Source organism: Poeciliopsis prolifica, unplaced genomic scaffold, assembly GCF_027474105.1.
Source record: "Poeciliopsis prolifica strain line A6 unplaced genomic scaffold, Auburn_PproV2 SCAFFOLD017, whole genome shotgun sequence".
Taxonomy (NCBI): domain Eukaryota; kingdom Metazoa; phylum Chordata; class Actinopteri; order Cyprinodontiformes; family Poeciliidae; genus Poeciliopsis; species Poeciliopsis prolifica.
The window spans coordinates 5546396-5618484 of NW_026562392.1; the positions used below are offsets into that span (position 1 = coordinate 5546396).

A 72089-nucleotide genomic window follows, 5' to 3' on the forward strand; every position below is an offset into this window, starting at 1 on the left:
GCGATCCACTTGTGCATTATCAGCACTCTCACGCTGCTCTCGCTCAAACCGAGAGGCAAGCTCGCAAGTTTATTCACGAGGTTTTGTTTTTATTTTTAAATGAACTCAAAAACGTGTTGCACGTTTGAACAGATCAGCCACCAGCAAGGACCTCGGTGTCAAGTATAAATTTCACACAAAGCACAGTCTTTCTTTTCTTTTTCTTTTTTTTCCCCCAACCTTTCTTTTTTTCAGAGACGGAATATCAAAAAAACGACATAAAAAAAATTTGAAATGTGTTTTAAATTACCGGTGGACGTCGACATGATTGTTCCCTGCACACACACACACGCATTCGCAGACAGCACTTCCTTTTTCGTTTCCCCCTCCCTCCTTTTGCGTAATCTGCAGAACAATCACACCAAAGCCACACATCACAGTGACAGAGATGCACCTCCTCTCTACCTCTCCGTATCGATCTCCCATCCAATCTAAATGACCCTGTTAACCATTCCCTTAGCCCACCCCGCCTCTCTTCTTTACAACTCCTCACTGCTTTGAGCCCTACTTAGCACTAAACCCCCCCACGCTGTCGCCTCCCAGCCCCTCCACCCAACCACCGCCCCACCCTTCTTGCTTTAAAATGGCCCGGTGTGAAATAACTCACATCACCACAAGAGGGATGAGGTCATTAGAACATGTGACGCCCTCTTGAAACAGCAAGCATGATTGAAAAATCAATTTTGATGCCTGTTTTTTTTTTTTTTTCCACGCCTTCTCTCCGCTCCTCTCTCTTTCCGTCGTTGCCTCAGCAAACCTTTACATTTACATCACGGGAACTCCGACTTGAGACGCATTAAACTGTTAGAGCGGCAGTCCCTGCACACTTCAAACATCCACTACTTCACTTATTTATTATTTTTGAGTGTGTAAGAAAGGAAATTGGAAGTGGGCTCTGCAGTGCGCACAAGAGTGCCTGGCGAAAGTGTGCATCACGCACCTTGAACTTTTTCTGCGTTTTTTTTGTCTCGCTTCCAGTGCAAACTGCGCCGCGTTTCATCGCGATTGAATACAGGGCCAACTCACAGTGCCAGAGTCATGGTCAAATGGAAGGTAATGGGTCTTAGGCATGAATGGGATGGGAAAAAAATATTTCCACTGAAGCCACATTGACGGTCACAGGTCTAACGTTGTCATCTGTACCATTCATGTTACTTTGTCATGATACACAGACTTAAAAATATGGAGAAAAAGAAAAAAATCTAGGGGATTTTGGAACTTCTGTATGCAGAGAATATACAGATACACCTCTGTAGAGTTAAAACAGAGTTTCCATAAGGCTTTCCGCCCAGGGCGGCATGGTATCGGGGATGGTAGGCCGGCCAGCAAATGAGGCTGCAGTTGATACCTGAATTTCAAACTTATTTGAAAAATAAGTGATTATTATTTTTTTTACATATTTAAACAAACGTCTAAGCTGTTCTACACTGACTATAGAGTCCTTAAAACAAAGTTTGAGATTAGTGTTTTATTTGTGAAAACTGCCTTTCGGTTGTTTTTTTTGTTTGTTTTGTTTTATTTATTTTTTTTTGCTTGTTTAGCATTTTCAGGTCTCCATTAAAAGCACAGTGAAACCAATGTTTCAAACCTTTTTTCATGTCAGGTCTTGTAACGTGACAAAGCCTGATATGAAGAGATGGATGCAAACAGTTTTGCAAGGAAGCGTACCTGATGATACATTACCAGACGCCCTATTCCTCTTGGTAATGTTTCAATCTGGTTCATCACATCAGGCTTGACGTGGCTGCGGTCTTCTGTGGGAGCGCCGGTGGCTCTGAGTGATTTTGTGAGTTTTTGTGATCTTTTTCTCGACAGATCACTCCGGGTTTGCTCCTCTGCTAACCTCACGTCTCCCATCCATTAAACCGGAGCCGTTTTTGAAGCATGTTCTTATTAAACGGCACCTGTGTTCATTTTTTGGTTGGAACGTTTTTCACGTTGCGAAAATATTTTTTTAATAAAAGAGGAAAAAGAAACCCTCCACCCCACACACACACGCACACACACACACACACACACACCCAAGGACAGGGTCTCCCCATGGCGAGAAAGACGGGAGCAGAGGAAGAAAAATGTCAGAGAGAAAAAGAAGTGGTGTGTGTGTGTGTTTTCCTTCTTTCTCCTCTCTACCAGCCGTCAACCTTGTTGAGTTCAGTGTAACTTTCATTAGAGAAGGAGATTTAGTGCACTTGAAAAGACAGATGAAAGAGTTAGAGGCTAATTATCAGGAAATTGAAAAAAGATAGATGTACTGCAGCGACTACAATTAGTGAAGCACAGAATATCAAAGACTTATCAAGAGCAAGTGAAAAAGGCTGCCTTGAAGAGCAAGCACAATTAAGGCATCTGCAGCCCATGTGAAGCGAGAGAGTGGAGGAGGAACGAAAATATGGCGGCGTGAATAGAGCAGCTTCGGAAAAAAAATGAAAAAATAAAGAAAATCCGGCAAGCGACATTAACTCCCATCGTGTGACACGATGGTGGCGTAGTGCTGCTTATCTCTGCTGCTTCGTGGGTCACAAATGGGTCACTTCGGGGCTCGCCGTGCGCACGCGTCAGGGTGCAACGTTGAGCTCCAGACACGCGAAGCTTTCAAGTATGAAATACTGAAAAATGATTTGAAACGTTTGAAAGCGTCGGTGCGTCTGCACAGAAATTGTAGTCCGATTGTTAAATAGTTTCAGAAATGGGGAAAGAAAAAAACACTTCCAGAAAACCGCAAAACAGCCGAAACGCCGAGTTCCTTTAAAGGAAGACTAAACCTTTCGACCCACTATCACCGAAACATTGACCGACATATCTGATATGTACTGATGATTTTGATGCTGGCATCCAGCAATATGTAATATTTGTTACTGGTTTTACAATTGATGTCTGTATGACATTTTTATGATGATTTTTTAAATGTTCTTATGATGTAAAGCACTTTAAACCGTCTTGTTGCTGAAATGTCCTGCACAAATAAACTTGACTGATTGAAAATGGTATCAAGATGAGCTGACATACACTGGAACTCAACAAGCTCTTTTTATTGTTTTCACAAACTATCGGGTAATTTTGTGATCAGATGTTCCGGTCCAGCTCGCTTGCATCAGCTCTTTTTGTGTGAGCCTGACCTGTTGGCCTGTTTGGATGTTTTCGCAAATAAAATAAATGTTTCCATGAATCTCGATCCGTTTTAAATAGTGTATTTTTTGTGGTAGATTTATTAAGTTGACCTTTGATCAATGAAGGATTTCAATTTGAAGCAACGACAAAAAAAAAAAAAAAAGAAAAAAATGGCAGGTTTTGTACCGTTAGCGGCTAACCATTAGCCATTTTCTTGCAGCGATAGCAGACTGCTTGTATCTCATCTGTCACCCTGACAACATTAATCTTTGTCTAGAACGCGCAAATTTTTCCTCAAAAGTGATTTTCTCCCTGGGTTCTTTCGTGTTTTTGTAACTTAGCATTGCTAGCGAGCGGTCTGCATTGGCCATTTCTGTCAACACAGCCAGGAAGCTTCCTTCTTTCCTTCCTTCCTTCCTTCCTTCGTTCAGAACAAGAGCTACAAACATCAACACAGAACGTGAAGCATTAAAGCACTCTTCCTCATATTATAAACTTTTGTTGGTATACAATCTATAAAAAGAACACTAGAAAGTCAGTGATTTATTTTTGACAGGTAAAAATATGTATTTGTATAAAATATTTGGGATTTTAATGTATGTACTATAAGTAAATCTGAATCCATCTATAAGATTTTATACACACATTACTTATATCCGCATATATATATATATATATATATAATATATATATATATATAATATATATATATATATAATATATATATACATATAAATATATATATATATATATATTTTTTTTTTTTTTTTGTGCAGACTGCAATATAGCAAGCAGCATTTTATTGACACATTGGACAATTAACTATTGGAAGTTAAGTGTAATATCACCTGCAACTCACAGTTGACAGAACAGAAACCTGGATTTTATTCCAACATCGCCCACAAATTGTTATCCGTCTAATAAATCCCCCCTGCTCTCCTCGACGTTTTTGACGGCATTCAGAGTTTTGTCTAATAATTTCCCTCTGAGAAACACAGACGTTCCCCACTCTGTTTTTTTTTTTTTTTTTTTTTTTTCATTTTTGGCTGATTGAAGTGGAGCAGCTCTGTTTTCTTAATGACCGGCGTTTTGGGGCATCTCACCACGCATTCCTTCAATGATTGTGACTCCTCAATATGTGAGAGATGCTTCGGGGTCTGCGCTCTTTCCAGACAGGCTTTTACACAAACTGCACGGCGGAGGCCTCGCCAAATCTACCATCTGTTGGATCTCTCTCTTTCTTCTTCCTCTCTCCCCTTTCCATATATTTTCTTTTGTCTGTCTGTTGCTTTATTTTTTTCTCTCCCCCCCTTCCCCTCTCCTTCTCTCTCCTTTATTACAAAACTCAGACTGTTTAGAAAACAGAAGCTTTATGCTGTTTTAGAACAGAGAGCTCAGTTAAGGCAAGTCGTCAATTTGTTTTCTGCTTTTCTCCAGTCGTTGCTGAGCGTTTGTTAGCACAGATCTTCAGGGATGCCACAGTCTTTAGTCAGAGGACCGGGTTTTTGGGGGGGGCGGGGGGGATTTTCATTAGTAGAATGATATAAAACATGACAAAACAGCATCTCTGTGAAGCCGGGTGTTAGACTGGTCTATTCTCCGCGGGACTGATATGTAGGGCAAGAGAGGAGCAGCAGAGAGAGAAGAAGAAGAAGAAGAAAGAAAAACATAGTGGCTGGATCTCAAGCTGGGAGCTAGGGGGCGCTCTAGCACGTGTCACGGTGTGGACATGCCCCGGCTCAAGTGCCTACACGTGAGGTCTCTATAAGCCCTGAAATCTATTAGAAGAGCCAGAAGAAGAAGAAGAAACCCAGCATGTAGAGCGAATCTTTTTAAAATATTCCCATGCAAATCGGGCAAAAAGGAGGAGGAAGGGAAAAAAAAACAAACCCGCAAACCGCAGAGCTACTATCAAAAAGCCACAGTGTGTGTTTTTATGCGAACCAGCAGCGAGAGAGAGAACTCACATTCACACCCGCGCATACTGGGAGATGAGATGAGATACTGGGAGGTGGTGGTGTCTCTTTGACTGTTGCGCCTGAGGCTCTAGCACATGGGAATGAGGAGGGGTGGGGGTAAAACAAATGCTAATGTCTCGCAGCCAACAAGCACACATGTCGAACATGGCGGGAGCGGGGCGGAGATTGGCATCTGTCTGTTAGCACTGTACTCCACAGTACAGTGGAGTGGGGTTTTTTATAGGCTTATTGTTCCATTTGCCTTACAAGTTCTCATACTGAGGTGCCAGGAAATTAATTACTCTCTTTGGGAAATTTCTCTCTCTTTCTCTCTCCTTCTATGGGGCTGAATACGCTTTTGTATTGTATCAATTGAGGAAGCAGAAGAACAAGAAGAAGAAGAAGGAAAAATACATGAAGCGCCTGAAAAACACTAGAATATTGGCAGATATTCGTTAGCCGAAGAAACTGGGTGCACTTTTTTAGTGTCGAGTGATCAGACAAATTTCTCATCTCCCAGCTGCCATTGTTTTCCAGCCTGAAAGAGTCAGAACAAATAGGGGAGAAAAAAAAAAGGCAAAACAAAACAATGATCAGTATATCATTGAGTGACAGCACAATCCTTTCCTGGCTTGGAAAATAAGGATTTGGATTTTTTTTTCTTTTTCTTTCCCCTGCAAAAAAATAAAATAAAAAAAAAATCAAAATGCCTTCGCAGGCGTGCATTCATGCACGCATTAACATCCAGCATGCATGACAAACCGGAGCCTCTATCTGCTGCCTGCTGATTCGTTCCCAGCCACCTGATCTCCATCTGAATTGACAGCTGTAATGCTGACTCTTTTCATCCGCGCTAACGGCTACAAAAACAGCCAATAACGGCGGACATGGAGCACGTCGCTGATGCCTTTAGTCCTCTTGAGTGTGTGTGTGTGTGTGTGTGTGTGGTGTGTGTGTGTGTGTGTGTGTGTGTGTCATTCACTCACTGCAGACAGGGTTACAAGTCACCCTGTATTTTTAACTCATCTGAAGCAGAACTGTAATCTTGCCTATTGAACCTTCAAATTGTTGGATGTTACCCGGCACAAAATTGGAGGAGAAAAAAACACAGACACACACACACGACACGCTGCTTATTGTCACCTCTCCTGCCTCTGTCAAACCTGTGTTTGCTTCTCTCCCACCCTTTTCATTCTACCCACCACTTTCTGCTGATTATTTTTCTTCTTCTTCTTCCCCGTCTTTTCCTGAATGTCTGTTTGACTCAAGGCGTGATGGGAAGAAGTTTTGCACAACACAGATGGGGGGCAGGGGGGTAATAATAACGCAGTTTACTCACACAGACAAAGTAATAGAAATCACACCCACAAGAAACGCAATATCTCTGCGTGAAGCTGTGCTTTAATTGTCTCTTAACAAAAAAAAAAACAGTAAAAACTCTCCGGTTTCTGGTGCGTTTTTATTTCTGTTTGCTTTTACTGTCCAAAGATCCCACCCACTATCTTTTTTTAAATTTTTTATCTCCAGGCGTGGTGTTATTGTGGAGGTTGCCGGTCGGAGTCGGTGTGCGCCGGTCTTCGGGTCAGAGATTAGCCTCCACGTTCCTTCACCAGCTCAGTTCATGAACGCGGGAAGTGGCAGGGCGTAAATGGAGGGGATTAGCGTGGGAGAGAGTCTCCAAACAGATCCCACACCCGCCTTTGGTTTCGCTTCCTTACAGCACATCCCTCCCTCGTGCACTGAATGGTATGGCCCTCTATGCGTGTGTGAGTTTTGCGGCTCTGCCCTGTCAGGCTTTTGGTAGAGTCTGGCCCAGGAGGAATGCTAACTCACAGAGCTAGTGCCTGTCACAGTGTCTCCACCTGCAGTCAAACACGCACACACACACACACACACACACACACACACACACACACACACACACACACACACACACACACACACACACACACACACACACACACACACAGTGCTTGTCACTGCTCCTCCACACCAAGCTGGTAATTAAACTCCTACTGATTTATTGAGTGACACCAACAAATCCCAACCCGGCTCTTTTATGACAACCATACCTCCTCGGGCAACAGTCACCATCTCTTCCCCCACCCCTTGTTTTTATGTATTTTTTTAACGTCATGTTCAAATGAGGCCCGAGGGCAGGGAAATACGTCAAGGATCTTTCTTGGAAGCACATAAGTTGCAAAAGCAAGCGCCTCGGCTGTGCATGCTGAAGAGAAAAGGATCAACTTCACTGTGCAACAAGTAAACTTTTTATCACAGTGTGCCCAAAAACCTTTGACGTGTGTCGCTGAGATTTTATGTTTGACCAACAAGAGTCATTTTGTGAAGGATTTATGATTTTGGTCATTCTTTTTTCTTTTCTTCTGAAGACTGAAAATTGCCCTTGTATCCACTCAAAGACCACTAAACGCAGGGAGGCTTTAAAAAGCCGCCGGAATGAGGAAATTGACAAGATTAAAGCATATTGATGTGTTTGAAGGGCCTATCAAAAGCCTAGACGTTTGTTGAGACTTCCAGTTTGACAGCACTTGAGCTATTTATCAAACAAAACTGCACAACAAAAATAGATGTAATTGCAGCATGAAGTAGTTTTACAAACAATACAATACAACCACACTGGATGCATGTCCGACTTTATATCGATGTGTCACCTGAAGTGAATCGAAGTTTTGAGTTATAACAGGACGGAATGAGAAAAAGTTCAAAAGGGATGCAAGCCTCTGCAAGGTGCTGTGCTAACTGTGAGCATTCCTCACTCTTGCCCCTCAGCTTCAAGTCACAAGATTGAGATGTGGACGTCCACGTTATCAATGAAGTCTATTATGAGGCCCAGCGTGCTCAGCCACCCCTCCCCAAACACGTCCTGCAGCAACTATAATTAGCCGTTCCCTGTGACACGAAAGCCTTCGGGGGGCGTCGGGCTGACCGTTCGCGATGACACTGTGGAATGCATCACCTTTGTAATTACAATCAGAGAACTTTGTAATCCATTGTCGCAGCTGAAAATCTGAATCTGCAGGATTCTCCCAAGTCAGTTCCCTTCCCCACGGCACGGGGTTCTCGTTGCCAAACCACAGGCAAGACTCTTGATTGTTACTAAGTCCGATAGTTTAACCTCCATCAGTCACAGAGAATTAGCAGGAGTGAAGGGAAGTGAGGGACTGCTGGTGTATCTGGTAGCAGCTCTAAGACGATACTTAGGTGGGATGAGAGCCCACCCAGGCCCCCGGCTCCTTGGCAGCTGCCAATCACGGGGCGCCCTGAAGTCCAATCAATATCAGTAGGCATCACGTCAACCCGATCCTCCTCAGAAGAAAGCACGTCGCCATTTATTTTGTGAGAAGAAGGAGAGATTTCCGTGGCTGGGGGAGGGATGATGAGAAGTAAATGTCAAAATGAATCCCGTCCCTCACCGACCCGTTCTTTGTTTTCTTTCATGCCGGTTATCTCTGAAGTGTATAGAATGTTGTGGAGAAAGTTGTGCAGAGAGAGAGTTAGCTGGCGCTCGTCAGGCGGGGCGGGGCTGCGAGCGCTCCACCTGTGGTGGTATAGGTGTGTCACAGGGTGGTGGAAAAGAGGGTGGGCGGCAGTAGAAGGTGGGGTGCGGGGTTGAGAGCAGGATTTGCGCTGACAGCTCGGCACATGGATGGGGGCTGCCGGTTCCCTGATGACAGCATACTAAATGCCTACCTGAGGTGCTACAGATGGAGGAGTCAAATGCAGAGGATCCTTTACAAGGCATTTTGGAAGGCGCCGTTAATATTTCATCAAAACTGCATTTACACACGCAAACAAACAAAAAAGGAAGTCTGTCGCCTTAATCCACCCTGCAGTCTCTCACTCACTCGTGCTGTTCTGCACTTCTGATCCGCTCTTCCTTCGCTCCTCCTTTGTCTTTGTTGCTTCACCCAGCAGCCTTAGTTTGCCCTGCATTAGCATTTGCACGCTTTACTTTTTGTTTCACAGGAGCAAATAGGTTAAACCATGTTTAGTGATGACATACCTGACGAGTGGTTACGAGCGTTTATTCATTGTAGCCGGTTTCTAATTCCGCAGGAAATCCCCCAATGAATACATGTGCGTTTTAGCTCATGTTTGGCCTATTACAGTGTGCCCTGTTTTAATGTGATATGCACAAATTGAATTCTAAGGCCAAAATGTGCAGCTTTGTTCTTTTGTGCGATGCAGAGCACCACAAAGACGGAGTCAATATGAATTGGTATAATCCAAACATTTGCCCATCAATGTTCGATCAGATATCGTAGGGAAATGCAGCTGCCTTACTTATCTCTGAATGTGCAATCTGAAAAATGTACATCACTGTTTTCATTGTGGAAAATATAACAGCAGATAGAAGCAGTACTTCAAGCATTTACTTCTTTTTGCAAAGTAGCTTTAAAGTTGTTTAAGTCCGTCTTTAGCAGCCTTCTGTTTAGAGGATAAGTAACAGTAAAGACTTTAAGAGCCGTGTTTCGTCATTTGAGCAGTTCAACTCATCGACTTTTCAAAGCACCTCAAGGTATTCAGGATCTTTAAACATGTCGTCACCAGAACTGAGTTCATTACTTGTGTACAAAATCAAATAGAATGAATTTGTATATTAAAAAAGTACAGATCAAAAGAGATATTAATCTTCTAACAGTATTTGTATCCAACTTCAAGCTGAAACCGCCTGCAGACACATTGGGCTCAGTCCCAGTTCTAGGCTTCAACAGACCATAATAATCCTCTTCCTTTTCTTGATTTTAAACATTTTTTAAAGTCTAACTTCAACTGTATAATGCTACAGACTCCAGCCTGCCGTCTTTAAAAAGCGATGAAGTCCAGATGGTGGAGCTGTTTTGTATGTACAAAACTTGCATACAGTCACTTCAGTTCCTTGAAGACCCCAATTAAGTTCCAGTAATATGAAGCAGTTCTTTTTAGCATGACTTTTTGTATCTCTACTATTGCTGTGAAGGAATTTTGATCACCTCTTTTCACTGCTTCCATGAAACCAGATTCAGGAAAAGCTGCAGTCAGATGAGATGGCCTCACATTTAGCTTGCAATGCTTGAAGACTTCATGGTCAAATTAGTGACAGGCAGGTGCCCGGGCTTCGTGTTTCCAAAGAGTTCACGTTCCGAAAATATAATTTCACGTTGCAGCTTGCCAAAGAAAGCATCGGCGTTGCAACATTTGACCACAATTCCACAAAGGGCTATTTTGCTGTTTATAACAGGTCCGGACTGCTTTTCATAAGCTCTTGTTCAAAATCCTAAAAACCTGTACTGGATTAATCTGTACTACACAGAGATTTTCTGTGTTTATTTGGCATTACGACCTACTTAGAATTTTGTCGGAACTCAGAAAGGAGGGCCCGCCCAGGGCACCATTAAAGCAAGAAAAAGAAAATGAACAAAGATACAAACCTGATGTATATTTATTGTGGGAAATGTGTCAACTGACTGTGGTGATCACAGGTGTGTTGTTTCACATCCTTTAGAGCAAACTGTTGATCATTTCTTCTTTTGGATCAGAATTAAAAAGGCCAGAGGGCCAAGAAACATGACAATGTTGGTGATATAGAAATAAAAAAGGCTCATAGACTCCAGACCTCACAGCCCTGAAGAACAAATGGAGTTTGGAAAGTTGATTGATGGGAGAATGAAAGGATGGAAATCACCTCTGATTCAGGTACAAAATATACAACAACCAAAAAAGTAGATTTTGCAAAAATGATTGTCATTATTTTTTAAATTTTGTCATTAAAAGCACAAATAAAATTAAATTATAAAAATAAATGACTTTATCAAAACTATGTGTAAAATACAAGCACAGCAATTTCTGAAAATTCCAATCTTAGTTTCCCTCTGAAAGTAAAACATACATTCTTGTAATAAGCAAAGAGAAAATATCGCTTGGCTGAAACGTTCGGCTCGAGCTTGAGAATCTGACTTAAGTTGCTAAAACGAAACACCTCAGACTCGACACATTTATTCCCTATAAGCTTGAAACGTTCGCTCGACTTGAACTCCTGGTTTGAGACTGGAGTCTTCACAGTTTTTATTTCATGTAATGGCGTGAGAAGAAAGCCGATATATCAGCCGCAAACTGCAACTGCTGCACAAGTTTTTGACTTTGAATTTCATGTTAGGTGTAACTTCAAATAAATGTCTCTCCAACTGCAAGATGTATTAAATGGCTTTGGATAAATTAGGAAACAGTAAGTAATAGTAAAAAACATTTGCTGTCACTGTCTCAGTGCTGAACGTCCATTTTGTCAAATTCAGGATGCCACTCTTAACCAAGACCAAATTCCATTTGAAATTTCTTCCCCTTTTTGAAGCCACGTTGGCTTTATTTTGTTTGGTGGTCTTCACTGAGCATGTTTGTTTAACATAACCCGACTGCAAACGGAGGCGAGAAGTCAGTGGCGTCTCAACTGCGGCGCATAATGGATTTCTTAAACAAATTCAACTCAGGTCATAGATCCTGGATCGATCGCCTTTGGGTAATCGAAAGCTACCGAAAGTATTTATCGAGGCCGTCTGTGACTGCAGACACGAAGGGTGCGCGGGTGTGGAGCTGTCGCTTTGGCGTGTTAGCAAAAGGCCCGGACTGTTTGGGCTGAGAGGTCTTCCAAAGTCCGCAAACCTGGATCGTATGTTCAGCGTCTGTAAATATTAATATTGCAGTGTTATGAACAACAAACCATTCCAGACCGCATATTTCAAACACTTAGGGGCTGGCCCGCCCGTTCAGAAAAGAGAACCAGATTGATAACGTGATGGAAAAACTTGAAAGCTTTTCACGCAGCCAGGAAAGTAAAGACACATAAAGTATAATGCCAACACACACACAAACACACACACACACGCCCTGCATACCCTCTCAGAGTACCACATGGCACAGTGGTAGATCAACATGTGACGGTGAGAGATAGCAGCAGCTTGCCGTCTTCGCCGGGAGCAGCCATTAAATAAACATGTCAAGTTGTGCGCGTTTTAATGATGATCAGCCGAGCCCTGTGAAGCGTCAGCCAAAAAGGATCGACACAGTGCAAACTCCCCAGACCTCGTCTCTCTGATTCTCTCCCTCCACTCCTGCCTCTCATCCACACTTCCCTTCACGCTGACAAGAGATGGAAAGAAAGACAGAACAAGAGGCAGGAGCCCCCCAAAACCCCCAAAACCCTCCTTTTGATTCTGGGTTTTTGTTGAGGGGGGGAGACGTTGTTTGTGTGATGATTTTTCATTCGAAAAGAAAACAAGAAAACATCAGTCAAAGCGAGCGCTTTTGTGAGGGATTCTATCCCCAGAAGTGTGCGCCTTAGTTAGCTAGGAGTTTGACATGAGAGTGAGTAATGGCCCGGCTGGTAAACGCTCTGTTTGTGTGTTTACTAGCATCGCGCGCCCTCAGGTGGGGCGTCGCCCCCCCCCCCCGTCTCGCGCGCTCCTTTTCTTTACTTCCGTCTCGGCTTTGAAGAGCTGCTTCTCGGCGTCGGATTAAAGTTTGTTTGTTTTCCGTTTAGCTAGCGAGCGAGGCCTGCCGTTTCTCCCCTCCTTCCTCCGCTCCAAGTCGTCGTCTTCTGGAAAACACTAAGCGCGCCGCGCACGGCAAAAGAAAAAAAACCAAACAAATTCGCAAGCAAACACCCCCCCCCCCAACACCCCACTTCCCACTTTTGCACGCGCGCGTCAGAAGGAGCGTGGAGTGCTGAGGCTGCATATGTAAATGCTGAGAGATTGTCAAGTGTCTGGGTGTGCATACATCAGGGTAATCAAGCCAGCGCTGATGGGGAAGCGCTCGCTCCAGGAGCAGATCCGCAGTACTGGCAAGTCACGCAGCCATCACTGAACCGCTGCCAGTAATGTGTTTGAGAGGTTACTGGAGGAGGGGGGTGGATGGCGTGTGTGTGTGTGTGTGTGTGTGTGTGTGTGTGTGTGTGTGTGTGTGTGTGTGTGTGTGTGTGTGTGTGTGTGTGTGTGTGTGTGTGTGCGAGCGAGCGCGTGTGTTTTTGTGTTTACCCACACACCCGTCTGCAAGTCCCCCTGCCGTCTATTTTGTATCGCGGGAGCGTGCGTTCCTGTGCGTGCGCGTGTTAATGCGGAACCTCGGCGACAGAGGAGCTGATCGAGAGTGTGAAGGTGAAGCCAATCTGCCCGCAGTGGCGTTGGAGTTGCGGGTGGAGTGCTGCTGAGTTTTAATCTGATTTTTAAAAAATGAAAAGTAAATAAATAAATACATTTTTTTTAAAGCTCCCTGTGGATAAAAAAAGATGGCCTCACTTCACCTTTTCTTTGCAGGGCGACTAAGTCCAAACCACAACAACCATTCTGCTGCTTTTCAAATAAATCATATCAAAAAGGTTATGTATTTTTTATTTTATTATTTTTTTATAGATCAAGTAGTACCTGACTATCAAACTGACTCCATCCTATTCAATGTTTGTGCTTTCTCAAGTTCACCCAAATACAAATGTTTATGGTGGGAGCACTTTCAACTTTGTCGTTAAGAAAAAGAAGTGCCACAAGGTCCACTGATGGTTGAGCAACAAGGTCATACCTGTGCCTTCAGGGAAACATTCGCACCAACCCTGGTTAATCCACTTCAGTCAAACTAGCTTTTTTTTCATCATCAAAGTTCGGCTTGTTTAAGAAAGGTGTGAATGTGCAATCGAACCATAAAAGCAAACTCTACAAATCTAGGTTTTGGTTCAGTTGAAGTGAACTCCGGCGCTGTGCAAATGCATGTATTAATGCCGAACGGAGCAGAGACGACTCTAAAAGCAGGGAGTTGACTATAACCCAGGGCATTCTGGGTAAGTACAACCAAACCAAACATGGTAGTGGGAGAAATGGCCTTTTTAGGTCAAAATAGAAATCCTACAGCCACTAAAATCTTACACCGTTGCATTTTGTTTACATGTCGTGAAGGAGGAAGGTTTTTTTTTTGTTTTGCTCAATGTCTTCTCTAGATGTTTTGAAGTCGTTTCCGTCAGCGGTTCTTGGTGCAGCGTCGCCACAGGCAAGAAGCGGACCCGGTCCGTTCGATAAGAGTGCAGTGGGAAAACGAACCGCTGAAAACAAACATTTGCTGAAAACGTAGCAAATGTTGCAAATTTGGTCCCTGGTGGAACCGATTCTACCGGACAATCGCAGCTTCAGACCTGAAGTTCATAATATCGTTCATCAGATGAATTTCGCAGCAGTGGATTAGTACTTTGTGACACGGCAGAATAACCTCTGCTGCCCTCAGTACCCCAAAATCCAAAGCTAAACCGGCAGACTGCTGCACAGCTTTCTGCCACAAACTGTCGCTAATGTTGAGCATGGTTGTACATTGCGTGCTGGAAGAACTCCGTCTCGTTTGGCTGAATCCAATTTAGTATCAAATGAAATGATTCTACATAAGTTTTAAAAGAAGGTTCTTTGATTGACTGACAATAGCATTCTGATTTCCCTTGGTGGAAGAGTTAGCAGCTGTTTTGTAGCGTCTTTCATCGTGCAGCAGAGTCTCTTATGCGCATGGTTCATGTGGTGAAAGGGAACACAACGAGCTGTTCTTTACCAAATCTAAAATAGATCTTCTCACTTGCCCAAATAAATTTGCCAGATGAGGCAAAACAATACAGACAGAGAGTAAAATTCTCACAAGATTGCTTAAAGACAGTCTGGTGGTGCAACGACGGAGCAAGTCACCAGAAGTTGCTGCGTTTTTCTGGATTAAAGGTACAAATTTCCTAAAAAAAATACAAAATAAAATCAAAAGTAGCAGGTGACCTTTGGATGTACAAAAGAATGTGACGTGCATCCAAATGTAAGCCAACATTGTTTCTGATTCATCAGATTTATGTTTGACCCATAACCACGGCAAAACAAAATTTGAATAATTTTTCAGTGTCAAAAATAATCAAATTAACAGAAACAAAACAACCAATCATAAGTGCCACAATCTCAAATTATAACATGCACTCATTAAAAACATGCACAGACATGAACATGACTGTCAGGCATCTTTTAACCATTTGTTGTCTCATCCCAAAGAAAAGATTCGGTGAAGATTAGGACCTTTAGTTCAAAATAGTGGCCTGTGAAAAAGTCTCTTTCCAAACTGTGTATGATGGGTCAGATTCTTTGAGTCAAAACCTCCAGTGCACTCCTGCTCCAACGAGACTAAACCGAGCGCTTAAGAAATGCAGCTGTTTATGTGTGTGTGTTTAACATACAGATATCCTTAGCAGCTCCTCGTTTGTGTGCTGCGACTGCTGCAGGCAGCTTGCACTTTCAAATACGCCGGTTTTTATAAGTTTGAAACGTTTTTTTTGTGTCTTAACATGCGTTTTCCATGTAAACTCTTCATTTTGCAGGAGAGGAACCAAAGCTGTCAAAACATGTTGAGAAGAAAAAGGGTAGTGATTCTTCCTTTAAATGTTGTGAAGACAAGTGTAAGGTTTTAGCTTCAGGCTACATGTCATACTCTCGACTGTAGTTAGGAGTGTTCTCCCACAAACCAATACGATCCTACAACGCACTGTGAGCTGCATGCATTTCTTTGCTTATCTGTATTAACTCGTGACAGCACATTCTCCCAGGTTTTCTGCTGTAATTTAAGCCAGAGATCCTTTCTGTGTTATACTGCTTTGACCTTTTATTTTTTTTAGCCACATAATACTATTCCACTCAGCAGGATCCCTTTATTCACACCAGTCTGTCATGCCCTGTTCTCCTATTGTATGGCGCCAGTCGGGTTCCTTAGCCTGGCAGGAGCGTTGGCACGTCTGATCAGCTAAACAGATTCCCCAGTAGGCCTCGCTCTTCCCCGCGGAGCAACCCCGAAGTTGGGGAGGACTGCTAACCTTGCGCTGCGGCGTCTCGCCGCCGCGTCCTCTATGAACGACACGGCTTTATCCGTCTCTCACGGGATCTCTCGGCTGTGCCTTCTCTCTTCTCCCTCTGCACCCGTGTGATGTTCTCGCTGCCCCCTTTTTCTCACCTCCCCTTCCCTCCTTCTTTGTGCACACATGTGCGATAGACAGAATATCAGGATTACAGTATGAGCTGACACAGTGACACGGTGTTAATCGTCGGAGTCGTGTTTGTTTCCGCCCAGAAACTGTCACCCTCTAATAACGAGCCCCCCAAAACCCCAACACAATTGGCGCTGGAATGGCAGGAGTGGCACAATAGGCACAAAAACCCGGCAATCTTGTCAACATACACAAATGGAAGGAAGCCACACTCATCCCCTTTTCTCTTGTTGTCATCGAGTGCACATGCGTAACCCTTCACGTCTTCTTCCTGAGTCTTGTCAGCAGAGGTCTACAATTAATTTCTGTAATTGCTCCTTCTATACACACAGAAACACACATCCAGCACAACTCCACCCCTCCTTTTCAGCATCCTTCGAGTTTGGCACCACAGTCTTGTTGTTTTACCGTAACTAACACCGTTCATGCACATACATAAATCACGTGTAACGTGGAGGGGGGGAAAAAAGCACAGGTTGCACATGCTCTGTTCAAGCGCCCACGGTTGCTTCACTTCTTCAAAGGAAACACGGTAATAAACACTCTCAAATTTGACACAGACCGTTCCAATCAGACGTTTACTGACTGCTGACTCGTCATTGGTGGGCTCATGCAGACGACGGACAGCTTCGGTTATATTTAAAAGACAGGAATGAGGTCGCACAACTTTGAAGCTGTTGATGGTTGTGTCAGGTTGTGTGGCCTGACACAAAGAACACGTGAAAAGTTCTCCCGTTCGCTAGACTTAAGTGCGTTTGATCCTGAGCAGATCAATCTACGTCGTAAATCCAGGACAGAAGTTAAGCAACTCCTCAAACAACAGAGGAGACGGCGCCGCTTCGCAAAAATCCCCAGGAATCCCCCAAATCATCATCTTCTAATCCAAACAAATGTTTTACCTTTTAATAAAATGAGCATTGTTCTCCAGACTCCCCGAGTCTCCATTTGTTTGAGGTTAAGTCAGCAACAGGCAAACCTCCCTTCCCCCCCGAACCCCCCCCCCCCCACCCCCCCAAAAAAAAACAACAAAAAAAACGCAGCTCTGCTATGTTTCAGAACTTGTCAGATAGAAAAAAAGAAAGAATCCACGATTCGGTCTTCGGCATGCTAAAATAAACTCATCAAATTGTGATGAGTTGGGAATAGGAGCGTTGTTGTCCTGACTGGGCGCGATTGGGCGAGAAGCCGGGAACGACTCGGTCTACCCTCGACCCGTGGAATTACAGGACAGACATGCTCTTTCTTCTCGTCTCTAAGCTTCGAAATAATGATATTCTAGACCTAAATTAAAAAGATTTTCCCAGAAACGGGACTACTCAGTTAAGCACAGCTCTACTTCAAAGTGAATTTTTTAATTATCAGTTCTTTTAAAGGTCACTGTAGTTTCGATTGAGGTTTTCATACCTTCTGAAAGAGGACACTATTGCACATCGTCTTTCAGAAACAGGAAGATGTGCGTGTTTACTTTTTTTTTTTCAGAAGTCTTTTCACAAAAACCTTTCACTTTCGGTCAGTGGTAAGTCTGAATGGTACATTAAAAAAAAACCTTCATAACTGAAGGCGAGCATCATTACAACAGTGAAAGGGTCTAATGTCTGTGTGTGTGTGTGTGTGTGTGTGTGTGTGTGTGTGTGTGTGTGTGTGTGTGTGTGTGTGTGTGTGTGTGTGTGTGTGTGTGTGTGTGTGTGTGTGTGTGTGTGTTCCTGTGTTTGTATTTGTGCTTTGATAGCAGCACACCAGCGCTGCTGCCGTAGGGAAAGTATGTGCAGAGCGGCAGCTGCAAAAAAAAAAAAAAAAAAAAAAAAACAGACCCTCCCAAACCCGAGCTGACGTGAAGTGACAGCTTTGCATATCTCTCACTGGCAGTGACGGCTGACAGATGGATAGCACTCATACACCTCAGGAAAAAAAGACACGGAGAGCAGGGAGGAGGGGAACGCGAGGAGGCCAGAGAAGGAACGAGAGAGAGAGAGAAAGAAAGACACAGAGAGAAAGAAAGCCCCCAGGATGATTCGCCTGCATTGCTCTCTGTTCAGAGGGCCGGCGTTTGATTGAGTGCTACAGAGAATAATAAACCCTCCACTACCCGGTGCAGTGCCAGTCTTTCTCTCCTTCCTTATCTCTCGCTTCTCCTCCGCCCACCCTCACTCTCTCTCTCTTACCCTTCTCCTCACTTAATTCCCTTTTCATTGTGGCCCCTCTTTTGCTCCCGCTCCTTTATTCTAAGGCTCCCATTCCCCGGGCCCCGTCTTCAGCACCTCACAGACTATCTTTATGTTTTCTCTCTCTGCTCTCTCCTTTTCAGCTGTCTGCTATCAGCCTCTATCTGCCATCCCGGTGTATTTGTCTGTCTCTATCTGAGGTGTGAGAGACAAGGGTAAGAGGTCCCTGTCAAACAAACCAACAGCACTCACTCACAGCTATTCCCCTGTGGATCTGACTGTGTATCTGGATCTTTACGGCGCTCTCTGTTGCCACAACTGCTGATACGCCGGCGCGCATTCGTGTGAGCGCGCGAACGCGCGCGGCAGCTTTCGCCGCAGCAGGGGGAACATGTGATCGGCAAACAAGCTGAAGGAAAAAACATCAAACGCAAGTAAACAATCGCTGTGCTCCGATGTGGCTCTGTGAGGACGACTGAACTCTTATGCAACAAAATTACCTCATCTGAAGAAGGTGGCGGCACAATCACATAACCCCCCTATTAGAGACAAACAAGGTGAATTTTTGTCTTCCTTTGGATATTAAAAAGCGAAGCCGCTTCCAAATATTGAAGCGGTCTTAATCTTGAGTGGAATGTGAGAGATTGGTGGATTTATCCTACATGAGAAAGTAAGAATAAGCCTGGCACACGTTTTTGGACCAAACATACGGGACGACGCAACAGCCTTGATGAACAGCCCACAGTACCAGGGGATAACCACAAAAATGTGAAACCAAAATGTAAAAGACAATGTAGGGAGTGTAAAGAGACAACACTGTAGGCATTTTCACACCTGATAGTTTGGTAGACTTGGTTCGATTGAGGACCAAACTTTTCTTTTTTAACACTTTTCTTTTGTCCAATGAGTTATTTCTTCCAATAGCACAAGACTTGTGTTTTTCTTTTGGTTGGATTTAAACAGAATGCCCTGCACTAAATACTACTTCCTGCTTCTAGAGCTTCGGTCTGCTTGATGTTTGAACCGGGCCAGAGTTCACTTCAACCAAACCGAGACTTTTAGGCAGGCCAGATTTCACTTTTTTTGGTCCCCATCAGAGTTCGATTGTGCTTCCTCACCTCCTCAACCTTGTCTGATTTTCTAGGCAAATAGTGCAGGAGTTTGTTTGAAGCAGACTAAACAGGGCTGGTGTGAATGCATCCTCAGTTACACAAGCATAGCAGGAACCTCCTCAGCTATGCTTAGTGAAAGGGTTACCGACAACATGTGAATGATTTATAAGCCCTGGAAAAATATTCCAACATTCAAATTACAAATGTGGAAATAATGCAAATTTTTGGCAATACCACAGAACATCCAGCCATTCGTCATATGAGAGAATAAGCACTGGACATTGTTTTGAACAAGGCATCGATCTACGCGACTTTCTAAAAACAGTTAAAAATATTAAGGTATCTCACAAAAATGTAAATCTCCATTTAGGGGAATAACATAATCCTGAAGCGTAAGATCTTGCAATACTAAAGCTCTGGCATGCGTCTCTTCAAACTGATGACTGTGTCGCAAACACATCTGGTTGCAGTCACACAGATGACCTTGTCTGGTGAAGGAAGTGTTAATGCCTCATTCAAACCTCCCCTGGCTATTTGCATCGTCACGTGCAAATCAAAATTTTGAAAATTCTTTCTTTGTACATGCAGTGGCTAATTTGAGTCTGCCGTCCACCTGCACTTGACGGACTGTTTACGAGATTTTTTTCTGATCTGACACTGAAGCCCGGCTAGCTCAGTTGGTAGAGCATGAGACTTTTAATCTCAGGGTCGTGGGTTCAAGTCCCATGTTGGGCGCTTTTAATGTGATGTCCTTAATGGGTTAAGGTGGCCCACTACATCTTGAAATGTGTCCTCTGCCATCAGTTGTTTAAACACTTGCTGTTATGTTTACATTCAATTGATAAAGGTCTACATATGCACACAGCTGTTCTGTCAAAAACATTAGAAGTGTTTTGTTGTACGACTATAGTATAAGCTAGGAAATCAACTTTGTTTGCATTGTCACGTGCAAATAAAAGTCTTTTCATCAGGCCTGGCTAGCTCAGTTGGTAGAGCATGAGACTCTTAATCTCAGCGTCGTGGGTTCGAGCCCCACGTTGGGCGTTTCACAGATCATTTACTTTACATTCTTGATGGTGACTGTTTATCAGTGCTTGATGAATTGTATAAATCCATCAACTTTCTTGAAACACATTGTTATGGTCAAATGCTATTGATATAGGTCAACATGTACTCATAGCCCTTTGGCCAAACGTGTCTCAGTGTTTTGTTGTTGTACTTCAATACATTGAAAAAGCCCTCAAGATGAGGCCCAGTGCCTTTGTACCTTCTAATGGTACATCAACACAGGACAGGATGGCCGAGCGGTTGAAGGCGCCAGACCCAAGGCTTTATACCTTACTTCCTGAAGAGATTTCTGTTCTCCTGATGTAGGTGTGAGTTCAAATCCCACTCCTGACATGCACTTGATCTCTAGAGCAAATTTCCTGATGTGAATAGTCTTTCTTTGTACATGCAGTGGCTAATTTGCCTTCCACCTGCACTAGACTGTCCTCGAGACTCCTTTCTGATCAGCCAATATTTTATAGACTGCTGAAGCCCAGCTAGCTCAGTTGGTAGAGCATGAGACTTTTAATCTCAGGGTCGTGGGTTCAAGTCCCACGTTGGGCGCTTCTAATGTGATGTCCTTAATGGGTTGAGGTGGCCTACTACATCTTGAAATGTGTCTTCTGCCATCGGTGGTTGTGATTCAAGCAGTCTTGTTTTAACACTTGCCGTTATTTTTACATTCAATTGATAAAGGTCTACATATGCACACAGCTGTTCTGTCAAAAACATTAGAAGTGTTTTGTTGTACGACTATAGTATAAGCTAGGAAATCAACTTTGTTTGCATTGTGACATGCAAATAAAAGTCTGTTCATCAAGCCTGGCTAGCTCAGTTGGTAGAGCATGAGACTCTTAATCTCAGGGTCGTGGGTTCGAGCCCCACGTTGGGCGTTTCACAAATCACTGCATTGTGGATGGTGACTGTTTACCAGTGCTTGACAAAATGTATGAATCTATCAACATTGTTGAAACACATTGTTATAATCGAATGCTATTGATAGAGGTCAATATGTACTCATAGCCCTTTGGCCAAACGTGTCTCAGTGTTTTGTTGTTGTACTTCAATACATTGAAAAAGCCCTCAAGATGAGGCCCAGTGCCTTTGTACCTTCTAATGGTACATCAACACAGGACAGGATGGCCGAGCGGTTGAAGGCGCCAGACCCAAGGCTTTATACCTCACCTCCTGGAGAGGTTTCTGGTCTCCTGATGGAGGCGTGGGCTTGAATCCCACTCCTGACAATAATTATGCATTTGATCTCCAGAGCAAATTTCCTGATGTGAATATTCTTTCTTTGTACATGCAGTGGCTAATTTGATTCTGCCTTCCACCTGCACTTGATGAACTGTTTATGTGATTCTTTTCTGGTCTGACACCACGAATCCCACAAGGCGTTACTTTGGTCATCTGTACCAGATCTCTGCTGGGAAATCTCATGTGATCACGCCATGTGTGCCCAACTACCACAAATCAACCTCAGCTGCCACAGCACAATCAACTCTTCGATCACTTTCTCAATACTCCCATGCCTTGCATGAGTGAATGCCGTCAGCTCCAATTAGGTATTAACCCCTGCAGTCAAACATATATTGAAACGCAACTATGTTGTTTGAGATCTGGTTTTAGTTTTAGTCTTGCAAGGAACTTTATGTTAGCTTTACCAGGTAAGGAACAGATTCAAGGACAGCTGCATAGAAATCCAGAAGATAGGTTTGACATGACTCAACACATCTTACATGTGTGGAAGTTGTAGAAGTTGGAAGGGAAGATGCATGTGGGCATGAAGAGTATGAAGGAATCGAAGGGTTTGGCATTGTCATTTCCTTAATGTTGATGTTCACAGCAGAGCAGAGACGCGAAATGATCATCCCTGTTTTATGGTGCCCATACACACCTTAAATGTCACCGTTTATTCTCTCCCTGTCTGCCTTATACATACACACAGGCACACACAAACACATTGGTTCAGTTCCGCTCTATTTTCCATTTCCTCCATGAGGGTTAATCTGTGGATGTGTTCCAGTGCCCTCCTCTTTGTCTCTTCCCCCATTCTCCTCCTCCTCTTCTTCTTCTTCTCTCTCATCCCTTCATCCCCTGGGCCTGTAGATGGCCTGTTTCCCTGCATCTCAACATTGAAGGGGGAAGCTAAGAGGCGAACTCTCGGCTCGGCCGGATGGCTGGAGTGGAACTGAAAGATGTTTACTAAATAGCCCCCATGTCCCCGTGCCTGGCATTTAGTAGTCAGGACTCCGTTCGGCTGTTACGGCAAAAATACGAGGGAGAAACGACTAATAACGCACTTTGGTGTCATGCACAGTGCCTTCTGTCGGTTTCGACCGTTTTAATAAGTCATTTCAATTAAAGTGTTCGGCCTTGCAACACGCTTTTGTCAGGGGAAACACTACAGCATCATTTTGCACTAACTGTAACACCTTGCTTCACATTCAATTAGACATAAATTCACACAGGATGCCGCTCTGGAAAAAAAAAGCAAAAAAAAAAAAAAACAGCACCTCCTAGTTGCTGAGACGGAACGCAGTTGCTCTCACTTTTTTTTCTTCTTCTTGTTTTTATATTTCATAAGAAAAGCTTTTGCGTGGTAGCAGCTCGTTAAATTATACAATTACTTGGCTGGAGGACTCGCAGACCCTGGCAAGGTGTTCAAACACCTTAAACCTTTTCATATTTATGTCCTGTTCACCTTCAGGATCAAAATCAAGATAAACTTTATTGTCCTTAAGGGCCAATTGTTTTGCAGCCACCAAAGAACAAGTGCAAACACAATATACAGAAGTAACTACAACATTCATGTCACAGCCAGAATACAAACATAGGCTGCTATAAGTCCTTTTTGAATTAATGAGCACTAACGGGGACAAATGGACATTTGTATTGCTTTGCATCACACTTTACCTCCATGTATCTGTGGGCAGCAACCTGTAATTAGAGGAAAGAGGGTGACATGGGTCAGAAGGTTAGCTTTAGCCCTCCTTGTCTATCGAGTTCTGTAGAGTCTGCAAGACTTACCCCTGCAGTTTTGCTCCACGTCTTTAAAATACCGTTTAGTATGTGCCTATTTTTCACAATGAGGGACTCAAACCAGCAGGTAAACGAAAATGTTAAAACGGACTCGATAAAACAGGACTAACATTTTCATTAAAAGGGTGTCAAGATGAAAACTTTGCTACTTGAAGAAAAATACAACCATTGGTGAGCCTCAGCAGACTGCATCCGTATTAGCCTGAAAGGTCAAAAGTGGAGCACTCTTCATTCATTGTCTGGAAATAGAAAGAGTTTGGCACTGCAAGCCTCCCAGGATGTGTTCATGGAGATCCACTGATGGGCTGGAGGAGGACAATATTTCAGAGCAAAGACCAAACAAGTACAAGGTTCTCTGGTAAGATTGAACCAGAATGTAACTTATTGTCTTTCATTTTGAACATCTTAGGATCTCAAATTTGTGGGTTCAGTTCCAGTTTCCTATACCCATATACTGATACATGTTGAAGTGCCTTTAGGCAACGCCCCTAACCCCTGACGTGTGTCGGTGTACGGAACATGTTCAGACAAATTACCATTGTGTGTGCAACAGAATGATTTATTTAAAACTTATCTCCATGTGTAAGAGCAAAGTCCAGATCCAAATCCCACTGAGATTCTATAGCAAGACGTGAAAAGGGCTCTCAAAAGGGTTGAGCTACGTCACAAAAGCCTAGCTGCTGTAACTACAGCCAAATGTACAAATGTCTTGACTCAAAACGCTTGCCACTCTTTTCAAATTTCCACTGAACATTTTTTTATTCACGCATACATGCAGGCTTTTGTGACTCTCCAGCGAACCTATCTGTCAGAAGAAGTTGCAAGCTCAAAGACACGACACACCTGCATCCTGGCTGCAAGACGGACCGGGCGGGCTCGTCATAAATCAAGATGATAAATCCTGATCATAAGTCAGTCAGGCTGTCATTAGAAGCAGCAGGCGGAGAGACATGCCCTCGGACTACAGGGACGCTGGTGACACTCGTCACCTTCACGTGTCACCCTGCTGAGACACACACACAAAGATTTCTCTCTCCACTCGCCATCTCGTCCTTCACGTAACTTGCACCAAGGACATACCCCGACCCCTCAGCCAATAAGTGACAAAGAGGAAAAACAAACAAAAAACATATATTAAGCAACACCTTACATGTGTCTCACTTTAAAAGTGAGTCCGAGCAACAAAAAAGAAAAAGAAAACAGGATCTGTTGTCACGAGTTTTCAAGTGAATTTCCTTGCTGTGAGAAGTGGCTGCAGCTATTAGCCTGGGCCGACCCTCATTAAGAGATTATAAGCGATTCCTCCCAATGAGCTATTTACCTAATTAAAACTCAAACCCTTGTCTCGTGTTGCCCAAATGAATGTCTGGTAAACCCACCGCGTTCACTGAGGAAACGACAAACCCTGGCCGCCGCGCTCGCCAGGGTGAGTCGGAGACGGAGGGCTACAACACACTCGGAGAGGCGAGTGTTTGACAGACCTGGTCCTTGTGTCGCTTGTCACGCACATTTGATATTTTGATAGCTCCCCGTCTTTTCCCATTAGCCCCTGGGGTCCCAAAACCATTTTAGATGTTTATCGCCAAAGCGCTGGGGGTTAATTTCGTGTCTCGTCAGGAGCGCCGGCAAAGAGCTGTATCGCGCTGTCAGCCGCGGCGGCCGAGAACCGCAATCGGCCGGGCTTATCACGCCGAGTTGTGTTACACTGACTGACACATGACAATGACCCTGGCGACTCTCCCAGGGCTGATAGCATCTGGGCTTTCTTTTTCGAAACTCTCTCATTCTTTCCCACCTCCATCCCACCCCACCATCTCCTCCCTCGCCCTCCATCTTTCTCTGTGTCTGCAGGCGGTGGAGAAATTGGGACTTTTGTCTCTTGGGATGTGGGCAGAGGAAGAGGGCGTCTTTGAAAGAGTGCACTGCTCGCCGCCGCGCACGCAGAGCACACGCAGAGATAAAAGCTCGGTGGGTGCGCCCCCGAAATATGAAGTAATTCGGGTTGTGTGTCCATGTGTGATTAATATGCATCCCTATCTGTGGCGATCCAGTGTTATCGGTGGCATAAAAAAAAAAAAAAGATATATATAGATATATATATTGGTTTCACTGTTTGGTGTTGAACTGCATGATGCCAGAAGGCATGCTGCTCAATAATCGCTTAAAAACATGCAACACTGTTTCACAGACTTCAAACCAGCGTCTATCCGCATGCTGAGTGCATGCAGGTGGCACATATAAGGACATGCACATATATATGTAGATATATATATGCAAGCACATAAGTTTAAAAGAATTGTCAGTCAATTCCAGGATTTTGCTTTGTTCTCCTCCTTTGATATTAGCTCCTTTTTCAGCAGTGACTGGCAGTGAGGTGGAGTGTCTGTTGTTATTCCCACATACAGTATCGTTCTCATGAAGCAACAAAATTCAGACCAAAACTATTCAGGCTCCTGGCAGATTGAGATTCGAAGTGATCTTTTGCTTTTACAAACACGTTTCCTCTGAATGGAAGTGTGAGGTTTTGGCAGAATGCTGTCCAGAACTTTTAACTTGTTGTAATGCTAAAAAAAAAAAAGTATTTTCCATCAACAACTGACAAGAGTGTAACCTTATTTTTGTTTATTTTTTCATAAATATATATATAAATGCCACTTTGCGTTGTGTCAAAATCTTGAAAGATTCCAGAGTCATTTCCTTCTTGCTCAAAAGGAGCGTGAATATGTTTGGGAAAATGTTAAATGTCCTCCATTTATGTAGCGCTTTATCAAGTTTGGGGACTTCAAAGCTTTTCACGTGACAATTAGTCATTCGCCCATGCATACACACATTCACACACTAATGGCGGCAAGCTACATTGTAGCCACAGCTGCCGAGGAACAGGCCGTCACTACCAATCAGTCGGCTTGTCTTTTTGATTGGGTTTTTATTTGATCCACTCCAGGGTGTCTGAGCCCAACCAGACGATTATGCGTTATTGCGTTGCGTTGTGCTACGTGACCTACTTAGTTTGGCACAATTTCTGAGAAGAAGACAAAGACCGGTCACTGCTCAATATGAGGTGGAAGCTAAATGTCATGAGCACATAGGCTTTTGATGACAAGCTAAAAATCACATCGCCATCTAGTGGCCTGGCAGGACAACTCTAGCTGACTTAAGGTGTCTTGGCAGTATCGTCTAAAAGTGGAGCTCCCCCCCTCACCCCCAATCAACATCTGAAAAAAACTGCGATTTTGTGTAAAATTATCCTAAGATGCTAAGTGAAGATGGAAGTGGTACCCCACACAGCGTTTAGTGACCATGGAGACTCTATATGAAGACCAGTTGAGACACAGCGTTGACTCGAGCGTTCCTCAGGCCTGGCCCTCTGCTGCTTGGTGGTGAACTCATGTGGCAGCAGCTGTTATAGTTTTGTCATTAAATATGAAATGGCAACTACACACTTCTTGACCCTTTCCACTGAGTGTCCAACTGGTTTCACCACAAATCTCATGAAGTCTTGTGGAGTCAGTGCAACTCAGAGCTGCTTTAGATTACAGCAGAGGAACAAAAGCTCCTGAATATCAACTCTGTCAGTGAATTTATTCAGAATTGATCAACATGTACATATCAATATCTAAAACAGATCCATGTAGCAGAAGCTTAGTTGAGTCATCCTGTTCTATACCAACACTAAATGTTTAGCAGTCAGCAGTGATGCCTCTGCGGATGTTTGTTCAAGTGAAGAAAGCAAAAAGTGTGTGTCTGTGTTCATTGGCACGCGCGCGCGTGTGTGTGTGTGTGTGTGTGATTCTTTGGGCGCCAGCCATGTCAATCAGCCCCCCTGCAGCGCCACTGCCCTTCACACTTCTGTTTATCTACTGCTGGTGAGGACTGGCAAGACTGATAAGAGTACATCACTCCCCGTCTCCCGCGCTCTCTCCCCGTCCCCCCCGTCTGTCTCCGTTGCGCGCATTAAGCACAAAATGCGCAGACCGTTAGCCGCCGCTTTCAGCCCGGTTCACCCGGAATGCGTTCCAGCCCGCTTACGGAGAGCACTGCGCCGACTGAAGCCTGACCCCGTCGCCGGTGGGCCCTTGATGTTCCCGGTTGCCCTTTGAATCCCAAAGCGTGTTCTGCAAAATCAAAACTTAAATCTGTGTTCATTGAGGATTTTTTTTATTTTTTATTTTTTCATCTTGCCTCCAGTGGAGGGCTTGTGTGGATTTTTCAGAGAAAATTGTTGAAATCGTTCATCTTAGGGTCAGGGAGAGCCAGGTTTGTCCTTTTTTCCCACCAATTTGCTTAATTAATCTGTATGGGAGCTTGAATTGTTTCATAAAGCTCCGTGTATCATAATGAAGGATCATAAAAAACGTTTTCACCATGAAAACTCGTCAGTGGCAACGTCAATCAGGTTGTGCAAAGGCTTATCTTTCCAACTGTCACCGAAAATATTCCTTCATTCCGACTGATGCTGCGCTCTCAATTCCGATGCCATTTTCTTTATTTTTTTTCTTTGCGTGGTCATTCGTACTACCAATGACACCCGACTGCAGCCAGGCTTCTGTGTGAACGACCTCAAAGCGACTCGGATGCAAAGAAGACGAATGTTGACGAAGTCGGGAAGCAGCTTGTGGACCAATGTTAAAACGGGAGAAGACAGTATTGTCACAAGATCGTAACAACACGGAAAGAAGCTAAATGAAAAGAAGCACTGAATTCAATCTCTGTTGAAGTTTGGATGAGCAGTCGGAGACGAGTGATCTGAGTGTGATGCGACGTGCGTTGACGACGGTGACGTAAAAGTCTGATAAAACGCGACACAAGACTGGAGACTATAAAAACAATCCGATACGCGTCTGAATCATTTCCTGATACGGAAGTGGCACGGATCAGAATTTTTTTGTGTGTTTTTGGGTGAAAAACTGTTCAAACTGTCATGGAAAAAGTCAGATTTAGGTCGCATTTGGGTGACAAAATACAACAATAAAAAGATCAGGGTCACATGAACGTCGCCCAACTGCACATTTACCTAGAGACTGTCCACTTTAACTGCAGCCCTGGTTAGGTCTGTCAGCCATGATGTCACCTGGAACGAGGACGCCAAGACGAGCTTATTGGCATGGATGCGAGTCCGTGGATGTGCCGGGTGTTTCAGGAGTTTGCACGGAGGCGTGCATGTGTGTGTGTGTGTGTGTGTGTGTGTGTGTGTGTGTGTGGTGTGTGTGTGTGTGTGTGTGTGTGTGTTTGTGTGTGTCCTCACTCAGTCAGCCAGCTGAGTCTGCAGTCAGTTTACGTTTGACTGCGGGGCAAAAGCTCGAGCAAGAAATGAATTCTGACTCGCCGAGCGCCTCACATAAATTCCCTTTCTCATATCCCGACACAAAAAGACAACATATCTGCATTGCATTAGCCCTGGGACTCCTTTCTCATTCTGATGATGATTTAGGGATGCTGAGGTCTCTTCATGAACGACAGAAGCTGAGCTGGAGAGAAGAAGAAACAGGGAGGAAGAGGAGGAGAGACGATCAGACCAAATGGCTTTGGTTAGGCCTTTTGAAGGAAGAGATTGAAATTATGCTCAAGTTATATTTAGGTTGAGCAAGAAATACAGGGAAACAAAATCTATTGAATGACATTGTCCCAAGAAAATGATCTGTAGAATATTTTTTTCAACCTGTATCTATCATAGAAGTACCGATTAACCCTTGAACATTTTATCACTTCAGTGTATTTTATGGGGAATTTCTTTGTGCTTCACAAATTAGGAATTAAAAGACATTAAACTTGATGTAAACCTCCATTCACATTTCCCTTATCCTGCATTGGCAACATAATGCTGCCGCCACCGTGCTTCACATGATGCGTCCACTGCGATGCGTGATGAACGTTTGTCTGCTGTTCAGTTTGGGGTTTTTTTTACCAATGTACTCCCAACAACATGTGCAGCTGGACGTTTTGCTATGTTTGAAAGTGTAGTAATCGCTTTTGATTTGGTCATTTTAAATACATTTCTTTATATCTCTTTTTGATCTTGAAAATCATTTTTTTCCCCTCAATTTTATGTTAAAATGATCCGATCCATTAAAGATTTTCACTTTGACAGGGTATTTTAGATCCTTTTAATAAAAGTAAATTTTAAATTGAGTTGAACTTTCCATTTAAACCTGTGGATGAAGGTCCGTAGTGGACGGGTGTCAACAAATTAGCTGCAGACATTGTGACAAAGGCATCAGATTGCCTCGATGTGTGCTTCTTGTATCTCTTCCTGTCAAACAAAGAAATAAAAAAGTGTACAGACTAAATTATGTGGAGGTAAAATTAGTTCTAAACTTGAAGCAGTGACTGAATACAATAGCACACACCATGTTTCAGATTTCCAGAGGTAAAAAGAAACGGTAAACAATGGATCGTATTGGTTACAGTTCACAAAAGACACTTTCTGGTTCAGTTTGTGACACACCAACGTCCGTCGCCGAAATGTGACAAAATGCACAAAAGCTCAACGGTCACGAATGCTTTTTAAGAAACTGTGAACTGAGAGTTGTGGATTGTATCTTTCTGCCTTATTTATTTTCTCACTTAGGCATTTTATCGCTGCAATTATGTTCTAAAATTATGTGTCTCTTGCGCACACACTGCTGCAATTCCACCTTGCAGACGAAAATGCTGAACAGTGTTTTTGTTTTGATGAATTGCAAGACACGGCCAGAAACATTTTTCATTTCAAAGCGTCTCAGAACATCGAAAGGCTCTGGGCCGTTTCTTATCCTCCCCTCCGGATACTCGTCAGGCAAATTTCGCCTTCGTTCTTAACATATTTACGTTTTGTTTTGGAAAGCAAATGTGAAGTCGTGGTGACACGTTTGGGTTTTTTTTAATGCCACACGTTTTGTCTAAGATGACTGACAAAAAAGCGAAAGGAAAAGTCAGACAACAGAGATTTTTACATGCTTCTCACCCTGAACAGACCAAAACGAACTGAAAAAGTCCACAGGCGGAGACGTCCATATTAAACACATTTACGCTGGCTGATGGGGCGCAGGTGGAGAAAATAAAGACAATCATGGAGGAATAGTGGGGGGACAGAGACAACACTTGGGTATGGAGACTACCTAAACGAGACAGGAACTAATAATATTTACTTTAAAATGAAGCAGGAAAAACAAGTCATTGTTTGATGCCACAGATTATTCGGCTTCGATTGTGAGAAATTTGAAGCAAGACAGCAGAAGAGGTCGATGGAACAGGTTTGTGTTTTTAAATTTCTCGATAAATGTAATTTTATTTACTGTACTTTAATAACTTAATGGTTGGGAAACTACCAACAAAAAAACAAAACAAATTTTAAAAATCTGGGGCAACTACTTTTTTATGATTTGAACTGCTTTTTTTTTTTTATGAAATGATCAATGGCAGGTAATTAGTTCATGTCTGTCTGGTTTCAAAATTTGATGCATGCAGATGTGACTGAAAAGCAAAAGCCGAAGGAATCTGCAGGAAGGCAGACGTCGGGGGGTAAATACTTTTCACAGCACCGTATCTGAAGATCTATAGCTAGATCTAGATTTGATAGATCGAAATTTTCTTCACGCAAATATAACTTTGCATGACAAAACAACTGCAAATTGGGTGTATGAACGGACCAATTTGAATTGATTTTTTTTTTTTTTTGCCCTTTAACTCGATTTTTGACCCACAAGACAAAAAGTTTGGACAGCCCTGGTTTAAATCCAAGATGAGGAACACTTTACCACATTGTGAATGTTCTGTTCTGTTGAATAAGATTTGCGTCGAATAAGAAGTCATGCTATAAAATTCTACTCTGAATTGTTCCTGTAATTGGAAATAAATTGGAGCCGTTTGCCGTTAAAAATGTGCAGAGGCGATTTTGGTAGAGTCCGAATCTACCAACATCGCATACTTAACCATTCACCTCATTTAGTTTCCACAGTGAAAACAAACTGTGATGTAAGAAAAAGTATATATCACAAAAACGCCACTTACACACAAGAATCAAATATGTGGCTCCTATTTTGTATCTAATTTGGTCATAAAAGCATTTTAACCTTCTAAAAACATCCTAGCCTTAGAATGGACTTGATTCTCAGCACCCTCGTTATTCACATTTAAAACTTTGACCTTTCCATACTTGTAAGACAGTGAACCCGGTGCTCCAAACTGTACTTTGCTGCATGTTGTCTCGTTATTATCCCCATGCCTCGGCCAGAATGGAGGAGTTGTCACTGGGAAAGATTTTAACCTTCATTTGGCGCTCCAAGGATAGAGGTCCGTTAGACTTGGTGTTGTCTGCGTGTAGGTGGTGTGTGTGTGTGTGTGTGTGTGTGTGTGTGTGTGTGTGTGTGTGTGTGTGTGTGTGTGTGTGGGTGTGTGTGTATGTGTGTGTGTGTGGTGTTGTTTCATGGTGTTGGAACGTTGAGGGTAAGATGCAGGTGTGAACCTCTCATTATCGAGTGGCATGTGTCCTGTCACTCATTCATTGTTGCTGGCCATGTTCACATCTGCGCTCGTTCACATTACTCATCCTCTGTTTGCCCCACCTGACCTCCCTCTCTGACACATGTTCACACACACACACACACACATGCACACACACACACACACACACACACGCGCCCACGCGAGTGTGCAGCTGAGAGTACAAGCAGCCTCGGCCTCGATCGCTACAATATTTATGTGTCTTTTGTTCCTGTGCATTCGACTTAGAAAAAGGGAAACGGTTTAACATAATACAGCTTTTGCATAATTTACTGCTCTTTCCTGCTCATGCTCACCAATTCCCTCTTATTCCATCCTGACAGCCGTAGCTGTCTGCAATATGACGCGTATCAGTATAATCAGCAGCTCAATTCCAAAAATAAATAAGATATTTAAGGTTTTCTGTGCATTTTGATGATTGTGGTCAGTCAATGAAAGTTCGAGATTCAGAATCATAAAAATATTTTGACACTTCATATTTCAACCTCCTGAAAAGTATGTCAGTGCAGCACATTGACATATCGATCGCATCGATACTAAGCCGTTATCAGTATTGGATCGATACTGATAAGATTGTTACTTTCCAACATGAAATTGTATACTTGTATTGTAGTTTCTCAGATAAGATTGTGGTTTGATTTGCCAGCAAAACATTTTTTGCACTATATTTTAGAAAAATTTACACAAATCACGTTCAAAGTTTTTTGTACATGCCTATAATTTTTTCCAATTCTGTCATGGGTTTGAAGAAAATAGTTCAAAGGAAAAAAAAAAAAGACCTTTATGTCAGAAGTTTGATGATTTATCAAGCCTCAATAAAAAGTATCGCATCAGTTTTCAAATTGGTATCTGCAATAAAAGCCTTATTTACTTGGGTTGTTACCAAAATACACAGCATCTCACATATGTACTTTGCCTGAAAACCCTTTCCGGACTTTAGTTATCCCTGATACTATGCTTTACTGATACATATGCTACTTTTTGACATAATTTTGTCCTTCCACTCAACTTTCTATTAATATGCACGGCAGGCAGGTGTTTTTGCCAATGGCCTTTTGTGGCTTATCCATTAAGAGGATTGTGCCCATAACCATGAAGTCAGCAGTTTATTCAATATGTTTGTAGGCCATTGCCTGTCATTTAGTAGGAAAAACACTTTCTCGTAGTTTTGTATCATCAAATTTCCAGACAAACCGAATTTGAGTGCTGACAACGGGGAAACGACGCAGAACAACATCAGAACAATTTTTTTCCTTCAATCATAAAAATTCCAAGGAGCCAAAAGTCGCAGAAATCAACAGGCACTGCGTTTTTATTCGAGTTGCATAAGGTGGGAATCCTCCTCTCTGTGTATTTAAGTCGTGGATTTAGGCGAAGGGAAAGTGGGTGTTAGTGCGCGAAGCGGTGGTGGCGGCGGGGGGCTTTTCGCACGGGGGCTTCTGCTGTGTGCATCATTTCATGGGTGACAGAAATTGGAGCGTCCCCAGAGGATAACTCCTTCTGCTCCGGGAAGCCAGCGGATGGAAAGACTTTGGGGACTCGGAGAGTTAAAGAAATGGAGTGAGAGAAGAGGGTCCTGCCATCACGCGGGATGGATCAAACCACAGCTGGGTGGCTTCATTCGTCCCTCGCCTCCCACTCCTTCACATCCGACCCTCCGTCTCGTTCAGGCGCCTCCCTCCACGTCTCGCTGCTTTCTGTCAGAAAACGTGTGGGACACGGAGGACTGCAACGTTTTCCCAGAGTCCTGCCTGCTGGTCGGGTCTCATCAACGCTGCATGACTTAAACGCTTAGAAACGCTGAGAAAATACGTCTCACGTCTAAATCTCTGAAGTATGGAATGAACCAACAAATATGAACACTTCCTGCTCTTCTAAAATGTTATAATTAGAGAGGACTTCCGACCTCCTATATGGCAGCTCAGATTCAGAAAACTATAGTCATTACATAACCAAGCTGCTGGGATATGAATATAGAAATCTGATCTATGTGTTGATGAGCAGTATTCTATAAAATGATCTTTTCCAAAGGTTGGCTGAAACTGTTTTTCTGTCGCGTTGATCGCGGCATGCTAACGACCAAACCGTGCTCGTTTACTAACGCGTTAATATTTGGCATTATTAGGACAGTAAAGATGGGCGGATTATCTGTACAAATAGCAAATGAAGACGTCTACTTGGGCAGCTCCATCTATTTGCTTTGAGCAAATACAATATCAGTCAGCTCAAAATGAGAACAGCACAAACTTTTTCCACGATTTTCTCTGAAAATACTGAAAAATCTTACAAATCTTACAAAAATCTTTCTTCCTTCCGTTTCTTTTTACTTTCCGCATTTTGAAAATCAAGTCGTTCTTCGACACGCAAACTCATAATTTCAACAGTTTCTGTTCGAATCGATACTTCTGCCTCGAATGTAGGAATACGGGGAACATGTTTCCTCTCATGCGTTGGGAGCCCGGCGAAGTTGGCGTTACGGGTCAGAGCCGATGAAGAGCCAGGAAAAGGCAGCGGCGTCGACAGACTCGTCGACTGACAGGTGGATTCAAATGAATCCGATGGGAAAATTATTACAACCATCTGCTCAGAAAAGTGACTCTTCCAAATGATTTTTCATGAGTGAAAAAGTTGGAAAACCAAGAAAAAAATGAATAAAAATACAGCCGAACCGAACCAGATTATGTTGCATCATCCACAACATATTGTAATATTTCTATTGAGTCATTCAACAGGGTTTCTGCAGGTTTCATCAATTCAAATTTAAAACCAGTATCATGTCAGAGACGTTGTTGACCAACGAGCTTAACGAATGTTGCAACGCAGTGATCCAATGGCAAAGACAAACGTCTAGCATTAATATGGAGTAAAAGCACGATGGACGCAAAAACGTGAGCCTGCCGGCTTGTTTTTCTCCTCCCTCCGTTTTCGCTGCAGGAACCAAAACCAGTGTCTCTTGCTAATATGCCTTTGCTAGCTACTTAGTGCTACATTAGCAGCTAGTTGCCACCATCTTCAACCACCTCCAGTCACACAAACACAACTCAAGATGTTTACCTGACAGAAAAAATCCAACAAGAAAACAAAAAGATGACGAATATGAGATTAAATAGCCTGGCCACCAGAACATGTAAGACCTCTGATTAACTTGCATTTTTTTTTAAAAAAAGACATTTTTAGATCTACATCACAAATCTGAGTCTTTTTAAGGACACCCTGCTTTTTTTATGTACAACTCTTTTTGGTTTCAGCCTTTTTGAAGCTGCATCCACTGGGTATCAGTCCAGACTGTAAGTACAGGAGTCCTAACTCAAGGCCAGAAAACTCCACATGACCACCAGCCTATGGCTATATTTCAATCAGCGCCGTTACCCCCACCTCCTACGCTTCCTGCTCCATGTTCTCCTATTTTTTTCCATGCAGAGAAGGAGGAGGGCGGGGAGAGAGAGATCAGACCACACATACAGATCCAGGCCTCCACCCCCAGCCTCCAGTTCCCCCGCCATCTGTGCACGTCCCTCTGCCTGCAACTCCACAACAACAAGGCCCTGAACCTCTGCTGAGGAGTCAATCCATCACCGGGGAGAGGAAGTAACAGCAGAGAACGGATGGGTGAAGGTGAAGGGTGGCGAAGAGAGGGAGAGAGGGGGTAAAATAAAAAGAGAAAGGAAAAAGGGGAGAGGTGAGGAAAAGCTGAAAGCGAGACGCCATGAAACTTAATCATAGGAAGGGTCGTGTCGGGCAGAGGAGGGGAACAGATTAAATTAGCATAGCATTAGATATGGAAAATGATCTCTGTCAAAATCATCCGCTGCACAATTATAATATGTTAATTACTTATTTCATTAAGGAAGTTTATTATGGCCGCGCAGATGAAATCATGCAGGCCAAAGACACCTGGAGGAAAAGCACTGATGCCTGAATCTCTCTCTCTCTCTTTTTCTTCTTCTTCCCTCGTTCCCGTCACTTCTCCGTCTCCTCCGCCTCTCCTGCCCCCTCTGCACCTCCGCCTCCGTTCCTTCACGTCTCTCTTTGTTCATAACTCACCGCGTCGCATTCCCAAACTCCGTGTTCAACATTCACAGAGATCACTGCGGCGACCATCAACAGAAGAGGTTTGATGTTTACCTCTCATCTGTCCATGCAGTAAAAATAAAATAAAATAAAGAAAGAAAAAGAAAGTGCATATAAATAATCTGCATGCAAGAAGAGCCAAATGCGCACACCGTAATTGATTCTGCAGAAACAATTACGGAGACTCTTCGCGGCGCGTCGTTTTCCTCAAAATCGCGTTCGTCTTTGTGCTCTGAAAGGTTTTTGCTACGATTGTTAAGTAATTTAGTTGTTCTCCTCCAAGATGAAGCTGGGGCCAATTTTCACACGAATCGAAATAAACAGAACGTTCGCTCGCATCCTCTTTGAATTGCGCTCCGGTCGGCATTCACAGCATGTCGACGCTGTTTTCGTTAAGAACTCGCGAGCTTTCGTCTCCCTCGTTATTTTTGAACGTATTCTGCTGATAGGACAACCACAACCCGCTGGAAGGAGAACGTGTCCCTTCAGGCTTTGCAGCGCCGTAGGACTCACTGGAAATTGCTCTCCCAGTGAGACGAATGTGTGGGTTTCCCTTCCAGACCTGTTGCCTCCGCTCACATGAACGGACTAAAATAGATGAGAGGAAGAACTCCTACCTCTTACCTCATGAGCTCCTGCAATGTTACTGTGCTGTACAAGGAGAGAAAGTTCTTTGTCGCCATCATAAAGTAGTGACTACCATTGTTTGCATCATGGTTTTGCCTCTTTTAGTGGTTTTATTTCATACTGCTGCCATGGCACGACGGTGCGCTGGAATTATTCAATAATCCCTCGTTGCTGGATGATATATCTAATGTTTTTTTTCAAATGATTTCTTATTTCATTTAGTTTGTGTGTTTGACAAACGATGGCACGCTATTGTTCCTACGCTGGCCGTGGTCGCCACAGTGACGACATACCACTCAAAACTGTTGGAGCATAAGGCGCTAAAGCAAATCTAGCAATCTGGGCCCGGAGACTTTCAGCAAACACCTGGAAGGCAGAACAGAGTCCAGGAAAGTTGCTCCGCTCTATCTGATTACGTTTTACGTCTGCTCTGGCGCTCGCTTGATTTGGAAATGTTGCCGGCCTTTAACAAGTCCAAAAGCACATCCTCAACATAAAACACTCAACAGAGTGTGTTTTTATCGATGCGCCGGTTTTTATTGACGCACTAAGAGCTAACGTGAGATACTAAAACCGGTTTAAAGTTTCATGTCTGCAATAATTTTGCCTTTGTTTTCAGAAAGATCAGTGAAGCCGGGTTGCTTTAAAGCGACCGCTTTCCTCAAACGTGGCCTGGCGTTGCCTCCGGTCCGCCTTGAACAGGAGTTGTAGCCGTCACAGCAGGAGGGCTGCAAAAATATTTGGAAAGCTGTTCTACAGCTTTAAAAAAAAAAAGAACAACAAAAAACAGGCACTAAAAACAGCCATCAAATTCAAGTACCAAGGTTTATCCTATGTTAAAACAACATGGAAAGAGCTCTTTGTGTATTTGGTCAATTACAGACTATTGATTATTAAAAGCTTCACTTTTTGTGCTGCTCTGGGTTTCAGTCATTGTTGAAATGATCACTGATCAGACCAGATATTAATTTGAAGATATAAACGTGCACAAGTTTATCGATGTGTCCTTGGTGAGCATTTCAACCGAAGTACACCAGACACGTCCAAACGTTTTGTCCTGCGGACCAAAACCGTCACTTGGGAAGTGCTGGAGAGCCACAAAAATGAGATTTAAAAAACCAAAACCAAACAAAAAACTTTTTGTTCCATTATTAGCAAGAACAGAATTTGAAAATGTTTGCTATGTTTGGTTCTTATCAGTTTTATAAGTAAAAAGAAAGCAGATTTTTTTCACCCGTGTCTGATTTTGAATAAAAGTTGATGGATATTTATCTATCTATCTAATTACTATAAAATCCGAAAAATGGATCAAATGCCTTGTGTTGCACCTGAAGTTTTCCATCTCAAAAGACTGTCAGTAAATAGTCTATCTGCATCAACTTGACTTGAACTATGTGGTCCATGCACGTTTGAAACTACAGCGCATGACTTCTCGCTGCCTGTTTTGTTTGAATCTACTGGCTGCATTTGTTCTCCAGCGAAAGAAGCCAGACGAAATATTTCCTCTGCTGCTCTCATTCCTGAGATCCCAAATAAGTCACAAAACGGATCTGTGCCGAGCGTATCACTCATTGTAATAAGTAAATCCATTAAATTATAATTGGTTTGTAACTGATGAGGCTTTTGCACACATTTGTTGAAATCCCGTCTATTTTTCCCCATATTGTTCTACATATTTTAGGTTTGCCTGTTTCCAGTTCAGCAGTTGCTCTCCAGCACAGGGCGCTGGGGCAATTTGCATTTGCTTCCAGTTCTGCTTTCTGGCTTCCTGGCTCGCTGCCTTTCTGGCTCGTCAATACCGGTTGGACAGACAGACAATGATGATGACAGTCATCAGGGATGGAGCAGCCTTCCACCTGTCCGTCTGACCATGGGAGTGCAACAAACAGGTGCTGAAGAATCAAGAATTAGTAGGAGGTTGCATGTGGTGCGGATAGCCGATGATCACAGATGATAACAAAACAAAATTCTTACAGTTTTCCGGCTGTGCTGTACTTTTTTTTTTTTCTGTTTTTTGTTTTTAGGTTTTCTTGAATAACATTCAAGATGGTGAAGATTCATAATTTGTCATTTGAAGTTACACTCCACAGGAAAATGTGAATCAGTGGATACTGAAACGCCAGCATCTCTACCCAAAGAGCCTTAGATAAAGATATGTTGTGCCATGGCATTAGGTGTCGTTGTTTGCTTAAATGTTCACAGTTAAGTCTTATGAGTCAGATATTTGACAAAGTTAGACGCTTTAAAGTTAATCTTAACCTCTGACCTTTTGAATAGTTTGAGACGTCACAACCATATAGATATATACACTGTGTAATTGTGGGGTAAAGGTACATAAACAAATGAATGGTTTATATTAAAGCATATTTATGTGTTAGAGTGGTCCAGTCAAAGTCTGGACCTACACTAAATCCAAAAGAGCAATGATTTTATTGTCTCTTCAACCAGTCTGACTGAAATTGAGAGTTTTTGGCAAGAAAAATGGACTCAAGTTTTCAAAGCCGATACAGGCATAACCAGAAAGACTTGGTGAAAACTCAAGAACTTGGCGTACATGCCTGACTCTTTGAAGATTTTTCTTTCTAAAAAAAAAAATTAAAAAACCCTTCTATGTTCAAATTACCCAGGTTCTGTGTTCATGCACCAGTTTAAATTCTAACTAGAAGACACTGACGTGGTTCTAACTTGACCAAAATGCGAAAAATTTGAACGGGAGTGAAAACACTGCCCAGCTTCAGGATGACACGTTTAATCTGAGGCTCTAATGAACTCCCTCAGATCATAAATATACAAACTCTGATCTGTGAAAACCCACCACGGACAGTTGTTGGGATCTTTTTTTTTTCCTTTTTGATGCGCTAAACTTTTAATTTCAAAAAGTAAGTTAGTCTCTGCAGAAGTTGGGGGGGAATCTTCCATCAAGTGTGAAGTGGTTCTGTGTTGCTTTCAAATGAGGCAAGCTGGTTTCAAAGTACATTTCTGAATAGGAAAATATGCACATCACACGTTCACTTCCCTAAATGCAGCTGCTAGATCCCTGATTTAGTGATTCACTAATGGATTTAAATGCGGGATGTAAAAAATGTTACATAAAATACTACAGGAAGATCAAAGAGAGCTTTTAAAAAGCTATAACATCCGACGCATGTACAGTGAGCAGCTGGAGGCCAGCAAAAATAAATAAATAAATCAGACATTTAACATCCCTCCGATGATTCCCAAATGTTCAAAACATCTTTGCTGTTTAACATGTTTAGCATTTTAACTTCAAAAATCCCCCGGCGCCTCCCGTATCGGCCCCGGGATCTTCAAGCAATAAATAGATAAATAAATAAATACATTTTATTGATCGCGAAAATGAGAGCACTTGCTGAAGATAAATACAAGAGAAAAAGAAAAGGAGACGAGCGGAAAGAAAGTCGGGAGATATACACTGCAAAAAACGGACAAAAAAAAAAAAAAAAAAACGGAGAGACGGAGACAGGCCAAATAAACCAGGGGCGATTTTTAGTATCTGGGGCTCTGCTCTGTAAGAAACACAAGAAGGGAAGGGAGGGAGGAAAAGAGAGAAGAAAAGTGGAGAAGAGCAAAAACATCTTTGGGAGTGTGTACAAAGAGAATGAAAACACACACATGCACACACACACCCGAAGGCCGGGGTCACAGTCTGAACGCTGGAGCGGTGCAGCGGGCCCGCCGGCTACGCAGGAACACCTCGCTCTGCCTTTAATATCGCCTGCCCACCGCACAGATTTCAAAACAGATAGTCCAAAACAAAATAAAAAAAAGTAAATAAAAAAAAGAGAGAGAGAGAAAGAAAGAAAGGAAAATAAAAAGGGAAAAATCAACGCCCCCAAATTCGCTCACACGCCGTTCTCAAACAGCCTCCGCCGTGTACACAAACTCCACGGCCCCCATGCAGATGTAGTGCAGCCTTGTTAGGTCGGCCTCAGAGGGTGGGAATGGATAAATTCAACAACAATTGCAGCCTCTGGGGATCCGCTGCGCAATCTCATAAACACGCAAAACTCTCCCTTTCTCTCTCTCTCTCTCTCTCCCGCATCACGCTCGCCCCCGTCTCGATCGCCCCTCTGTACGCGCACGCGGTTAGAGAGCAAGAAGTGAAAGGTAAGCTTTTCTTACAGCTTCATGCATAATTCTGCCTCACAGTGCCAAGCCAGTGTGCTGTGATGTGTGTGTTTTTCCTTCTTCTTCTTCTTCTTGTTTTCGTTGTGTGTGTTTGTTTTTGTTTTTAAGGCCACGAGGTTCGGCGATGACGAGTCGGGAGTCCAGGCAACAGCTTTGCTTTCAATCAGGACATTTATGAGGGGTTGAATCATTTATGTACCCGGCGTCCCGAGCGCACGACAGATCCCTTGGAAACACAAATTATCATGTAGACTTGCAACAAACACTGTGTAATTACATCATGGCCTGTCAAGAGGCATTAAGGAACCTTCTCCCTTATCTCCAAAGTAATGAGACGCTAATGCAGCTATATGACACAGTCGCTGGCATTTAAAAATAAATAAATAAGTAAAGTCGCCCAGATCCACTGCCACCAAATAATTACAAAACACCACAGCTTTTCCTGCTTTGATTTTTATTAAGGGCTATTAGCAACAAATGTCTTTGTGGCAACTTTTCCTGGTTGACCTGTGCCTTACTTTACTAGTGTGTTTCTAAGAGCTTTTCGAACTCTACGACGCCGTGCTAAAGTATTTACTACGTTTATTTAGCTTCATCTTATTGGAGTTTTTTTCAGTAAGAAACCAACATGAAGGTCATAATAGTGAAGTAGCAGGAAAGCCAAGTAGTTTCCAAAACTTTTTACCCTGTTTTTTTGCATTCAGATTATTTACTTTGATACAACAACAAAAAAAAAAAAAAAAAAAATAGAGTACATCTGATTACTAATAATTTAGTAGAGTCCACCGATAAAAGGCCCCACATAACCAGCCGGGTCTTAATAAAAGCGAATATCTCCACCATTTTGTTTTAAAAGTCAATATTGTACACATGGGAAAAGTTTCAGACGTTTTCACACACATGAACCCGCACAAGTCCGACCCTGAGCGTTGTTTTAAACATGCCAAACCCACAGGGGGCGGTGCAGCCCAAAACTAAAACCAACATTGGCCAATCAGAATGCTTCAAAAACTACCACAGCTTTCTGTTTGGAATTAAACATGGTGCCATTAGATTCATTTGTGTAGGCAGATATACAGCAGGTAGAACTACTTTTAAAAGGCTTATTAGAATAGAACGTTAATAAATGTTGATTGGGAATTTTGTCAAAACAAATATGTGGATATGTTGGCGCATCATTTGTTGCGGCCTGTAACGCACAGGGCCCTCAACCTCTGCTCTCATGTACACATTCAGATGCAAACACAGAGTTTTCTAAAATATCCACTTTGGTTGGAGTTCTTATAAATAATCATTGGTATTAATATTTCATTGAGTTTCTGTGTGGATGAAATGCTGGAACGCATAAAAATTTGTTTCCCAAGATACCCATCTAGACTTTAACTAGGACACAAAGAAGGAACTGAATTACAGCTCCAAGTCAAAAGACTTGGAGCTGTAATTGCAATGAAAGGTAGCAATAATGGCTGCTTCCTCATGGGGCCAAGCACACGCACACCACACTTCTCATAAAATCCAAATGAAATTGAACACGAGGAAAAGTTGAAAGGGCATACATATGTTTTCGAAGCACTCCAAGTTGCTTTTTAAATGCAAAGCTAAACAGGTTGAAATGGGATGGCGCTTTGGTTAGCACTACGGTTGATCCATCAGGCGTCTATTCACAGAGGTCTCTTTCGGAGCAGACTGCTCAGGGCTGTTTGCCTTCGCCACGTAATCGTGAGAGAGATTGGGAGGGCCTCAGGCCTTAATGGCACTGCCCCCTCCCCACCAAACCACCCCTGGGCTGCTATCCTTAAATCTGCAGGGAATAAAGAGTGCTGTTAAACCAAACTGGAAGACAAATGGTTTTGTTCAATGGGAAGCCGCCTCCATAAATCCCCACTTAATGCGGCGGAGGAAGGATGAGGCAGAAACAGGTGAATTCGCCGCAGTGAGGGAAGCCATTCATTACTTCTCAGGAGAAGCGGAGAACAGGAAGAGAAAAGGCCAGGATGATGAACAGATGGATGGACAAGAGGAGAGAGAGGAGAGGATGGGGAGGACAGGTGCTGCTCTTTCAAAGTGCTAACGGTTGATGGTGTCCGAGCGCAGAAATCTGATGAAATTTCGTATGTTATTGGATGGATGAAGATGTGTGTCTTCACCCATACAACCTCACGGGAGTGACATCGTATTAGGGTGATTGCAGATAGAAACAGAAAGACAAAATTTCCACCAAAAAACTGAAACCTAGAAAAAAAAATGGAACTTTGAGTTAGAAAAGTCCAAAGTTTTCGACTTCTCTAACGCCAAAGTTTCCACGTTTTTTTGTAGAAAATTTCTGAGGTTAATCTCAATTTGTTGGTTATCTCCAACTAATTTTCAACTTCTCAAACTCAGAAATTGTCTTTGTTATTTCTATAAAAATTCTGATATTGACCTCAATTTTTTTGTTTTCTCTGACAAATTTTCAACTTTTCAACATCAGAAATGTCCCTGTTTTTTTCTAAAAAAAAATTTTTTTGTATAAATTTACCATTTATGTGTGTGCTATTGTGGGGAATTTGACAGGTCTGAAGTAAAACAAAAAATGCACAAAATCAGCTGCTATTTTCATCTCTTAGATATTTTGTCCTAACCGGTTTCCATAGAACATCATCATGTTAGACAAGCAATGATTAATCTTGTTAAGTTTTGTTATTTTTTAACTTTCCAATTTTAGTTGCAGTGTACAAATGGGAACATTTGTACTGCTGAAATGTTTATCGACATGTGGGCGTGTCTTCTGTGGCAGCCATCTTGGTGTTCAACTAAAAAGGATGAAAGACTGAATCGGATAAAGACCCCATGTTCTTCTTTTTTTGTGTTTTTCAGTTGCAGCTCAGCAGTTTGACCAAAGCTGACTGACCAGCACTGCAGCGAGTCTGTCAAGAAGCGGCTTCATTGTGCACCACAGCGTGAGGCCGGAGCCAAGGAGACCCAAGCCCAAGTCAGCTGAACCAGAGTCAAGCTTAAGTTAACCCAACTCACAGTTTCCTGGTTCATAAAGTGCGAGGCTTAACCTCACTGTTCTTCCATGGACAATAGACTGTCGTTCACACAGTCATAAACGAGTCAAATAGTTTTAAAGACACAATTTAACATTTATTCAACATGTAAGTCACCCACCTCTTTTTGGATAATTTCAATGTCAGGCTTCAACATGGATTCAAAATTTCTGCCTATCCATATTTCAATGATTCATATTTTCATGTTTATTTTTTTTTTATTATTAGGACTAGACGATATAGAAACATTACCCTACAGTGGTCAAGTGCTTCCCTCCTCATGATACTAGCTAACATGCTAGGCTAATGTTAGCATATGTACTCTCTTTTTATAATTGATCGCTGATCATTTATCTCACTATTCATGTGCAAAATTAAAGATCAAGTTGTTCTCCTACTGACATTTGACAGAATGTAGACACAGCTACTAGAATTAGATACTTAAACTTCATGTTGTTTGTAAATGTTAAAATAAATATGATTAGGATGTAATAGGAAGACAGGATTGTTAAATCAACTTTAATTTGGTATTCAAAAACCTCTGATGAGCTGCTTTTAATTTCTGAAAATTGATAGGGTGGAAAATAAATCGAATCAAATTTCTAATCAAACAAAACAGGAAGTGCTATTTATGAGCATCAAGTGGGATGTGATGCGGGGATCTTAACAGCGAACGAATAAGTTCCGTTTTTTTTTTTATGCAACCCAAATTTATTCAATGCCGAGTTCAGTTTAACATCTGCACAGTCAAAATGATAAAACTACAGCAAACAAGAACAGATTGTTATTAACCATCAACAGCACTCAGTTTGTGAACATCGCCGGCTGGTAAATCAAGTGCATCCATTCAGAGGATAACATGGTATGCGATGTCTCACCTGTCAGAGCTGCAGTCTGTAGCTTATGTGCCAGCTTGCATAGTCTCCTGATTACATGAGGCAAAAATTGATTATAAGCCTCGAAACTCCAATCACGAGTCCAAGTCACGTCTAAGGTCTTTATTTCCAGGACTGTGGGTCAGGGAGTACAGCGTTAGCCTTGCGATTCGAAAGTTGTGGGTCGGATTTCAACTTCCTCTTGCTGCATGCTGGTAAGCGTCTGCGCAAGATACTGATCTGTGTATCGGTGCATGAATGAATGGACTTTAGAGAGTGAGATTGCTAATATGACGGCAGGACGACTAGCAAAGAACATTCAGCCAATCTGCTATTTGCTTGAGTCTGAAACTCAAAAACTCAACCAGCTGTCTTTGGTAGATGTGATCATTTGTTTTATATTTTGGCATCGATCTAATACCAAGTAAAAAAAGGATCAGTATCGCCAATACCGATACTTTTTATTTAAGTTTGGCATATCATAAAACGTCTGACTTTTTTTCAGTTTCTTTCCATTATAAAACAGAATTTGTAGAAAGTTCATCGGTCTCCACAAAATACTTTAATATATTAACTTAAACTGCAACAATCGTAAAGAAAATGGTTGTTCAAATCATCCAGGTTGACGATCGAAAAATGTATTTTTGAGGTAAACAACTACAATACAAAAAAAAAAATTGAAGAGGGAATATTAAGTATTGATCTTATCACATTAGTAAGCTGAGAATCCGATAATGCTGCCAACTTTGTATCAACATTATCAATATTTTGGATCAATCCGTCCACTGCCATTAAAAACCTCAAATGTTGATATAGTCCTTAAATCAACCTAAAACTTCCTAAACATAATATATTTTATCAGATTACACTCAAAATCATAGATTTATGAAGACTGCAGTAAAGTCAGTAAAGTTTTCTTTCCTCTGAAAAGACTAAGATATCTCACCGAGAACAAACCAATAAAACCTGAGTCAGTATTCAAAGAACGTGGTAATGATCCGCGACAGACACATTTGGCATGCGTAATAACAGCTGTCTAAGACGAATTTAAATTCCTTCACAGTTAGCAAAGACCCACGAAGTGATTTGAGCCTGGTAATGTAGCGCACGGACACGTAACCGCGGAGCGAAGACGTTCCCTCGCAGATGAGGCGCTAAGAGACCGAACAAGAGCCTGTGAAGGGTAAGGCGAGTGAAGGTAGGATGTTGGACAAACTGTGGTCTGAGCACGAGAAACTGGTGTTAGGAGAGAGCCATGAGTGAGTTATATTTAAACCATTAGGCTGCTTATTCGCTCAGTACAAATGCAAATGAACAGGCATCATCATCATGGCCTCTTCCCTGGAAATCGACTCCCTCTGTAATACCTCGGCAGAAGTGGACCGGTCATGAACCCTCCTCCTCTGCAGTGCCAGCTAGCCCTCAAATGGCCTACATAGACAGCTCGATGCACACACGCACGTTCACACGCGCACACACACACACACCCATACACACACGCGGAGTGCCCCTCCTTTCCTAGGCACCCGCCCAAATCAGAGATCAAAGGCTGGATTTGTAAAGCTAATAGCTGCTGTGCTGCAGCCAGGGACAGGGAATGAAGGAAAAGAGGGAATGAAGGAAAAGAGGGAATGAAGGAAAAGAGGGAATGAGGGAAAAGCAGACAGCAGAGGCTGAGTGACACGGAAGTGCAGAGAGAGGAAAGGAAGAAAAAAAACTGTGTTTTTAACATGCAGAAAGACTTAACACCATGTCGCGTGTGGACGCGCGCCGCAAATGCTGTGCTATTTAAAACTAAAGGCAAGGCGGAATATAGTGGGAGGTATCTCCAAAACACCTAGACAAAACGCCACATTGAGGCGTTCACACTTTTAACTTTTGCTTGGTGCAGTTTTTACTTTTCGGCAACAGTGATGAGAAACACGTCCACAGATGGCGACTATCTCTCGCTCGTCACTGTGTGGGATTGCGGGATTGATGGTGTTGAAACAGACCTTTCTCTTTGTCTCACACATGGCGCAAGTGCTGCTGCTATTCCCCACGGTGCACTGAGGGGCCATTGAGACAAATGGCACGAGTACAAAAAAAACAGGAGTGGAGAGAAAAAAAAAAGAAGAAAAAAGACTAAAGAAAGGGAGGAAAGCGGAAAGAAAATGTGTCTTTCGCTTTCAAAAGAGCGAAATCACACGCATTCAGTCTGCCAGTTCGTATTGTCCTAACATTTATAGTGCTTTAAGCTTGTCAGTAGTGCTCCGTCACTCCCACTCATTACATTGAAATCCTTGCTGTCACAAAGGAGGAGAAAAGAAAAACAAAGCCCTCTTTTTTTTTCTTTTTTTAATCGTTCGCAGTGGTTCGGTTCATCTCAGGAACATGTTAAGGAGCAAATTTCAAAGCTACATGTAAAACTCCACGGAATGTTCACAGAACCTCATATATCTCCTGTCAGGTCTTTGTGTTTTTTATTGTTTCTAGTTCGCTCAATTAGAAGCCATTTTGGTTGGTAGCTTCTCCCTGGCAGAGACGTTAAGGAGGGGTCTCTGTGGGGGGGGGGGGGGGGGGGGGGGTGCGACTCTTGCATACATTAGCAGTGGAACCAGGCCAAAATGCTAGACTTCTCCTGATGACATCGACACTGTGACTTCATTATCATGATAATAAACAAGCAAAAAAGAGCAGAAAACAACCCCAAAAAAAATACATTTAAATAAAAGCGTCTGAGCGGCGAAAACATGTCAGTCGCTTGTTAACGCCTGTGCTGTAAAGTCAACGTCTCATTCAGCGTTTTAATCAAATTCGTTTGTTCGATTTTGACAGCGAACAAACTGCGTTTTCAGACATTTGTTCGCGCCATTAAGCTTTTTTACGGGCTTCCTGGGATGAAGGCCGTCTTTGAGAGCGCCGCCCTCTTCCTTCCCGCCAATCCTCGAGACTCCATCACTCATCATGATAGGGGTGCAGAAGGCCCCTACATATCCCCGTGAGAGAGCAAGAAAGACAGAAAGACAGAGAGAGAGAGGCTGAGGAAGAGGATGATGCGGAGGGATGAGGGCCAAAACCACATCTCTTTGTCAGATGACAAAAAGCTTGCAGACGCAACAATAGCTATCAGTCACTGCCGGAGCCTGTCGGATTACGGGGATCACTGTACAGTCGCCGTGGTCTGTGTAGGTGTCTGTTTAAGGGGCGTGGACGGTTCTGGATGTTAGAGGCATCGCAACAATTGGAGGAGAGAGGAGAGTGGGTCTTGCAACAGAGCTAGAAATGGTTGCGACCTGCTTTGGTCCTCCACGCCCTAAACATTTGCAATCAGCAGAAGATCAGCAGCATATCACTTATGAAGTAGAGGTTTAAAGAAATCACTACTGGGGACGACAGAGCCACGAGAGAGACTGAGGGAAGGAAATCTGTTTTTATAGAGCCTTGCAAAGGCAGTCAGGCCCTCTCGATCCAACCGTTCAAGAAATAGAAAGAGAAAGGCACAGCTTCAAACCTTAGCAAGACGTGCCTGTTCACCGAAAGTTATGGTAAAACATGAGCAAGAAGATCGTTAGTCAGAAGACCAGCCGACTGGGATTCTGGCGGGAGAATTCTACTGAACACCTCAGTAAAACATAGTAGTGGCGGGACGGTTCTGCACTCAGGACTCTCGGTTCTATAAAGGAGACGGAGAAGAATCGGCACACAGAGAAAGAAAGAGAAATAAAAAAGAAAACGTGTGGAGGAGCAGGTTCTACTTTCTCGCAAATGTGGGGATATGCGCCCCACACTGCACATCATCCACTCTGATTCACTCCAACCAGTGACTGGGAAAATGTTGGTGGAGTTAGTTAGCATCATGCTGTTGACGTGCTTTACTTTGGTTGGAGCTCAGTGCAGGGAAATCCCGGAAGGAAACTGGTTTGAGGAAGCAGAAGATTGTAAGATGGGGCCCTTTCAAACATCACAAACATCATAAAACGACGACAAGAGCTACAAATAAGCAAGATCTAAAAACAAAACAAAACATGACCACACACTTATAGTAGCAATTCATTTTATTTTTGAAAAATACAAGCTAAAAAAATGTCTAATCTAGAAAAAAAGACATGACAGGAAGCAGCCAAGCTGCTACGAGTTAATATTTTGTTGTTTGGATGTGATAAAGACGGTGAAAAACGCATTGGCAGTGACCTCCAGTTCAACTATCAAAGGTCAGAGTTCATGTTGCTCAGAGCTCCTCAGTCTTCAGTGGAGGGATGGGATCATAGAAAGAAAAAAAAAATCAATTCATGGCCTGTGGTAAGTCTCCTTCTCAATCAGCCGCCATGTCAGCTGCTCCAGATGGCCACCGGGTAAGATGGCTGTCAAGCCATCAGGATCATCATTACCCATAAGGGCCGCTTCGGCCAAAAGGTCAAGGGGTGATCTCTGCAGATTCGTCACCCTGAAACATCAGAGATCCAGGGAATATTTGTGTCACTGTCCATTTTGTTTTTCCTCTCTCTTTTTTTCTGGATGTTCTTCGTTTTTATGCGGGGCGTATCCTTTCTGTGCGGCCGGACGCCTGGTGGCTCTTTCAGGAACAGTGACCCAAGTGGCTGCCGGGAGCTCAGCGCGTCTTCGAAGAGGAGATGACCTTTGTGAACTCATCAGGAAAATCAGCCTGATGAATCTTATTGTCCCGGGGTCACGACAGGGTCGGGGGTTCACAGAGAGGAGTCCTGTCTGACCTTTGGCCCTGTATCTCACTGATAACCTTGCTGTGGAATGAGTAAGGAAGAAAAAGTAAAAGGTTTTTTTTTCCTCTGTAGTATTGACTGCTTTAGCTGCAGCTTTCTCTTCTTAACTTTCTCTCCAGGGACAATTAAACATTGTATGACTTCGGTTGCTCACTTTTCTTTTGCACACAAAACTCACTATATGCTAAGAATAAGACGAGACTCTATATTGATCATAATTAATATGCATTTCTTTATCAAACTACCTATTGGTGCTTCCTACTGTTAGCTTAATTGTTAGACGCTACTTCAGGAAGCTGTGCCAGTCACTTAAATTGTGCAAAAAAAAATGTAAACAAGTATATATTTTCCGTATATTTCCTTTATTTCCTGCTGGCAGTGGAGGAAGTGAAGAAAGGCAGTGGAGGAAGTGAAGAAAGGCAGTGGAGGAAGTGAAGAAAGCCAATCAGTCCATGTTCGCCATCCTTCCAAACACTGAGCAATAGCAGTAGGTGCAAGAAGACTGTTTTGGGCATTACGGAAAGCTTCATGGAGCCAAACGTTAGCATTGAGTAAAATCGCATCCAATCACGTAAAATTCAAACAAGAGACCACGTCACCAGCAAGCAATCATTTCTCAGAAGTCAAGAGTTCAGAATCTCTGTATCAAGCAAAGCATACAGTCTGAACAAAGGGCTGGGCTATTTTGTACCGGCTGCAGACTGAAAGTGTTTAGTATTACCACTCCATTATTTTAGTTGGCCTTGTGTAAATTTCCTCAGTAGTGGTAAAGATGTGGCAAACACACTAATTACACAAAATGATTATGCCTGATCGGTGCAATGTTATATCACCACCATCTACCCAACAGTGTCTATGACCAACTCCAATGACTCCCTGAAGGAATGCTGTAAAATATGGCACCAGGATGTTGAGAAAAAAAGTATTTGAAGTTGTGAAGTGGGGCCTGCTTGGATTGGATTTGTCCAGCATGTCCCACAGATCCGGGCCTGGATTGAGCTCCTGGGAATTTGCTGACCACGTCAACACCAGAAATCCTTCTCAAATCAAGAGTAAGCAGTCAGTGAATGCCTTTCCACGAAACATTGTATACAGCCCACAACACCGGGGTAAGTGCTCTACGTCATGCATTGGGACTCAAGGTTTCCCAAGCAACATACAGCGACACATAGCCTCTGCTAACTTACCTTCTTCTCATCGTAGTGCTTCCGAGTTGAATAACAACCATGCAGCGTGACGTTAAAAAAACACTGTTGTTGTCTTGCCTCTTGCTCTTTTTTGTTTCTTTTGAGAAAGAAGCCATCAGTGTCACCACAATACATCTGCACGTACGGAGCTCCATAAGCGACAAGTGAAAGTTGTTCAGACACCTTTCACTTGGAAGCAGCATGATCTCCAAGGAGAAATATTCTTTGCAGTCTCTTCCGACCCTGACGATGTGCAATACATCGCTGAAATTAGTACGAGAAAGCAGAGTTCTTCTGAAGTGATCAAATTCTGATTTTAGCTTTGAAACACAGTCAGACACGATATTAAAGGCGCTACAAACAAAGGTAGAAGCACCTTTGACAGACAGCTATAATGATATAGTCTGAGTTTCCTTTACCGCTTTCAGGAGATTAGACACATTAAGCGATCAAGAGCATGTTTTTAAGACTGCTGTCTGTTTATTGCTTTCCCTGGTCAAAGACTACCAGTGTGTGTACGTAAACATAACGCGGGGCGTTGTTTTCACACACGCGCGGTGTTGGCTGTATGGGAAAACAGCATTCGTGTAGGAGGCTGTGCAGGTGCTGTATGTCTGATGGAGCCACAATCTGACACGACCCTCTAAACAACAGATGCAGCCGCTCACACTCTGGCAAATTCATGCACAATGTAATGTGCCCGCTTCCCACTCCGAACAGCAGAAGTTAAAACACATTCGCGGAAAAGAGAGAGAAAAAAATAAAAAATAAATCAGCGCACGCACACGCTAAATCCGCACGGCGACTGTGACCTTGCCTTGCCAGTGGCATCCACCTACGCGACAATCTGTGTGACAGAAATAAAGAAAATAAAAGACGAGATCCTCATTCTTCTGGAACTGGCATTTCTGTTTGGATTCCTTCTTGGCGGCGTTGCAATCTGTCGTTTAGCAACTGCAGCTGAAACAGAAATCTCCTTCGTGCAAGCTAATAGTAGATGTGGAAAGGGGCAGTGGATGTACTCGAAAGTACATCCAACTGAACTGGTTCGGCGTGAAATGGTCTCTCGAATCTGGAATTAATTCTGTTTTGCTGAGTTTGAGTTTCTAGGGAACTTGATGAGAGAATACTTCTCATTTTGCTCCACCTTTACATGTCGTGGATGCTAGTAAAAATGCCTTTGTGGCGAACTGAGCGCAGCTTTCATGGATTACAACTTGATTTAGGATATCGGGTGAAACTGGAATGCAAGAGTTTGCACTTTTTTTGGCCATTTCTTCCCAAAGGATAAATAGTAACAGTAGGAAAACGTTCTAGTTCTTAGTGTGGTTCGTTGGATTTTAGTCTCCAGTTACAAACTAAAAAATAAATAAATATTACCAAATGGACCTGTTGAGACCAACCAATAATAATAAAGCCCTCAACAAAAATCCCACTTCCTCATTGAGCTCTTTTGGAAAATTTGTGACATTCCCTCTTTTTATTGGTATTTTTTTCATTCTTCTTCTTCTTCTTATTATTATTATTTCACATTGTAAGTAGTTTGTTATTTTTGCACAAATTTGGAAGAAAACACCCCCAGAGAGGGTTTCATTGAAATAAACAACAGAATTCGTCAAATCCACGTCTTCCCATGCAATGAAAATATCAAGGTGAAATCTAAAGAAAAACAGGCAAATTGTTTGTGTAAAAAAAAAAAAACCCGGGAAAGATGAGGTGGGGGGCGAGGGGGAACAGAAGGGGAGCTTACAGGCAACAACAGAAAGAAAATACAGACTGTTGAACTACATATGTCTCTCAGACGGCACCTATAGCCTGCTTTGCCAACAAGGAAAACAAGGAAAGAGCAACTACACAGAGAGTTGGGGGGGAAAGGGGTGAGGGGTTGTATTATCCCCCCAACAGAGGGGTGGAAGGGCGGAGTAGTGTTGAGGTTTTTTTGGGGGGGGTGTTCTGCTGTGCCATGTTATTGAAATCTTCAAGTCCTGAAGCACTGTGCTGTACTTCTCATTAACCGGCGCAACGTTTGCCGGGGTGTCTCTTTCCTCTTTAATAATAAAACAACGCTCCCCTCTTTTCTGCCGACTTAAAGGATTTCCTAATTTAATCAAGGCAGGCAGAAGCAATAACAACAAAAGCATCAACAATGGTAACATGGCCTCTAGTGTCTTGTTGTACTTTTGCAGAGAAGGGAATGTGCCTGGATTGGGAGAGAGTGGGGGGGAGTCATGTGTGTTTATGCCTGTGTTTTCAGGATTGGGGTAGGTGGAGGAGGAGGAGGTGGTGGTGGGTGGAAGGGGGGGAAAAAAGAGAGAGGAGCATTTAGTTCACTTTCTTCTAACAATCTTGACTGCCAATCCATCTGCTGCTAACTGGGAGTGTTTGTTCGAGTGGGACAAAGGGGTAATAATTAGCCACTGGGAAGGCACCAGAAGAGGGAGGAAGCTCCTCGGTGACCAGTAGGTGACCCGTGCAGCACACCCCGGCCTCAGTGTACACAGGCAACCTGACCTGACTCTCACCCCAAATATCACTCCAGCACCCCCTGCGTGCCGCCCCTCGGCCCCCCACTGGACACACACAGAAACACGCAAACACACCACACACACGGACGCAAATAGACTGCAGAGTTTCTTGGGTCTGCTGACCTCATCATCACCCTCTCATAGTCCAGCTGGCCTCTCTTTCACCCCCTGACCCCGGGATCACCCCAGACGGCCCCCTGAGAGGCAGAGAGGCCGGGGTCAAAGGTGGATAGAGACAGTGGCCGGTCGCTTGTGTTCATACTTCTTTTTTTTTCTTTTCTTTTTTTACATTTTGTAATGTTCTAAACCACAAGTGTCAATGTATTGTAGTGGGATTTATGTGAGAGAAAAACCCAAAGTGGTGAATAATAAAGTAGAAAGAAGACGCAACAGGATTACATTTCTTTAATTGTTAATAGAAAATATTCATATTCAATTGATGGGAATTAAAACAGGGCTGAGCATCTTTGCTTTATGTATATTATGTTGCATATCACACTAAAACCCAACACTTCAGTGTATTTTGTTGACATGTAGACCAGACAAACAAAAAGTGGACCATGATTATGAAGACTGAAGGAAAAGTGTTTTGGGGTTTTTGAAATAAATGCCCCTAAATAAAATCTTGTACTACCAATGACAGTCAGAAATCTACTTATGAAAATATGTATAGTTGTGTGAAATATTTTCAAGGCCTATCATCTATGTTTAGCCTTCCGATACCAAAAACCGGACATAAAAGTAAGTTTCATTTATTTAGCTTAGTTCAAGATCTTTGAATGACAGAATGAAGCTTTGCTTAAAATCTGTGAATTTCTTCCTTAAAGGAAGAGTTCACAAGTCCATAGACTCAAAGAGTCAGTTCAGTTTGCGCTCCTTAATGTTTTCCATCTTGAAACCATTTTATTATACATCCTTATTAAAGACAGGCACTGAGGTGATAGTATTCTGTCTGAATCCTGCTTGAAATCTACCTGATATGTTTGCTTGTGTGTTTTACCCAAGTGGACTGAGCGGTGTTGAGCGATTATACGAGTGTGACAGCGTGCGCCAAAGGCTAGCTGGCAGCGAGGTTTGTGTCCTGCTGTTTTAACTGCCTTTGTTTACTTCAAGCTATGGAAAAAAACGTTTTTGTTTTTTTTTCTTCAAATCCTTAAGTGTATGTTTAGCCCACACTGAAGTTATTAAATGGTAACCAAAAAATGCAGAACAATGCACATTTGTTGGCGCTCGAGGTTAGCTTTTATGAAGAGCCTTAAAAAGTAGACTTTTCCATGGCGTACCTCGCCTCTTGCCCCATGATGATAGAAAATAAATAAATAAATAAATACAAAACCCAAGACGGAGCTCAAACACACCATCAATCATCAACAAGACCAGGATACCAGGACATAAAATATTCCACTGGACACACAACATGTGGTGTAGAGTTTAGATTTATGACCCAACCTGGACCTGAACCCGACCTGAATTTCAGGTGAGTGTTGGGGCAAAATTATTTGTTTGACCGCTGGGCCGGGCTCAGACTCCGTTTTATAAGACAATGCAATGAGAATGTGCAGTATAAAGTGCTGTTCATGTACTTGTTGAAGTCTAAATAGATGATTTGGCAGCTTACCCTGTTAAGTGATGTAAGAAGGAAAGGTGATTAGACTGTAACAAGGACAGCAAACTGCATAATGAATTGTCACACACCGTCAATCTCCGTCAATCACACACCCCAGACGATCTGCACTGGACTCACCCTGAGGTTACAGCAAGTAACCCTCACCCCAACCCGGTATAAAGACTGCATGGTTTCCATTTAAGTTTAAAAAACAATTTTCTTGACATTAACAGTCTTTGCCTCCAAGAAGATCGACCTTTGTTTTAAAAAAAGTGACAAATACAAAAGGAAATGTTGTTAAATGACTCATTCTAAACAATCACAAATATATCTTCAAATGAGAAAGTGTATTTGGGAAAGTTGTTTTTTTTCGGCGTTGCCTTTGAGCGAACAAAAACTGCATCATACGAAGAGCAGTAAAGTTTGCGTTTATGATACAGACATGCATAAACAACTTTTGTTACGGGTTTTTTGTTTTATATCCTACCTTCATTTGCCTTTACGACAGTTTCACATGTGTGTTCTTGAGTGTCCTGAGCAGCTAGTTTGAGAATATGCGTTACAGCAAAATACCTGCCTGTTAAACAGCTACGACAACGATCCCGGTAACACGAGGTATTCATTATACCATGATATCCTAAAGACAAAAAAAAACACATCATAGAATCAAGAAGAAGAGGAAAAGCAGGGACTTCACCGCTGTAAAAGGGTGGGGGGAATCTCATTTTGTCCTCCAGTCAGGTAACACACATAGCTAAGAAATGCAGGCAGGCATTAGGTGGGAAAGGTAGACTTTTTTTGTGTACAATATGCAATTGCTCCATCATATTTGAAATGCAAACTGGCTCTTTTGGTGAGAGACTAGTGGGAGTTCGAGGTGCACTGCAATGGCTTCTGGGAGTAGAAAACAAACAGCGCTGTCAAAACAAATGCTTTAATGCCTGCGGAGGCTGTCCTGCACTCTGCAGTTAGCGAGACTGGTCCGTACCAGCCGGCTTAATGGGCTAATACGGATGAGAGTTTCCTTTCTTTTTTTTCCTCCCCTTCTTGTGCTTTTGTAAGCTGAACTTTACATCAAAGACCCGTGATTAATTACTGATAAAGGGGTTAATAAAACATTAATGCTTTTTGTAATTAACTACAACTCTGAGATACTGTTCACCACCCCGCCAAGCCCGCCCCAAACCCCCCATTCTCTCCTCACTCACCCGGAGCTATGTCTTGTCTTCATCTTTTTATGTCACATTCTGCTGCATTGTGCCACATTGCATCTTTTTTTTTTTCTTTTTTTTTTTACCAGCCCTTTTTCTGAGGTTGAAGTGAAATCATTAAAACAGAGTATGGGATGGGCCAGAAGGGAACAAACAGAGCCCCGGATTTGTTTATCCTGCTCCAGAGAAGGATGGGGTGGCGGGTTTTTAATTAAGGGCTTTTGAATATTAATTTGGAAGGGTGATGGAGGATCCTACAAGGTCAAGATAAAAAACAAGAGCTTCATCACGCTGACTTTCACGAGAACCGAGCCTCCAGAAAACAAAACACTCTCGTTAATTGTCTGGCGCTGGCCGGCGAGAGGGGTTCGCACAAAAAAAACGGGTAGCATTGCATCAGCCGCACAAGGGAATTCTCACTGTGTTCTTCTACCTGAGTCAGGAACACAATACAGATTTTTTTGTTTTGTTTTTGTGAATTCCTTTTTACAGAAAGGTATAAATTAGTGATTACGCAAGACGGGACAATAAGACAAGTTATTCTACTTAAACTTATAGGGCTGGAGAAGTTTGGAAATGCCCCTTTAAAAGTCATATAATCTGCCCTGAGCACACAATGTGCAAAAACAAACTGTCATAATGTTAAATAAAAAGTTGCTCCTGTTGCTATTTCCCCAGCTAGTTTTTTAGCAGAAACCATTTTTTAATTCAAGGCGGATGTTAAACTGTAGAAATTTGCTAGTTTTCCAATTGAGACTTTCTAAAAAGTCTGATGTACATTTAAAATATCAATGTTTGCTGTACTACATCCACACGCTGTGCACTAACTGTTGAATGGTCTGCATGAAACAGCCATGCAAGAAATGCTGCTGCCAAAAAACGCCGCTGAAAATCATCAAAAGACATCATCCCCTAGTTTACATAATGATCAAAACCTATAAATGTATTTATTTTATGTAAAAAAAAAAACAATCAAACTCCAGTCTGCCTTGACACCTAGCAGACTAGGTTCAGTTGAAGTGAACTCTGATGCAGTTAAAATGTGTATATGAATTCCAAGTGGACCAGAGACCGCTCCAAAAACAGGAAGTGGACTATAGCGAAGGCATCCTGGGTAAATATAAACAAAACAAACTCACACGTCTTAGGCGAACGGGAGAAGTAGCTTGTTGTCTTTTACCAAAGACAAGAGAAATCCTACAACTCTTAAAATTTGAGTTTTCATCACAAAAACTCTGTTTTTGTTTACATTTCATGAGGCAGGAAGTTGCACTCAAGTCCTTCCTTCCACGGTTCTTGGAAAAAAGTTTTTCTGAAGGGTTTAGATCGTTTGACATGCTGCATTGTGAAAGCAAATTACTTTATCTGAAAATATAAATTTTGCAATTTTGGTCCCCAATTGAATCGACCTTGTCAGACTATCATTTGTGAAAATGTCCTTGGTCTCTGTATGCAAAGAGGTAAACATCACCTCTTTGGACTCAGGCTGGGAGGGACCGCTGCGTCTGGCCCTTTAAGATGCTCATTGCAAGCAGTGAGTTGAATATGAGCTTTTGAGTTAGTCTGTGGTTACACCAGAAAAAAGTTGTCCTCTTTTTTAAAACTAGACGGTAGGAAAAGTTGCAACAGGTTTGCAACACTGGGCAGGAGAATCTCTGCCGTACACAAAAAAGACTAAAACTGCAAATGAATGGTGAAAAAGTAAAGGGTCTAAAAGATGAAAAGCGCTCAGCAATTAAAAGTATGATGCAAGAAATTAAGTTTCAGTGTGGAAATTATGTCTTACCCTGCGGGTTTTACTTCAACCAATCAATAAGCGAGAAGCCGACTGCGCGACAGACATACGACTGCACTTGATTGATTTTGTACCCAGCACAAGTGTACACTCCAGCCTGTGAGAAGGTGGAGAGGATTGTGATACCAGAGGAACAGCCACTCATCTTCAAGGAGGAAATTTAAACAAACAACTTGCTATGAAGGTCAGTCGCTTTTCAGGAGGGGAGAAACAGAAACACATGAAACAGAACAAAGAAAATAAAAGGGATGAAAATTTTCAGAACTTTCATAAACTTGTTTGTGATACTCAGGGCCGGGTTCACATAGACTATGATGTTCATATAAAGGACAATATTGGCATATCTTTGAGCCGCCCCCCTAAAGCTTAGGGCCTGGGCTACTGCCCCTTTCTGCTCTGGCCAATGTGACGGATGTAACGAAGGTTTCATTTGGCTGTTTTTCTGTTTAATCCTCGTTATTATTCATGTTTATTTAAAACAACTGGGCAGAGAAGGTGGCTGCTCTGGTTTTGCGGTTTATTCATACTGCAGCGCAGCGAGAGAGAGCAAGACTTTCAGCCGCTTTCTATCAGAGAATTAGCTGAGATTCATGTCAAGTATTTCTCAAACAAGGTGAGGCTCCACATTGTCTGCAACACACGCATGGAAAAACGCTGCTGCTAACGCTCATAACGCTACCACTGCTAACTATGCTAACTGCTATAATAGTATTTTACTTCGCAATAATATTTTAATTTTAAATTATCGCTGTGACTGTGTTTTACAACAATTTCCCTTGTAATATACATCATTAATTACTGCTTATTATTTACCATTTTTAAATGTATTTTAAAAACTCATGCTAGGTATTACAATAGCTAGCATGAGTTTTGTTATTATTGTGACACCAAGCAGATCACTGCTGAAGCTAAAATCCACACCGCTAAAACACTTGATGCATACACACACAACACACAAATAGAGATTTTATCTCCGTCTCCCAAACATAAACACACTTACACCTATTCACAGTGGATGAGACAGTGGCAATGTGTGGTTAATATTTAACAAACGGGAACAGAAATAGATGGGCTTGTGTGCCGAGAGCAGAATGGGTTTCAGCAGAGCGGCCTCGGTGGCACATGAAATATTTAACCCACTCCAAACAGTAAATCATTGGAAATAGAAAAGTAAAGTTTACATCAAGATAGACTTGTAAAGGAGGCGCTCCTGCGCTCGAACGTGACGTCAGCGTCGAGCCATTTTTAATACTCGATACAGTCTTGCAGCCACTATGATCCGAAAGGAAGTTTTAAGAGAAACACACACACACACACATATATATATATATATATATATATATATATATATATATATATATATATATATATATATATATATATATATATATAAACTTTTGCTTTGATGCAAGTAAAGATGAATAGTTACAAACTGGTCGTATTTTAAAAGCAATCACTGGTAACATTCCGGGTCAGTAAATTACAAGGCTAACTGTAAGTACAGGATCATGTTGCCTTAGAATGAAACAAGCATCTGGTGTGAGAGTTTGGGAGCGTCTATTTTTTATTTTTATTTTTTTTTGTGCTTTTCTCTGCCTTTTCAGAGCTTGCACATGTGCTACCTTTGTGTATGATAAATCTGCTCCCTCTCATAATCTATGTGATTCAAAATGTGATATATGTGAGCATGAACTTTGAATTATGACCCAAACAGGGGATCGTAAATCTCTCCCCCCACAAACTCTGCCTCTGTACACACTCGTAGACTCTTTGGTTCGGTCCACTCATAAATCTCTTCAAACTGGAGCGGAGGTGCGCGCTCACTGCTTTCTTTCTTTCTTCCTTTCTTTCCAACGCACTCTTCCCGTACGAGTCGGAGACTTCGGATTAGGCGAGACGACCAGCTCGTCCAGCTGACTTTTAGGAATAAACACACGCGGGCAGAAGAGAGCGACAGGAGAATTTGCGTCTGTGTATTTGTTTTGGAGTGAATGTTTGCCCGCTGAAGAAAATGCTACATTTTAAGTCAAAAATAATAACAAGAAAGTGCTCTGATCAACTAAAAAGTAAAGCGACAGAAAAAAAAATAAGTTTGAAGCTGCTGAAAAACAACAAGCAGCTTGGCCAAAAACCACCCACAGCTTCCAGACTGACCACTGGTTTTGAGACTGGAGCCCCGAGGGTGTTTTACAGACGGTGTTTTCTCTCTCTGTCTCATTTGTGTAGCAGCCAAAGAGGGGTTTTTTTTTAAGGAGTATCACAGCATCAGCAGTCGAAACCTGAGTGGTGAGAGGACAAAAGAGTCGTCTGCTATTGTTACCCTGGCTCTCAATAATTAGCAAGTTAGCATGAGGTGTGATATCACAAAATAACGCCTTCAGACAAAAGGGGGGGGAAAATATATAGTGCTACCTCGGCATTCCTTCTGTCACCTGTGAAGGGAAACACCTGCGTTGAACAAGAGTCAGTGGCACGACTGTTGTTAATATTCGCTTCGTGTTTCTATGCCAGGGTTCGTTTCTAACGGACAATCAAAACTAGTTCTGAGACGCTTTATAGTTCTTTTGTTCTATCATGCCGTGAAAACCAAAGTGAATTAAACATGTCGATGTATTTAGTGAAGAAGTCGCAGTTGATTGTTGGGAGTTTGGGGCTGTTCCTCCTGAGAGAACAGAGTCAGGTTTGCAGGCAGCATTCCTCGAACCCCATTATTAAAATATCCGAAGGACTGAGATCGGGGATTTGTGATGGCCACGATAAATATTGGCTTTGTTGGGTTTAAGTTGCTAAATTTGTAACTGATTTGGCATTATCATTGTAGACCCAATGACTTCCAAGCTTCACCATTTTGGTTGATTTTTTTGAAAAGTGCACCAGTCCCTCCTGTGGCAAAATTTTTTTTTTTTTACTTGTAATTTTCTTTTTTATATAAATGTTGCAATGACTAAAAACTCCAATTTTAGTTTCTTCAGTCAACAGAAACTGACTCCATAAATTAAACAGGGCAGTATCATGTATATACTGCCATGTTATATCACAATCTAGTCAAAGAAATTTGTAATTTAACACCTCGAAATTGGGCCTCTGTCTCTTTAAGAAGCTTCCGCTCCTTCTGAAACTCTGCCTTCAGGAAGTCATGATGACATCACTCCTCTGTTAACTCTAGCATTGATTTTAGCAGTGTTGCTCTGTAGAATGAGCTCAGTAGATGTGCAGTTGTTTGCTAATTGCTCCTGGCTGCTCTGCAGGAGCAGAGTCAGGAAGGTGCTCTGTGAGGCGCAAGCTCAGAAACTTGGAAACTAGCTAGATCCCACCAAGTGTTTTGCATAGCTGAATGGTTTGAACAGGAGATCAAGAGTTAATTACAATATTTCCTTACCAGCAGCTTAAGCTCTTTTGCTTTCGTTCTGGTATAAAACATGTTAATCTTTGGGATACATAACCCGTCCTCACCGTAGTGAAGATAGTTGGACATTCACATGGTGCTCACACTTTACATGTCTGAACAGATCAATGCGACACCTTCAGGCATCTGGAAATTGTACCCCAAATATAGGTCCACAGTTCTCTCCCTGATTTTATTTTCTATGACGTTAGACAAGAAAGCCATGTGTTTGTGGCATCCTTAAAACACGCCGCCTCCATTTAACTGATGCAAACGAAGCCAAGGAATTGTCATCAAGCCTTTCAAAGGTTCTTTAAGTTATTGGCAGCTCTGGCTCAGGCAATGCCCCCCTCTACAAGGCATCGTGGGTTAAATTGTGCTGGTCTCATCTCTGAATTTGTTGCTGCGTTCGTTGAAAAACATGGACGTAATTTTGTCTGGACAGAAGGGGCTAACATTAGCAACTGTTTCTTTAACGTCAAAATGTTTATGTTTTAATATGAAAACATTACAAACATTTAGAGAAACATGTCGGCAGGGTTATTTCCTTCACAATGTCAGAATCGTCCTCATGAGAAATAAACCCTGGTAAGTGAACATGTCTTGTTTTAGCAATAGCAGCATCAGTTCTCATCTCCTTACTCAAGATCAATCAACCCACATGTCTCTATTAGCATGTTCTCCCATCTTTCCCATTCTCAACACCGTGTCTCGTGTCATAAAAAAAAAAAAAACAACAACACATAAAAACCATTTTCTCACTCTATCAGATTAAACTTAACATTTTCTATGAAAGCGATCACTATTTGGCAAATGTCAATGCTCAGCAGGAGATTTAGTTTTTTGCTTTCTTCAAATTCAGAAGTTTACATGCAGTAAGGTCATCAAGCTTTTAGTATTTTCTCTCCATCCAGAATGAATTGGAGAATCCTTGTTTAACCTTTTTTTAACCCTTTACTGTACTTCTGTGTTTCAATGACTTGAAACTGAATCAGAATTTCTCTAAAATTGGTCAAAATTTCATATTTTTGTACATAAGCCGATTATTTGTTTCATTAAGTGCTTCGAAGCAACATTAGTTGTGAGTTGAATTGTGCTTATTTTAAATGCAGTTGACATCTCGGCAGTACAATTGCTGATGTAGCACTGTATTGTGAAATGTATTGTACTGCCACATACATGTATAACCTCTTGCAAATTTGTCTCATTGGCTCCCTGCAACCTCAAACATGAGAAAAATCTGCCTTAGAATGAATGGAGGAAAACATTTACCTTTGAAATGTCAACTCAAAATAAAAAAACAACATATGCACAATTTATTAGTTATAAGACAGTTTTGTAGATAGTGCTACTTTGGGACACAGACCTGTTTATCCCAAAGCCGTTTCCACCAGATTAATCGTATCTATCCGTCATCAGTTTTGCAAATTTGTCCCCAGACGTAAAGGCCTGGAGAATGTTCTATCTTATTTATTTATTTATTTTCTTCTTCCATCCCAGACACAGCTTGCATTTAGTGAACTGATGCACCTGATATGGTTCATTATGATTGTCATTTCCACTTCTGCTCCTACGGGGGCCTGCTGCAGTCATTCTGCTGCCGGTAACGGCGCTACGCGGGGTAATTAGCGCGGGTGCGTGTCGCGGCGGGTTTACGGGACGCGTCGCCGTCGCCTCCATTACGGCTGACATTCATCGCTCATCAGTCCACTCACAGATGATGATGATCAACATACGGTGCATCATCGCCGCTAATGAGATGCGCTTTGCTGATGAAAGCCATTCGTCGAAATTCAAGCGTAAAATATTGAGGCAGGGAGGAAGAAGAAGAAGACAGAGAGACAGGAGGGGAAGGGGAAGGGAGAGAAAAAACAGAAACACTCCGCACACACAGGAAGTAGCTTTCGGACAGCTCTCATCTTTCAGTCTAATGGTGTTAACTAAGATTCATTAACCACCAGCCATCTTTGTCCTGCAGGAAACTTGGAAGTCTGTTTGTGTTTGTCTGCTCTCCGTTTCCCCCCCTTTCCACTTGCATTCTGTCACGTGTGGCATGATGTCAAAGTCGTGTGTTTGTGGATGAACGTGCTGCACTGATACGACAGACCGATCGAAGGGGTATGAAAATCATCTGTTTCAAATGGAGGGTTCACTTTGTACCATTATCCTTGGTGAAAACAAATTCACGAGTGACTTGCTCCTGGAAACGTGGCTGAGTGTGTGTGTGTGTGTGTGGGCGTGTGTGTGTGTGCGCGGGCGCGCGCATGTGTGTGGGTGTTGTCTGTGCAGACGGAGTGCTCATCATCTCCTGGAAGGATTGATATGAACATTCTGTCACTCACGGGCAGCACAGATGGCTAATTTCCGGAAAAGAGCAGATTTGAGCCAGGTTTTAAAGAGAAAAAAAAAAAAATAGAAATGGCACTTTTTCAAAGCGCATGTGTGTGTGTGAAAGAGAGAGGGGACAGACTGGGTGTGTGTGGGTGGGTGTGTGTGTGTGTGTATGTGTGTGTGTGTGAGTGGCTATAATGTAGCAGGGGTTCAGTCAGGCTTGACCACTGACAGATAAAAGCTTTGTGTTGTTCAGCTGCCAGCCCAACATGGCTGCCTGTCAGAGTTTGAGTGAGCAGTGTGTGTACGTGTCCGTCTGTGAGTGTGCGTATCCGGCGAAGCCTCCAATGTGATCTGGGCGCCCACAGCTGTGGAGCTCTTCCAAAGTGCTAACATTTAGACCAACAAACCCTGCTCCACATCGATTGCAAGGGGGGGAAAAAAACTCCAAAAAAACAGGGAGAGAAGGAAATCCAGACGTCGACATTTCAGTACCAATTTAACACTCTTTGCTCTTGCCACCAAATGCTGGCAACGCCTTTGAGGGGATATAGTCATGTTTACTGTAAATAACCAGTTAAATGGCCACTGGCAAGCTTCGGGCTACTGGCTAGGAAAAAAGAACCAGAGATAAAAACGGGAGTCATCTGGTCGACTCCCCATTAGACCGATGCAGCCGAGGTACTTCAGAGCTGCGACCGTGCGCGGCCGGGCGGCGTGGCCATGAAATAAAAACGCTCCAATAAAACGGAATCGCTCGCAGTAGAAGAAGTTTCTGTTCGGACATATGCCGAGCGTCTGAGGGCGGCCTGTTGCCTCGGCGACCTCGAGAGAGCCAAGTCGGGCTGGAGGACGTCGGGATGCCGACCGCATTGTGTGTGTGATACTTGGTAGAGGGGAAATTAAACAGACGATGAGCCATTTTCATAACACAGTGTTGATGACGATGAGATTTTCAAAATACATTAGAGGAAATAATCCTGTTTTTTGGTTTAGTTTTTTTTACTTTTTTGATTGCTGCTACGGTTACAGACCATATTTGATGTTTCCATACGCAATTTTGAGATTTTAAAGTTGAATTTGGTTTATGGAAACAACAATTTTGCTTTTGTGTTTTGCTGAACAGTTTTGGTGCCAGGACGAGGCGTTTTGGTTTATTTTGGAAAACTGCAATTTAAACACTTTTTCTGCGTCACTTCGTGTTCCACGTCATCTTTAATGAACTGTCATGTGAACACAGTTATTCACGTGTGATTTTCAACGCGTTTCTTACTTAATATAAACAATTGGAAAGTTGCGTTTTCTCAATGTTCATGTAATCTTGGCAAAATTTCAGCGCACATTGGTAATGGAAACGCAGCTCCTGTTGCATTCAGATGGCCACTTTTACTCTGCAAAAATGCAAAATGTTACAAAGTATTTTTGGTCTACTTTGTAGTTCAAATGCTTCGGCACACTTGAAAATAACACAAAGCTTCACTTTTCAGTGAGATATAGAGGCCTGTTTTACGTAAATAATTCCTTTATGTAAGAAAAAGAAACTGCTACGTTAAAAGTTAATTTGCCTGAACATAAATATTACAAGTGAGACATTTGCATTAGAAACTTGACCAAAAATGACGTGATAGGATTTTGTGCTTTTGCAGTGCGCTCATCTTTTCATGTGTATCATTAATCAGCCTCTTTGCGCATTTCAATGTTTGCAGAAACGTGCCTGTGCCTGTCAGCGTTCATGCTACTCGTGTAGCGTTAGCATCCACCCAAGCGCCACTTCATCCTTTTCTTAAAGAGACGGACATGTTTTTCTTCGTCTGTCTGCGTGTGTGTGTGTGTGTGTGTGTGTGTGTGTGTGCTAAAGAGGGAATTGTGTTTGCACAGACATGCGATGCCTTCGCTCCCGCACTAAGCGGATGAGGGGCCCACTGAGCAGCGCTAAAACATCTAACTTCTCGTCCTTGCCCTTGTCAACATGGCGCCGTCCGTTATCCCTCACCTAGCACACAAAGACACTTCTTACAGAAGGGATCATCAGTCGCCTTTGCAACTCGGCAGATTCAGTCCATAAATCCTAATTATGCCCCTCCCTCCCACCTCCCCGGATCCCCCCCAGCCTTTGCTTTACCACTCCACAAATAAATGGTCAGAAAGTGTAAAACATCTGCTGCATGGATCATCTCCGTGGCTGCGGAGGTAAATCATCCTCGTCTGTTTCTATTATGAAGGCAGAAGCGTCGAGGGACCTCAACTCCACTGAACGTGAAGCATCACTCCACTGACTTGTTCCACCGCGTCACTTCGCTTTTCGGCTTCTAAAACCATCAACTGTCTGCTGCTGGTGTGCATGCTTCTGACCATTTCAGGAAAAGCTGATGGGGCAGTAAAATAAAAATGAATTTACGTGCGCAATTTATTTATTTATTTTTTTGTGCAGGATCTGGTTTCCAAAATGTGATTATTGATCTGAAGGGAGAAGGTGAGGAACAGCTTTTTGAAATTAACGTTTTGCCTATGCAAGGTGAAACAGGCCATCCGGTATGAAAATGCAAAGACGAGTCAGACTGTTAATGTATGAAATGAATCTCAAATCTCCATGGCAAACTGTTTCAAGGGCATATACGACTTGTGAACAGGCATCCATATCAATAACATCATCATCATTCAATGGAGGTAAAGGGCAGATGTAAGGGTTTTTTAAAATTTATTTATTTTTTGGCACGATAAGAAATAAAAGGATTGATTCAAAAAAGAAAATTGAGTTTTGACTTAATTTTTGAATCTGTATTTAAAAGTAAAGCAGTTCATCAAGCAGAATACAAGAACTGAACCTTGATTTGCCTCAACATATAAAAAAACAACTTAAAAACAAAATATTGGTGTCGAATTGGAGAATTTTTTTTCTTAGGATGAGAAAGTGCGCTTTGGAGAATAATGTGTAGCTGCAGTAGAGTCCATCTTTAACTTAATTCAAGTAACTATTTGATACGTGATGATTATAATTGTTGGCATGTAGAATGAATATAAGAGACTCGAGAAGGGCTCTCTGGGGAACACCTCTGGCCAAATGAAGGGAGTCACGAGGCTCTGCACAATTCCTGGCATCTGAGTAACAAACATTGGAATACAATTGGATTGTCAACAATTAATTGAAGATTTCTTATTTTAGTGCCCACGTTATTCTGCCGTCTCTGCATTTTTGTTTGTTCATAGGTTTTGTTCTCCAGATTAAACTGTCCGACTTAAAACAGAGGGTAAAAAAACAACAACAACCTGTCGCATCATATTTATTTCGCAGATTACATCATAAAAGTAACCTGAAAAATGTTAAAGTCAAGTAACATTTTCTTGTAGTGACTACAATTCTATTAGTTTCCGAAAAAAACAAACAAAGAAAAACAATCCCAGTTATTTTATAACACTGGTTAAACAATTTTGATGCTTAATATATGTATTTTTCTCAACAAAAAAAAAAAAAAAAACTGTCAAAACTCAGGCTATGTAGGTTTCTAACACAATTCAAACGGAAATGTTATCCTGAAGCGTTCTGGACGGTTTTCCAACACTTTCCCAGACAGGAAGTTGCACACGCAACAAATTCCCATCACGGTTAATTCATGCAGTGCATTAAGCGCGCAGTCAAAGTGTTACTGCTGGCATGAACAGCGCTGGAGCGAGGGCTATACTGTTTGCCTAGTACAGTGAAACCCAGGACCTTTAACTTCTAACAGTAATTTATATCCATGCAGTATTAAACAAGTGCACTCACACAAGCCTGTTGGTATTGACAGTGTATTGTTGTTTGCTTGTATGGAAAAGAAAAAAAAAACAAAAAAACCCAGATGGTCTCAACATATTTCATATTGGGGAGGGTGGCTGTGGGTTGGACGTTGTTGTGTGTTTCTTGTGCAGCATTTTGTTTTGCCCTCGTCCTTTTCTGCCTGTCTCTTCCTCTCCCCCCCTCCTCTCCTCAGCCTCCAGCCGGCCTCTCCGCAGACAGGAGGTCAGGCCACGCCACTCCGCCCTGCCTGCTGTGAGCGCCGGGTCACCGAGCCAGATAACACCACCAACTGTTCAAGATTTGAAGAAATCAAGCGTTTTTGTTTGTTCTGAAATTTGTACTATTTGCTCGCGCCCTCTCCACCGACGAAGCTAGCACTTTATGCTAAACAGTGGAGTAGTTCAAGGTTGGAAAGTCACAAATTAGGGATTTAAAGTCTGTTCAGCAGGATGGTTTGACTCCTGCACCTTGAAGGCCTTTTGTGAAGGAACACACATCTTATTTGAGTCTGGAAGAGAGGGGGAAAAAAATAGGCCAGAGTGGCATTAAGGTACAGCTTAATGTGAAACTTACATTAAATATGTTTTCTCTGCAAGTTTTGTTTAAGAGCCACCTTTTATTTTACGACAACACAGCTTCGCCAGAGATGCATTCACTCAACCAGGACATTTTCGCTCTTTTTTTTTTTCTTGTCGTTGCTCAACGTGAACATCCGGAACTGTTCCAGGTTCAACAACAAAACATGCAGTTGTGCTGTTATTTATTTATTTATTTTAAGTTTTATCCGCCACAAAGCACCAGTTTTCACCAAAAATCAAAGTTCTGCAGCAGTTTTCGGGCGAAGTGAAATGTCTCATTTGAAACGCTCGGCGTCAGCAGCTCTTCAGAATCAGCACACAGTTTTCTCCAAGATCACTACAGAAGTCTGAGCACCACATGGTAAATAATGCACAAAATGAACTTTTATCTCCCACACTATGGATATTTTTCTTTTTTTTTTCTCATTTTCAAAACTCTTGAAACCTCCCTATTGATGGAGTCACCTGTAAATTCAACTTTTGGGGTACACGCCCAGTTTTAAATGAGTAAATTACGGTTCAACATCCAGGACTGTAAAGACTTTGGAACAGCATAAATACTTTATGTAAAAATAATAATAGGGAGATGGATAGGTTTGAATGAGATTACCGCTGCTTATTGCTCAGAGTGTCCACAGTTGGGTGTAAACATCACTGGCATTATATTGCCTTATAATGCAGGGGGCTAACGACCATAATGTTAGGATTCGACTTCCTGTGTTGTGCTGTAATGAAGGCACATTTCATACCTATTGAGCAAGCTGAAATTGATTTGATAAATCTCAAACTTAATATCTCAAATCTTTAGATTTCCAAAAGATGGCAGGATTATAAAAATAAAGGCGCTTGAACCAACGGCGAGTTTGGATTTACGTTTTGTCCCAAATCAGCCAACACCCCACATTCATCGACCTTCAGTCTTTTTAGATGTGCTCTGCAATATACTGCAGCATTTGATCCTTTTCGTCATCTGATCTTTTGCTGCCTTTGCATTTCTCTCTTTTACATATTTTTGTTTTTAGCAATTTCTTTAAAAAAATAAATAAATAAAATAATACCAAAAGAACATTGGGGAAGGAATGCACTTAAAAAACATCGAGAACATTTTAAGCCACCTATCTGAATCACGTACTCCCATATTTTTGATCCATCCAGTTCCTCCAAACATTATTACGAGACATACTGCCAGGATCGAGGGTTTTCTGGGGAAAGTCTGCTGATGCTGCTACTATCTGCTGCCGTAAATCTCGCCCTGCATTTCTAACCGGCCCCGCTACCCGGCTGTCCGTTTCAAACGGATATACTCATCCCACCGTCTTCCTCATGTCTATTTAACAACAGCTAATGTTGGGGTAATACTAACGCTCCGTAACAAAAGCTAAGCCCAATCTGAACATTGGGCTTGATGTTACTTGATGCGATAAGTCGGGATGTTTTAGGTTTACGGCTCTTCCTCCCATGCCAGCCTCTCTGCAGGTCGGTCCCTCCCCATCCCCCCCGCCTGTCTTACCAGCTCGCTCCTTCCATAATGTCCTCTCTAGACACCAGTACACTTGAAGGGTTTAAGGTAATTGCACTCGGGGCTTCATCTTAACGCCGCTCTCTCACATGTGGAATCATTATCCAGGCTAACAATTACAGCCTGCTCTAGTAATTGATCAGAAAACTGTCTCGGAGGTTAAAAGGTATTAAATATCGCCACTTTCTTAATTTACTGCGCCTGTCAAATAAAAAAGGAGGAGAAAGAGGAGTGAAAATGAGAGTCTTCAGCCTTTTTTCCGTCTCTCGGCTTAAATAATGACCCCCAATTAAAGTTCCTCTGTGTTACTGCGCGCACTGCTCTAATGCAGGTCTGTTGGCCCCGTGGCTAATTTTGTGTACACAGGGTCATGAAGATTTTTAATTTATCATCTTCTCGTTGTGGAACTGCAGGGTGTGTGTGTGTGTGTGTGTGTGGGTGCATTTGCGTGCTCCTCCTATTTTTCCAACTTAACTTTCACCAAATCACCAATTCTAATGAGTTGCCACTGGCAATTATTGCCCACTTTACGGCCGACCCTACAAGATGTTATGGAGACTTGTTGATCTGAAGGTGCCAGTTTTTGCTGCTGTTCTCCAACAGTGAGCTTTTGGAGATTTATTCTCTCTCCGTTGCCATCCTACTGAAACTGGGTCCTCAGTCTGTGCAGAGGCTAGAATAAACAGGCCTTTGTGTGCTTCCGTATTTACTCCCCCGGGACACAGCAGGTCATGGATTCCTGATTAAAATGTTCCAGACGCAACAAAAAAAAAACAAAAAAAAAAAAATCCTTTACTTTAGGAGGATTGTTTGGGTGCCAATAAGTGTTGCACTGTAAATTTTCTTGATATTAAAATTCTTCGCTGCAGTAACATTTTATGGTCACCCAAACACGTCACGCCAGAGGCTGCGGCGTGCTCTCCGCCCTCTCAGTCGGGCGCTATCACAGCAAACAGCGAGCGACTTGTATTTGGTTTTCCACATTTTCATAATCTGCGCTCCACCGTCTTGGCGCACACAAAAGACACGATGTTGCACACTCTGACCCTCTTTGAGACCGTCGACGAATAACCCAATTCTGATCTTTTCACCCAAAGGAAAATTAAAAACTAAAAATAAATAAATAAGTCGGATTGCCATTTCTATATGTGGTGCTAAACTGGATTCGATAACTTCGAAATCACCTGCAGTCTGAAGGACCACGTTGCATTTTTTTCCACCTTTTGCGTCATTTACGTGAGACATGCGTCTTAATTCTGCACCAGGAGCCAGATACAGCCAGATACAATGGCTCAATCAAGAATTTTGTTTTTTCTTAGGTTTCTTTGTCTTAGGATCTCCTGAAAATGCTACCAGGATCTTTAAAATTGTTCCCTGGACGACGGCAGCCATTATAACTGCACATGTAGTTCAAGGCTTCGCGGCAACTAGTGATAAGTTTGTTGCGTTATGTTAATTAAGGCACATTAGCTTCCCTTTGAGCACGAGCAATCTGTTTCAGTTCATGAGACAGCGTTTTAGTCAGATTTAAGTCCAGACTTTGAGTAGGCCTCTCCAAAACCAGCTTTGTGGTTTTTGAACTTTTCAGAGGTGAACACGTTGCTGTGCTTTGATTTGCTGTCCTGCTGCATGGAATAAGAGTTTGAGGCAGCAAAAATCTTTCAGGATTTTCTCGTAGAAAGCAGAATTCATGTTTCCATCAATTATAGTCCAGCTTCCCTGGAACATCACAACCGTGTTTGTATGCAGGTCTGATGTTCTTTTTTTTGAAATGCTGTGTTAGCTTTCCACCAGATGGCCTCTTCAATACGATGAATATTTTTCCCCAAAGGTTTTGTGGATCATCCAGATGCTTGGTAGTTGTTTTTTTTTTTGTTTGTTTTCTTTTTAGTTCTTTTTGGAAAACGATGGTTTTCAACTTGAAACTCCGTGGACGCAGGCCTTGGCTCACACTCTTTCTCATTGCTGAATCATGAACACTTTTTGAGTTCATCTGAACACTTGTGTGTTTTGTCAGTGATTTTCAGCAAATGGAAAGAGAAAACGCAAGAGTTTGGCCTGCTGTCGCTACGTGCCCGCCCAGTTGGAGTGAATGGTGCCATCCACTGGGTTTGCTCCGGTAAACCTTTTAAGCTAACATGTATGAAAAGCTGAACTCCATTGGAATGTATATGTGAATGGATTGAAATAACGTTTCTGATGCTTTAGAAATATTCAAATTGAATTTTGACCCAAAAATGAAATCATCCATTAGAGAATGTCGTCCACTCATTGTATCTACGTTTGAATATTAAGATTCACTGCTCCACTTAAAGCCTTATCTGTTATGGTGTACCCCAAGGCTCCATTTTTGGTCCCGGTTCATTTCGATGTTTGATGTACAGTTCTTTCTTAGAATAACTATTTGGGATCGGTCTCACTTTGATTGAGTTTGCCGATACCCTTAACCCTCCTGCTTTTCATCACTAAATATCTTCCAGGAGTGTTTTTAGATTTTTCTTTTAAACTAGAGAAGAGAGGCGTAGTTATCAAACTGCTATAACACAACCTGCTCTTGCCCCAATAAGGCCTGAGGAAACTTTCATTTCTTTGGATTTGGGCTCAAGCAGAAGACATTGACACTTATTTTGTAGGCACTGGATGTTGCAATGTTACTTTAATACATTCGCATACCATCTGTTTAGGTCACAGATTAAAAAGACACACGTTGACATAAATGCAAGC

The 72089-nt window shown here is 42.4% G+C and overlaps 4 non-coding genes across 4 annotated transcripts; all 4 read left to right on the forward strand.

Moving 5' to 3' along the window:
• Positions 1 to 20073: 20073 nt before the first annotated feature.
• On the forward strand, positions 20074 to 20146 carry trnak-uuu (transfer RNA lysine (anticodon UUU)). The gene has a single exon. It is a non-coding gene; the product is annotated as a tRNA-Lys (tRNA).
• Positions 20147 to 20382: 236 nt separating this feature from the next.
• trnak-cuu (transfer RNA lysine (anticodon CUU)) lies at positions 20383 to 20455 on the forward strand. The gene has a single exon. It is a non-coding gene; the product is annotated as a tRNA-Lys (tRNA).
• Positions 20456 to 20949: 494 nt separating this feature from the next.
• trnak-uuu (transfer RNA lysine (anticodon UUU)) lies at positions 20950 to 21022 on the forward strand. The gene has a single exon. It is a non-coding gene; the product is annotated as a tRNA-Lys (tRNA).
• A 256-nt stretch (positions 21023 to 21278) lies between these two features.
• On the forward strand, positions 21279 to 21351 carry trnak-cuu (transfer RNA lysine (anticodon CUU)). The gene has a single exon. It is a non-coding gene; the product is annotated as a tRNA-Lys (tRNA).
• The last annotated feature ends 50738 nt before the right edge of the window (positions 21352 to 72089 follow it).